The 53,651-nt window shown below is 41.7% G+C and overlaps 1 protein-coding gene and 1 long non-coding RNA gene across 3 annotated transcripts; one reads left to right on the forward strand and one right to left on the reverse strand.

The window, feature by feature from the left end:
• Positions 1-207: 207 nt before the first annotated feature.
• Positions 208-24,309, reverse strand: LOC133274260 (choline kinase alpha-like). Of its 2 annotated transcripts, XM_061463217.1 has the most exons (12): positions 23,845-24,308; positions 19,721-19,832; positions 12,582-12,635; positions 8,483-8,596; positions 7,738-7,871; positions 7,360-7,464; positions 6,929-6,987; positions 5,210-5,297; positions 4,242-4,350; positions 3,666-3,772; positions 3,261-3,342; positions 208-1,623 (listed from the first exon to the last, which is right to left on the reverse strand). In XM_061463217.1, exons 1-12 carry the CDS (start codon positions 24,177-24,179, stop codon positions 1,564-1,566), a joined length of 1,359 nt encoding a protein of 452 aa, XP_061319201.1. In that variant the 5' UTR covers positions 24,180-24,308; the 3' UTR covers positions 208-1,563. The 2 variants fall into 2 exon arrangements, with proteins under 2 accessions (XP_061319201.1, XP_061319202.1); XM_061463218.1 differs by lacking the exon at positions 12,582-12,635 and having other exon boundaries at positions 23,845-24,309.
• Positions 24,310-24,952: 643 nt separating this feature from the next.
• Positions 24,953-25,571, forward strand: LOC133274761 (uncharacterized). The gene is made up of 2 exons (XR_009745240.1): positions 24,953-25,034; positions 25,229-25,571. It is a non-coding gene; the product is annotated as an uncharacterized LOC133274761 (long non-coding RNA).
• Positions 25,572-53,651: the final 28,080 nt, after the last annotated feature.

Here is a 53,651-nt window from a genome sequence, read left to right on the forward strand (position 1 = left end):
TTTTAATCATCTTTCTTCCCCACACTGTTAGCATTACATTATTTACAATAAATGCTACAGGCAGTTAAAATATATATCCTGCATCACTGAGCCCAAAGCTTAGTCTGCCTTTGAAGATAAGCAAGAAAGCACTTCCAGTATAGATTAAGACCAAAACCAGCATCTATTTTATACTGCAGATGTAACGAAGACTTAAAAATGTCGTAGTTGATATTCTGAAGTGCTTTATATTTATTATAAAGTATTAATAATTGCATGTATGGAAAATTATTCTCTATACTAGAGAATAAATTAACAGCTTTTACAAGTTATGCTATACAGTACATGAAATGCTGCACATTTTTTCAGCTGCTTGAAACAGTATCTGCTTTACAAGTGAGAAAAGGTAGACTTAGAAGTTTATTATTTATAATACAGTGTGTTAAAAAGCACAAACAAGTAACATTCAAAATAAACAAGCTCCCAAAAATCTAAAGAAATCTTTCGATGACATGTACACAGATTATACTCGAGTTTCAACATAAACATTGTTCCCCCAAGATGCTCCACTTTACTGGATTGCTGGTACACGATGACAATTGAAGGTGCAAGAAAAGCACCTCCCAAGCCACAAAAGCACTGGATAGGCAGATTAGCAATTTCCTGAAGTGTTCTCCACAGTCTTTGGCTCTACTATTTCTTACAGCCATATACTGTGGCAACACAAGAAGAGAGATGGGCTCCAATTACAAGCATCGTCAATTGCAATCCAATTATCTGGGGAGCTGCTAGAGCAATTCAAGGCACTCTTCCCAGTGCTGCCAGCCTATAGAACCCCCTGTGCAGGACATAGCATTTTAAAAGACAATCAGGCTGGGCTAAAGCATGTTCTTGAAGGACACGGAATGAACAATTCAAGACAAACTCCTCCAGAATGTCCAGTTCAAAGTTCATTCATACTTCACAGGCACACCAGCTTAAGAGAAACATTCATGTATATGCAGGTAACACTTTAAAGCATTCTGCTTCAAAGTGTTTAGTTGCTTTATGGTTAAAGTGGTGTAACATATCAGCAGCTTTGAAGATAGTGTTCATGGGGCATGTTGAACCTAATCTCACAGTTCAGATTTTCAGCCTACTTCACAGTTTAACAGTTGTCTCCTTTGCTTTTCCTTCTCATTGAGAGGCAGTGTCCACAATGAATGATCTTTTATAACTGTTCCAACTTACAACATAAACCAGAAGGCCAACACCCCCCACAGAAAATGTACTCACAGTAACACTGTTTGCTCTGATGCATATGGTATTGACACTAAATTCTAAGCTTCTCCCACAATATAAAATACCTTCTAGATCAAAAAGATTTAAAGATATTGCACTGTTGTATTTTACTTTTGCCTCCCAACCTCATTCCAAGTATTTACAAAACTGTAAACAAGTCATTTTATACAGTACTGTACACCTGCCTTCCAAGAAACTGGAATTCAGTGACACCTTCGTTAGAGATACAGTAGCCTAAGCACAGTGTAAGTTCTGTCCAGCTGCCCTCTTCAAACAGTAACCAACAGGCCACTCCTCCCACATTCACACCTTCAGCTTCCTCTTCTGCTCAAAGTACGCATCAAATCTGGACAACGCATATTCCTGGAGAAATAAGAAATATTCAGTACTCAATACATTAAACAGATGGCTGCTCTTATTTGGGAGGGGGAAGCATAATGAAGGTATTAACTGTGCTACCTTCCCAATCCATCATCTCAACACATTAATTAATTCTCTTTGGGAAGGATAATCTCTCTCAGAGGTGTTCTGGCTTCTTAAGATTTCCCCCAATCTTATTTCAACTCTACCACTAAAAGCTGCTGCCAGCATGTCAGAAGAAAAATCCAAAACTAAAAAAGACAGCTTCTGCAATATCTCCTGCAGGATACTCAGAATACCTGAAAGTTCTATTACTTCACCATACACTAAGCATGTATCAAGAGTTAGACTGATCTGTTTCTCAAGTGTAACAAGCTACCTGGCATTGATATTGTTAGATATCGAACTTCAACATGTTTTTACATGTGCACTTTGACTACTCAGTTTCCAAATTCACACTTACTGCATGCTAGCATATACTGGAGGGAAGGAATGCCATCCAGAGGGACCTTGACATGCTTGTGAGGTGGACTGATGCCAACCTCATGAAATTTTAACCATGCCAAGTGCAAGGTCCTACACCTGGGTCAGAGCAATTGCAGGCACAGCTACAGGTTGGGCAGAGAAGAGATTCAGAGCAGCCCTGCAGAGAAGGACTTAGGGTGCTGGTCGATGAGAAAATGAACATGAGCAGGCAGTGTGCGCCTGCAGCCCAGAAAGCCAACTGTATCCTGGGCTGCATCAAAAGGAGCGTGACCAGCAGGTTGAAGGAGGTGATCCTGCCCCTTTACTCTGCTCTTGTGAGACCTCACCTGGAGTATTGTGTGCAGTTCTGGTGTCCTCAACATAAAAAGGACATGGAACTGTTGGAACAAGTCCAGAGGAGGGCCACGGGGATGATCAGGGGACTGGAGCACCTCCTGTATGAAGACAGGCTGAGCAAGTTGGGGCTGTTCAGCCTGGAGAAGAGAAGGCTGCGTGGAGACCTCACAGCATCCTTCCAGTATCTGAAGGGGGCCTATAAGGATGCTGGGGAGGGACTCTTCATTAGGGACTGTAGTGATAGGACAATGGGTAACAGGTTAAAACTGTTAACTGTTAAACAGGGGAAGTTTAGATTGAATATAAGGAGGAAGTTCTTTACTGTAAAGGTGGTGAGGCACTGAAATGGGCTGCCCAGGGAGGTTGTGAATGCTCCATCCCTGGTGGTGTTCAGGGCCAGGCTGGACAGAACCTTGGGTGACATGGTTTAGTGTGAGGTGTTGTTCCAACCCCCCATGGCAGGGGGTTGGAACTAGATGATCTTCAGGTCCTTTCCAACCCTAACTATTCTATGATTCTATGATGTCTTATTGCAGAAGAATACTTCACTGTAATGCATCATACCACTGCAAGGCCTGACACAAGACTAATCTCTCTACATAACAGGAAGGCTTTCTGAACCTTTTATGATCTGAAATATTCTTTACACTAAGAAAACTACACAAACTAGTAAGAAATTTGTTGCTAAATTTTTTACTCCACACTTAGAAGGTACTAGTTGCAGTGAGAGGTCATTTCATTTACTTTCTGATAATATACCACAGGTTAGTTAATAGAGGATACATATTTACTTACATGAAACTGATCAAATAGCTTACCAGATAACCAAACTCAATGGATGAGATCTTTGCTTGTATAATAGACCAGAGACCCCAAAAGAAGTGTGACGCAAGGGCAAACCTGAAATTGCAAGGCTGCGTTTATTGAAATGCTCAACTGAGTCACACCACCTTATTTCAATATCCTTCTAGGATAGTATTCCCTAGTTTGGAGATGTCCACATCTTTTCTTCAGGTATGACATTATAAAAATAACTCCATTAGCTTCACCATGGTATTTTGCTTACTCCACTCAGTGTATATATCACATATCTAAAGGTTACAAAGGACTTTACCACATATAAAGCACTTATAACCTCTCTTGGCTGAGGTTTCTTGACCCAGAGATATAAAAGAACAAGTCACAATGAAAGTTTCAAGATACAGATGTGAAAGACAAGTTACCTGTTAACTTCTATCAGCACTTCTTCTTCTAGTTTGGACTTCTCTTCATTGCTCAGATTTTCAAAGCCATCATGGAATGCAGACAGGTAACTGGAGATAAAACAAAGCTGGAAGGCAAGTAAACAACTTATTAACAACTGAGTAACAACTCAGTCTCAAGACATACTTGCTTTTTTCAGAAAGAGGCAGGCTTTTTAATAAGTTGTCTTTTTTTTTCAAACATCAGCAGTTCTGGAGTTATATTTAAGATTAATGATGGCTCTACCAATTACTTGAAAGTCTGGTTTAAGTCATAATATTAGGACAACAGATGACATTTTGCTACTGCCAATTAATTTTACAGCTGCAGTCTGGACTTTTTGTGGTACATAACTACATGGCACATAGTAAACATTATATGCTGAATAGCTATTATGAAGTTTCTACAACTTTCAAAACAAAGAGTCAGGATTACAGAGCGTTGTATTTAAGGAAGTCATGGATGACAGGTCTTGGGACAGAGTTAAGTCCAAAACAGAATTAGAAAAGAGTTGAAGAATGCAGACACTGGCATTTTATTATGTCTTATGTACCTACCTGTTGATTCTTTGAAGGATATTTAAGAAAACTAGCTTTGAAGAATGGGTACTTCTCATATGTGTAATCATACATCCATTCACAGAAGTGATTTCCTATGTCAAATCCTCTGAAAAAGAGGTAAAGACCGAGTACCTCAGTATTTGCATACTAGCAATCTGTTTTAATCAAGCCTAAAAGCACAAGGCTACTTAGAACTTACTGCAGTTTTGCTAAACAAGGTAGAGCATTTATGACAAGAATACAATTTTTGCAGAGTATTAAAATCAATTAATAAAGATGGGCCATTAAGAATGAAAGCTACAAACTACATGAAAATAACAGACTATATTACCAATTTTTATAACAATGGAAACAGTTTTGCAGGCAAAAAGGTCATACTCAAAGTATTTAACATATGCCACTTTCACATTACTGGAATTCAGGATTCCATTATGTTCCAGCTACACTAATGTTTAGTGATCCAAATGACTCCACATTTAGATCACCTTTAAACACAGGTTCTAGATGACTGAGGCAGGAACAGAAAGCACTGTGTGTAACCACGTAGTGAAAAACCTAGGACTACTCTTGCGCACAGATGAGAAAGCCACCTGAAAGGGACAAAAAAGCAAAAGCAAACCTGCTCTACATACATATGTACATACACAATCTACCATTTTTCTTATACCCCCACTAGAAAGGAATTGGCATGCAAGCAAGAAGCCATTTATGCATACACAAACAAGCCCTCTAGCCTGGACAAATAAGGAGCTCCAACAGCTTTGACTGTGCTGTATGCCTATACTCAACACCATCAGGACCAGAGCTGTTTTACCTAGTTATAGTTTGCTGTCCACCACTACTAATAGAGCAGAGCACAATTCACTAGAACAGAGAGTTAATAGACAGAATAAGCAGCACTTGCTCTCACAGTAGCACATAAAAAGCAATACACTTCCTGCTGAATAGAAAATGAAGTGATTTACCGATAATTATAGCTGCTGTATTCAAAGTCGATGAGCATCAGCTTTTGGTTTTCTGAATTCTCTCTGCCTTCCAGCAGCAAAATATTACCTGAAAATTTTAAGGTAATACAGCATATTCAATGAAGTCCCAGGAAAATAGGAGAAAAATCAATACTGTATCTTAAGAAATATTGTTCAGATAATCCCAGCTATCACTTATATCTGCACAGAAATATGACAGAAAAAGCCAAGTTGCACTAACTGTATACCAGCTCATTGAAAGTTGAGATCTATACCATAAACCTTGTAAAGCTGACAGCAAGGAAAGTTTTCTTCTGTGCAGGCAGAGGTAGATTTGTTCTCCCAAGAGTCCTGCTTTTTCAGCATTTAGTTGACAGCTAACTTGGATGACACTGTCAGCCTTAGTAGCCCTTGCCGAACTGTTTCTTTCCACAGCTCGAGATATAAACTATGCAGATCTCTCATACCTGCGTAGCACTATCACTGGTCACACTACACTTGGAAAAGGAACTGCTTCTCAGCAGCCTGAAAGCCACAGACTCCTTTCTAGAATAGCAGCCACTTTGCTATTCTAGTATGTGGCACAACCAGTACTTACAGAAAAGCTTGTCTTTTCCTTTGTAACAGGGAGACTGCTTTCCCCGTCTTTCAATTCACTTTGTCACTTGCTCATAATTCATATGAAAGACATCAAGTTTGTCTCTGTCAACTAGTAAATAAATCATAGGAATATCAATTTCTGCAATAATTTGTCCCCTCTCCACAGGTACATCTGTTCTTTATGCCATACCTTCAGAGCAACAGAATGAGTACAATATTTTCCCCACACACACCCTTGCCTTGGAAACTTAGGTTACAAAGCTTGCACCAGCACTGCCATGCTCTAACTCCTCTGGTACCACACCTTGCCACATCAGCACTGAGACCACAAACCCCACTACCAAGCTAGCTCTTCAGACCTCAGATCAGTGGCATTTTCCCCTTGTGCTGTCTATCCTCCAGGGCAATCCTTTTTCAGGCCCATTCTTCAGCCTTAGCTAGCAAGGCTGTGACTCCTGAGAAAAAAAAACAGCCCTCCATATGGTCCTCATATAGCATTCTTCCAGCTCAGCCCAGCTTACCCACTGTACAGGTGGCAGGGAGCACAAACACAGCATATCCAATACCTTAGCCCTGCCTCCTTTTCATCTCTAGATAAAAGCCTGAAAAATTGTTATTCCCTCCATGACTTGAAGAGGCAGAGTACACTAAAAAGAGGTGGATAAAGTTTTCCTAACACTTCCTACCAGTACAAGCTGAGAACTACTGAGTCAAATTAGTCTCATTTTCACCATTCATTGTATTTTTTTCAGTATCTTTTTTAAGGCCTAAAGTATATCCTACCCTGACCAGGTAATATTACAGACAGCTATGAAAAGTACAGTTTTAACAGACAACACACAAGGCTCCCATCATCAACTCACAGGCATAAACACAGCATGTATACACACTTGGCTAATCCATTTATGATACTAGACATTCTCTTAATTAGCATGAAGGGTTGCTGAAAGCCAATAGACTTTGCAACTGTTGCACACTAGGAGCGCACACACAGGCTGCTGCTTCAGGTCATCTTACAGGGCAGTACCTCAACAATATGACTACCTCTCAGAAAGCAAACAAGTGACCAGAAAGGCTTAACACTGCATCACTTAAGGTCATGAAATACTAGCAGCTTACCTTCTTGACAGTCATTATGGCAAAATACAACTGGTGATGAAGTAGCTTCAAGCATTGTCCTGGAAAACAGCAATATAGGATGATCTTGTAACAAATTACTAAGTTCAGGTTCACTTTTAAGTAAAGAATGGAATTTGCTGTAAGAATCTGAAGTGCTGTACATTTCTAGCAAGACCCTATTATCTCAATTAGGAGGCCAAGATCAGGACAATGAAGTTGGACTTCACTGATTAGCAAGTCAGATCAGCAACTTGATCGTACCAGTTTATGGTCATATGAGACTCAGCTTGGTTACAGAACCAAAACCAAGCCCCGACTTGTACAGTAAAATTAATATAGGGTATTGTATTTTATAATGTGCTTGAAAAAGTATACAAATTCAGGGTAAAATTTGTTTACCACTACCTTCCAATTTGCACAAATAAGCTTACCTTAGATTTTTCATTTCCTGGGGGAGATTGTAACTGAGGAGCTTGTTCAGTTTTCTAGTTCTGGATTCTCTGGTAAATTTAATCCTCAGCACTTGATTTAGGTATCTGTTAAAAACAGACACAACAGTACAGCATTTGTGACCATAAGTATACTGCTTATTAATCTTCTCATACTAAAATAAAATCCAAAAAGTTCAAAAAAAGATACTAAAGAAAATGTTACTCTTCTTCAAGATAGTTTAAGTTTCTCAAGTAACTATGATGCAATTTCTGGGTACAGTGAGAGCTTGTGGTCTCAGGCACTCAGGAAAAATAATCTGCTTATCAAAATTAAAACAGTTTGCTTTTTTCTATACTTTAAAATATTGCATAACTTACTTTTCCATTGTTCCAAAAAGCCACTTGGGTTCTTTATTAAATGGCATATTCATGCCGTGAAATCTAGCCATCTTCTCAGCTATTTCAGCAGATATGTCAGGTAAGCTTAGTTCTTCAGTACTTAGTTTCCTGCTCTGTAATAAAATACAGTATTCTTTAAATGTAGTTAATTACAAAAGTGTCATTAATTACAAACACTAGCATTAATCTCTATAAAGTATAGTATGAAATACTAGGAAAGTACTCTAGCAAGACTTTTTTCATCCCAAATGAGCTTATAAAATTGCTATCTTTGAGAAACCTGAGCCAGCCACCCTAGCTTACTTATGACTTGGTCAATTCTCTTCTAGATTAAGGCCTGAGCAATATCACATCTCACACTAAAGATATCTTCAAAGCAGATTGGGTATAAATATGTAAGTATCAAAAGCATCTGCTCTTGCTGTTACTGGAAAGTGCTATTCTATAGCTTCCAATGCTATGTTTGGTATCTGACAGGTTTTTTACCTTCATTTATTAGTCCCCGCTACAGCTGAAGAATTTTTAGATCTCTCCCTGGCAAGAGCTATAATTGGGCTCTCCAACACCCACTATAACTGTATCAAATTACCATTAGCAATTACTACAGGCTGCCAAGTATTCTATTCCCACATCCCTGCTTTTCTGGGTAGTTCAGAGGCCTTCTTGTCATGATCAATTAAAACAGCTAACAGAAACCCACTAACTAATCATGAACAGGACTTACAGGAATGAATTCCTCCAGTCGCCCTTGCGGAAAGATTCCATACAGCTTTGGACCAAGGGCTCTCTCTGCAAGAATGGCAAACATAACACTTTCCAGAACCATGGCTTCTGCCCCCTGCAAATAAAACAGTAAGTTTTTTTAAAAGTTAAAGCTTTTGATGCTTACACAGAAGTGTTCTTAGGTGTGCACAATAGCTAAACTGCTACAAAGCAAGAAATTTTAGTGTTAGCTCTAAAAAGCAGACTCAATCTTTTGCTAACCAAAGTTTCTTGACTAATAACAGCTCTTAGTTAAGATGGAAGCAATACAAATACTTGGCTTTCAATTTTAAAGCTGGGGAGGAAGATCTATTACTTAACAGGTACTGTTGGTGGGCCAAGTCAAAGGAAAGCTATGCAAAACACAGAACGCCCTCTCCCTAACCTGTGGGAACTCTGCAAATTCATTTCCTGAAGGAGCTTATCCTACTGAAGCACAGCAGAGGAGCTATAAATATTACCCCTGGCTATTTTAACACACTTGGGAACGCTGCCTCACAAAAGGACATTTTAACTATGCAAGTGAATGAAATGAACAACTACTCAATTTTTCATTTAGAAGAATGACTTGGGATTTGTTTCTGGTTCAGCACATTTACTGTTGGTGGGTTTTTTTTTAAGACAACATAATTTAAACTCCTGCTAAGGAGCAACTGTGTGTGAATAAACATTCTTCCTTTGCAATCTCCAAACATACCTCAAGTTCCAATAACTTTTCTGCAAGATTTTCCTTACACCAATAAACTCAGTCCATAACAGACACAAGCAGGTAGCTTTAATATGAAAGTTTAAAAATAGAAATATTAAATGTCTCAAATATACAGTTAAAATCATTGAAGTACAGCCTTCTTGATGGGTAAGGTCTGCTATAAACAAAGACAGAAGCCACAGTATAAATCACTACTTCTAGCAATTATGTTAACTGGAATCCAGCTGTGCTCAAATCCTAGATGTCTGCTAAGCTTCTGCCTACTTTTGAGCAACTCATCTTGAAGTCTGACCCACGACACTTAAGCTTAAGAATTAACAGCACAAAGTTAAAGTCCTCAGGTATTTCAGACTACAAAGCCTTCTGCATTACAGTAGTCATTAGTCTCAGTGACTAATTCCTTCCATACAAGTTCCACCCTTGAGTATACTCCATGCAGCTCTGTTGATATATTATTTTTATTACTGGCCCACACATTGTGGCATCTTCAAGAACTTGTAGAATTTCATATGAAAGTGTAGAAAAGACTCATGTAATTATATTCTGAGGCATTAACTCCAATAAAGAGTTATCAAGAATATCAATTGGGAATTTAAGGCAATCTACATATGAAGGTATTGCATCCATGTCCTCCAGTGTTTTCCCATCTCAACTCCAAAGCAGAACTAATGAGCCAAATATACATACTTTTAATCATTTCATATGCCCTCACCACCACAGATCTGAACTTTTCACTTCAGTTCTGAAGTCCACTGCCAGGAACCAAAAAGCAAATTAGATACAGGTTATTGAGTGTCTACTCCTTTATTAGTCAGTATTGACTTTGTCTGTGCCTGGTACAACACCAGGTGTTATAAAAGTCTGATTAGAGTTCTGTGGGCTGATCCCATTAAGATATCAGTTCCTTGGTTTTGCTTCTTACAGAAGAATCAACTCATGATACTTGGGTAACAGCAATTGCTAAAGAAATGTTCTTCATTAAGTCCCTTAATGCATCAGAAATGACAACCAATTAATTTCCAATTACTCTGCAGTGCACTCATGGGTTATTTCTGACATGATTAAAAATTTAGAACCTTCAGATAATCCACAACCACATGATTGCAAGTTTGTAAACTTCTGTCAGTGTTAATAAGGGTGGCTGCTTCTCTACATGAAAGATCTGCTTCAAGGTTTAAAAGTACAGGCAAGTATTACCTAAAAGCAGCAGTGTAAGAATATTCAATTTTGAATTCTCTGATGCTGGGCAATTAAAAGACAAAAGTTTAGAACATCAAAAGAACTTTCTCTAGCAGAATGGTCACTTCAGAAGAGGTCCAGTGAGAGCTCTGGAAAAATACCATCTATGTATCTCAGGCACAAAGACTTCTCCTTCATAACACTTGCTTCTACAGACTACTTCATATGGACATTGAACAAATTTAGGTATCTAACTCTTCAGTTACATGTTACTTTTTTAAAGGATCAAACATTGTAACTAAGTAAATCACTTATCTCAATGCCTTCAAATACCTTGCGATATGCTTATACTGCCAAGACAACAATCTACTGTGTTAAGCTCTGAAGCTTTCAATTTTCATCAGTTTCAAACAGATGTAACCAAGAACACTGGTATTTAAAATAAGCCTCTGGAGAAGAATTGACCACTCACACTTCTAAAGGAATTCTTGGAGTCGAATGTTGCATTTCAAACCTAAGAACTATAAATAAAACACTCTTTACAAGACTATTCCAATATGCAACTCCCATTCAGGCAAGGAGAAATAAAAAAAAAATCTTTCTACACTTCCGCTGGAATTGAAGCTTCTTTATTCTTGCTTTGACAAAAAGCTCACTGCAAAATACACTATTTTAAGGAAAATTACCCCTATCTATAGCAAAATCAAGGTAAAACAAAGATAGCATCCGTTAAAAGACCTTATGAGCTGACAGAAGACTACCCTATCTCTAGTCACAGTTGTCAAACACCAGGCAGAACAGCTAGCTACAATGCTTCTGCTGGTGAAGCAGAACATTTTTGGGATTACCCAGAGGTTTTTCTTGTCTCCAAGGAATGACACTGACTCTTCTGATCAAACCTACCTACAATTTTTACCTAGACTCGAGAAACTTAACAAATCTACCCTACCAGAAATTTTTGAGTACCCTGATCCAACAGTGAAGTTCCAGTACTATGAGATTAATAGTAGAAAACAATAACCTGCCAGCAAAGAATCAGTATTTTCAGGCAACACATACAGAGTTCTGAAGTTCAATGCTTTGCTTCCTGCACTGCAAAGTACCTAGGAGCTGCTGGCATCAGGGAAGGACTTGTTTAGATTTTTGTTTTCTAACTTCAGGAACTGTGTTTGTTTTTTTTTTTACTGAATTGGGGCAAGAGAGAAAAATCAAGCCATCTCCATTTTTAACCTCTGAAGAAAACTGAGAAATCAGATCAGTACATTTTTCAGTTCAGTCTTTGTTCAACTGATTGAAGCTGTTCCAGTAAACTAAACTGAAAGTTCAACAAAGCTTCTAAAGTTGGCATTCAACAACAAAAATTTTAAAACCAGTTTCAACTCCCTAGAGGAAAAAAATAAAAAATGCTTGAACTGTTTCAGATGGCATTCCCAGAAGGCACAAAAATACACGGGGAGAAAACCAGCACTTAACTAAAATGTACTTCTGCCTAATCACTGCCAAAACCATTACAGAGCTGAAAAATGACAGTACATAAGCAAAGAATTTGGCTAACGTGCTGCAATGTTATCCCTTACTGGAAAAAACACTTCTATGGTAAAAACCTAAGTTATCAAATTCTGTTCAGATGGTTTTATGAAAAACTACACTCAGCTAAACTTTATGCTGCATGAGCAGAAATAGGTCCAAATACAAGTACTTTAAAGTTTGCAGAACACAGATGACCCATGTACAATTCTAATCAGAAACACTTCATGTTCTAGAGAAGTTTTCCCTCTCCCAGCTATACATACTTTCCCCAGAAGAGTTCATCAATGTATTCTAAAATATGGATTAGGGAAAGCAGAGTACTGATCTTCCTCTACTAAAGAGAGAGCCTAGCATGATATGTAACAGTATTAACACCAGTGTTCAAAATGCTGAGAAACCATTTAGGGTAGAATTGAGGGGGTGTTTCTTGTTAATGTGTTATGCTTAAATCTTTCCAAGCTATGTACAGACACTCACATTATAATGTTACTTCTATGAGCTAATCAATTTCATCATTACTGCTTACGGTTTCTAGGTACAGCCCAGATACCAGGTGGAAAAGCTACTGGTTTAAAACGAGTAGGATCGCCACGTTCCTGTCATCTATGAAACTCCCATCAAATAAGTAAAATTAATTACTCACTTGAAAGTCATTTTCCTTCTGAGATTCTACAGACTCTCCTTTATTACAGGACCTCTATGAATGAGAAAAAGCAAACACAATGAGAAGATGAAATTTAACATGATTAAACTGCAACCACCAGAACAAAGGGAGGTGAAGTGCCAGCTACAATTAACTAGATGTCTCAACACTGTCTTGATCTGTGTCAGCTACAGCACTAGTATTCATCTGACCTCTGACCACACTATTCCAACATTCCAAAATCTTTCAAAAGGATGTGCCACTGAGATCAAGCCACTCCTGTAAACAGCCTGACAGCTGATTTTCAGGCATTTTTTTTTTACTGTTTCCCAGTATTTCCAAACAAGATTTCAATGTATCATAAGCTTAGAGGAACTTTTAATTAAGAAAATTAAGTCCCTCTGCATGACACCTGCGATGATACCCTTCTTGCATCTAAAGCACTTAAGAGACGCATCACAGAGACTACATAGAAGCCTTAGGACTATTAGCCAGAGCACGTTATGAAGGCTGCAAACCACTTTATTACCCAATTTTCCAAATTCCTTTGACCAGGATTTCTTTATTTACAGTATGCTATCCAGAGTGTCTGTACAATGTACTACTGGCCATACAAATCCAAGATTTTTCTTCGAATGCCCATGTAAGCTAAAGATGTTTCAGTAAAAACTGCAGTATATGAAGTTCAATGAATTCTGTGCATAACGTATTGTGCTAGGATTGTTAACAATCATTACAAAGCAGTTTCAGAGTATCAAACCACACCCTCAGCAATTGAGCCCTCAATGGCACATGCTTTTAATAGAGCTGCACAATTAAAATTCAAGATGTAATAAGCCCCTTGTCCTTTAAAGGGACTGAAGGCAAGGAGAAGAGAAAGCAAATATTTGCTTAGAATTCGTGACAGTTTGTGGCTGCTATTTATGTTGCAATTCCACTGTTGACTGTTTAAACCAGACTAGCTTTAAAGCCCCATAAAGGTAGCCTGCATCTCCACCTTCTGAACATTTTATTTATAGAACCATGTGCATACCTTTCTGTTCCAAAGCTCTAAGAGGTCCAAAAAGGGGTGGAAATATGAACTTAATGGAATACAGTTAAGCAACACCAGCTGCCTTAAGTACAATACAACAAGCTAATGATTTACACAAGCTATATAGTTACAGTATTTCAGAAGCATAGAAGAAGCATAGTTATGAATCGATGATCTTTCAGCAAGTACTTCCCATTCCACTAGGATAATAAGTTTAAAACAAGACAATACGAAAACTACTATCAGCTTGTATTCCTTTCAAGGAAATTAATAAAGTCAAAACACTCACTAAAGCTAAATGCATAACTACTCAACAGTATTAAAGTGATTTACAGAAGGCTTCTCTGAACAAGCATGTCTTACACATCAATACCACTCTTGCATCTTACAGATTTTTCTTGAACAGTCAGAAAGTTACTCACCATCCAGGAGTCTTTCCTGATTAATGGTGCTCTCAGAACGGTTCAGTTCATCAGAAGGTAAGCAGATAAGGCTTTCCCCTAGAACCTCAACTGGCATCCACTTTGCAGAAGTCATACTGTATAAAGAGCTCACCAGTTCTACAAGTCCACCTCAAATTACTGTTGGAGATCACCTAATGGCATCTACCATGCCATTAGAAAGACAGTTAAGGATGTGTACTGCAGAGTCTTCAGAAAAAGAGACTTCTGCGGCATCCCTTCCTCTTTTCTGTTCCCTCAGCATGGAGCATTAGTGTCCAGAGGAGAATGAAAACAAAGTAGTTTGTAAATAACTTGCAAATATGAATGGGAGCTTGGAGAGGATCAGTATTCAGAAGTGGCCATGTACTTAGCCTAGAATTAGGAAAGCCTTTGGTACATGCAGTGAAGCAGAAGTAAGCAGGATGCAATTTTATTTAACTGAAGTTTAAGAGTTTAACTGAAATGGTAGGAAGGACTGTTTTCTGGATGCATGATTACCTACGAAAACACTAGTTCAAAGCAAAACATACCATGAGGTATCTGATCTACATATTTAGCTCATCTTCTTGGCTACACCAACAAAAACTTGAGTTTTTACACAAGAACTAATAGCTCACTCCAACCTTACTCAAATTCTGGGAGCTATTTACTTCAATAGCAATGAGGAGATTTAAATTACTCAAATATGAGAATGATTTAATAACTGCTGAAGGTTTTAAATCACTCTATGAACTATTAACTTAAAATGGACATGTTCTACATCTTTAAGATTTCTTCAATGTTTGTTCAGTACTTTCACTGTGGGAAGGTCTATTCTCAAAGCCGACCAAGAAAGCTCACTACAATTTTAGTAAGGAAGGACAGCTATTTGTGCAGACAACAGAAGTTGTTATATGGTCTACTTTGTGATCATGTAAATTGATTTTAAGGGAGGAAGCTTCAGGTAAAAGATGAAAGTCCTAGAATTTGAGACACTGCATCTTTCCTGATGTGTGATCAGATGACCAGACTTTTTATACATCTGGAAGTTTGACACACAAAATCAAGTTCCTAATTTTCTCCCCAATGCCCAAAATGTATTGCTTATAGCTGAAAAATGAGCTCCTAATCAAAAATCTCAAGTGATGCTTGGCAGGAGAATTCTGTATGGAGGAAGAACTTCCTTTTTTTTTTCCCCAAATAACACTCAGCTCTGCCCACAAATTTGAAGCCTACATTATAGCTCTATTTTTCTGAGTTTACTCAGCTTTGGAAGTTTTCAATACTTCAAAATACTGAAATACTCTCATATAGATAAATCCCTAGGAATTCATATCACAAGGAATTATAACACATTACGAAGAGCTGCCTGAGAGTTTAAAGTCAACCTATGGAGGAGAAACTTTTCCTAATTCCTAATTCTAGAAGCTGTTGGAAGACATCGATTTGAACTTCTGAGAATGTGAACACAGTTTTAGATTCAGCAATAACAATTTCTGCTTCTAAGAATCTGACATTGATCACTGATCCCTGCCAGACCTGAAGGAACCGATACCAATTTGCTGTAGTCCTAGTATGTGAAGAATAATCCACAGTTCAAGTCCTAAAAAAGCCACAAAGACACCTCTAATCCTCTTCATTGCAAGTTACCATTCTCTTATGAGGGAGCAGAGGAAAGGAAGGGGTAGTACTTTGATATTTTGTTACTGCTGTAAACATTCAGATGGACAGACAGTAGCTGGTGCTACTTAAGCCTTCTTTTTAAACAATGAAATCCAGTACTAAAGAAAATGAAAGCTGTAGAGAATGCTCCAACTTCAGAGATCTCATACTATACCGTGAATCGTGTCTGTCACCTGGAAACCAGAGTGCTCTAGGCACGATCGCATGGGCAAGCCTGCAGCAGAGAACACATGCATATACAACTAAAGTGGTACATTACCCCCAGAATACCCTTAACGCCACCCAACACAAATATATCCCCGTAAGAGGTGCTTGGTTTCTGTCAAGCCGTCTGCCAGTGCCAGGGATTTGTAGTTACTCCATGCTACAAACAGACATGGACACCAACAATCACAGAAGACGTTGATAATTACAGAATTACAGTTACACAGCAGTCTGCATTTATTTAGTTACAAAAAAAAAAGGCAGCAAGGCAGGTATGGAAAGAGATTAACCACAGAACTGTGGCAACCATTTATACTTATTTTGCATCTGCTCACATAGAAATTGAGGGACCAGAGAGGAACATTAGGTATACTGGTTTGGTTTTCCTCATTTACACACAAGATTGTTTTGTCTGTTGCAAAGTAACAGAGCCCCAATGAATCAGAGTTAAAGGTTCTTTTGACATGTGTAAAACAATGGGAATCAATCCCCAAGTTACCTTTTGATAGGTGAACCTCAAAGAAATTCACCTTAATTTGAGGGGGTTTTGGTTAGTTTGGGTTTTTTTTTCTTTTGCTGATGCTATCTTATGTTGAAACCCTACCAGCATTTCTAAGATGTTGGAAGTTTTTGTTGTTCTGAATTTAAGTAGAAACACTACAATGATCTGCATATGAAATCCAATCTTAGAAGTCTGGACATTAGAGGGCATATTGTTGGAAAACCTTTTGTTTTCAGTTTAACACTCATAATGCCAACAGTTAAAGACACTTTGTCTTGAGGAAGTTTTACTTAGATTTACTTTCAATGTTCCCCTTTAAATTTAACAACTAAGCTGGAACAAGAATAAGTGAAGCAGAGTAAGACATTTCCCTTTTTACAATGTAGAACATATCTGCATTGTGCCTCAAACATTTGAGTTTTAATGTGGTTAGTACTTTAACCTGTCACAAGCACAAATACTTGTCTTAAAAAAAAAAGAAAAGAAGTATGTTCTGCTCAAGGATATACTCAAGAGAAGTCCTTGATTTTAAAACACCCATGCCAGTGTGACCATTCATAATAATGGCCAAGCCAACTCAGTTCACCTCCCTCCAACACCCCCCCAAAACAGTCATGCACACAAAAAATTGGCTTAAACGTATTAGATATGACAGAGGAAGGCAAAGCCTTCCCTGCGTGGCAGCTTTAGCTAACTGGCATGATTTATATTGGATGAGTTTCATGTACTGACATTTGTGTCTTCCAAGATTCATAATAAGCAAACTGGGGCTATTTTCAAACTGCAGAAAAGGTTCCTTTAAAAGGTGGCTCAAAGAATTATGGTACCAGTATCATTCATTCTTAGGTTAGTATCAGGTATCTGTTTTTCACTTGTATTCAAAATTTTAACTTCATCTTGCCTTCTGTATGTACAATTTGGTGCAGATCACTACAGATCTCTTGCATTTGCAGTAAAGAAATAAGAGCTGGTATTATCACTGGTTTTGTGCTCCAATTTCAACAGAAAGTAAAATAGACAAGAGTTAAACATGCTACAAAGGCTCAAACTAACAAGTTTTAACTACTAATACCCAGTGGCAGTTACAATTAAGTAACTGAAAATTACATTGTGATTTTAATATAAGGTCTGAAAACTCAACTTATTTAGGCAGTATCTCTAAATTTCTATAGGGTTTTAAACTTCAGCAACATTACTAAAAAAAAATAGCAAGCTACTCCCTCTGAACAGGCTTGACCTAAGATTCTGCTTATGCCACCCAGAAATTCATAAGACTCTTAAATGAGGTTTTCAAAATACCCCAATAAAACAGTTTGCTTATATTTTAACTTGCTTTTAAGGTAGAGGGACTGGAAGAGACAAATGTTTGTTGACAAAAATTGTGAACCTCAATGCAATCTGAAAGTTTTACCTTAGGACTTTCTCTGCTTACTTAACCTTTAGAGAACTGCACCAACAAGAGCAGTCATTTCACTGCCACTACGGAAATAAAGGAAGTTAGACATCTCGAAAGATCCTTCAACACCAAGAGTAGAAAGGTTAGAAAGTTATGAACACACTTTCAATTTTCAAACCAAATTAGTTCTGATTTTAGAGCCCCAAATTTTATTTTGATTTCCTCAGTGGACAGGGGCACAGAAAAGGCGAGTAAAAAAAAAACCAACAAACAACTCTCAGAAAAAGAGGTCAACAAATCCTCATGTCTTTTCCTTTGAAATACAAGGGAAAGGCCACATTTCTTCACAGCTCTTGGGCAGCAGCAGTTCTACCATTGGGGGAGTTTTACAGCCCATGCTCCTACTCAATCCTTCTACATATAAGTTCACATTACATTAAAGCCACTAACATTTCTGAAAAAAAATATCTTCACATCAACGTTAATTGTTACTTAGAATATTGTTATTTAGAGTCATTCAGAAAACAGTTTCTCAGCAGTATTTTTTTTCACTTTGCTTTTGGTTTCTCTAAACTAATGAGAAAACTATTTAAGCGTGAATTAAAACTTCTACACACTTTTCTTATTTAACAGATTAACTTTCCCAACACGCATATGGTGGTGTAGCCAAGCATTTCATGCTATTTCAAACCACTGAATTTTAATTTTTTTTTTTTTACATATTTCTGGTAAAGTCTGCTGCCATGGGAAAGTTAATACCTCACATTCTATAATAAACACTATAAAGCCAATTAAGTGACAGTATCCAATGAGATCTGTTAATATGGCCAATGCAGCAGAAGTGGGAAGGATGGGCTGAAATTTCAGGAACAGTCAATCTCCTGCAGGTATCAGATCAGTTTTTCAAAGCAAGTGATCAAATACTGAAAAATATCAAATTAACGGTAATAAAACCAGACTGTCCCAAGTCAAATAGAAACAACTGCCAACATCCAAATGTAATTTTATGAAATTGCGATTTTTGTTAAGGTTAAACACTTTTGATTATTTATTTACTATATAATCAAGTGTCTAGCAGAGATGGGTAACAATATCTGCTGTACAGTTGTATGGTAACAGCCTGTAAGCTTTAGAAGAGATAACCTTACAAAATGTTCTTGATTTAAAACCTTAGAATTTGAAACATGTTTGCCAACCACTTCTCCAGGTTTGACAAATTTCTACGCTACCTACATTTTATTAACCAAATGAAAGAAAGGTAACATTAGAAGAGTTCAATAAACATCTGGTTAAGCTTCTATGCTAGCTATGAGGCATGCCACACATTTAGGAAAGCGTATTTTGGAATGAGATGGCTGTACGGTATTGATGTGTGTGCTTCGTTTTTATTCTAGCACTATAGGTCAGATTTTCCAGCAACACAATTACCCATGAGATCTAATAAAATGCTTGAGCACTGTACAAGTTTGACAAAGCCTTCAACTTTAATCTCCAAAATCCATTAAGTGCTACCAAGATTAAAATGAAGCAGTTTAGTCTCTTGCAATCTTGCTAGTTATGCCAAAGTCCTACACAATGTACAGAAGCAATCTTTAATGACTTCTCTGAAACACCACAGTCCAAACTTAACACCATAAACAAAACATTACTGATCAAACCAACAGCAAATGAGCCTTCAGCTGATACACACCAGTCAGGATCTGTATGGAAAGGAGTGTAAGTTCTAGACAATAACAAACTATAAAGAAAACTGCTTTAAACTAGCAATCTACCCCACTACAACACATTCCCAAAAGGATAAAGCCACACACACCTGGTGTGTCACAAGCAAAGATCTCCAAAAATATCACAATTAAGCTACAGAAACCCTCCCACTCCCAAAGCACTCCACATACTCACCATCTGCAGGATTGCACCATATAAGCGCAGGAGAACTTTCCGTGGTTCATCTGCAACTGTCTCAATAGTATCAGGTAGTGAGCACTGAAACAGCATGTTGCTGAGGCCACCTCTATAAAGAGAAAGGCAAGTTATCAGCTAGCTTGGCTGAGCATACATGTTTGATTTTCTAAAAACTGGAGGCACACTAATAATCCTTTCAATACAATTACCTGACCTACTCTGAGAAACAATTATCCAACAGTAAAAATAACTCATGACAATACAAGGCCTCAATAAAAAAAAAAAACAAAAATCAGAAGCTTCTTGTTTCTTAATGTATAGTTCACCATCAAGACCTATTGATCCAAATTACAGCCCAAGCCATGAAAAAAATATATAGGCAACTAAGGTAATATGTAGGCTTCTACTGATTATTTTCAGGACTTCTAGGAAGTGATGCTGGGAGTCTTATCAGGTATAGCTGGTTGCACAACCAACCAAGGCAACAGCAGAATAAACTTTAAACCCATGCAGTGAGTATAAGCCACTAAATTTAAATTAAGAGCTAGGTATCCAGGTATCACCTGGATGGCAGCTACAAAGATTAGCTATGAAGATTTAACCTGAACACCTGTGCTACAGCATCACTGATAAAAGTCTTATTTACACTGTTATCCTTAATGACTCGTTTTCAATTTTTAAATTCCAATTAAAGCAGTTCTTTAAAGAAATTGCTTATGTATTTGACAAACCTGAAGTCAGCCTCAGAACCTTATCAGGCAAGATGCAAGCTTCAGTCATTCAGGGGTTATACAACCATGATGATTTTTCATACAACCACTGTTTTACAACAGTGTTCTTAGAGCAAAAAGTAACAGCACTTTTTTTCTACAGGTTTATAAAGCTAGATAGATACCAGGTTAGATAAGCTATGTTTCTTGATTTCTAGTAGCCTGCTAAGAACCAGTCTATTCAGTCCACATTTTCTTTACTACATGGTCTTTCTGCACCTTCTTAGCAAGTTGTTCATTAACAAGTTTTCAGATTTCCTTTCTGCAATACATTTTTCCCCTATTACTTGTTCCTCTCTTAAGAGGACAAAGTACCGACAGGTCTCATGTACTTGCAGGACAGGAACGCAAATCAGCTCTACGGAAGAAAAACCACCAAAAACCCAAAGAACTTGTCTGTCACATCACAAAAGGAAGAACTTTCTAAACCAGATACAATCCAAATGCAGTAGCTAGCAGTAAAAGGGATGAGCAGCACAGATTTTAAAAGCAAGTAATTTTACTTGTGGCATGCTAAGTAACTCAATGCAGTAACTCTACAATAATATCAAAAATACCTGTCATGTTGTGATTTCCTTCACAAAGTAATGAAGTTTTTCACAATACCGCAAACATAAGTATTTAATATTGCCTTGCAGTAAGCTTTGATTCATGAATCCATGGCAAATCCAAAATGCAGCATCTAAAATGTTCTTAGTCCTAACCTGACACTCCTCTCGACGCTTATTCAAATATTTTTTCTGGGTTCTCTTAACAATGCAGTGGAGAAGCAGTAAAGATTCTCTGGAGGAAAAGGCTACCAAGAAGTAGACAACCTGTATTTACTGGGAGGCAACACAGAAAAGGAGTACTGGCCTACATATCCAAAGTCAACAACTGAGAAGGGAAGAAAAAAAAGATCTCAGGAAGATAGGGTAAACCAGCCATGGCACACATGCTCAATAAAGACTGAAGAGAACCAGGTGGCTTGGCAGGTATCCAAAAAAAGATGTTTAGAGACAAGAGATATGAACCATGAAAGGGAACAGGTAGAAAAACCAGACAGATGGAAAGGATATCAAGTGAAAAGCAAAGCCAGACTATTCAGATGCAATCAGAACAACGGTTAGTTATACCAGCTATATTTCTGGCTTCATTTAAACTGTGCTAGACACCTTTTTTAAAACCGTTCCCTATCTTTTCTAAGCCTCCGATGTATGCTTTAGTTCTTCTATTTAAGTATTGATATGTTCAAACACATTGAAATTCACTTTACAAAAACAACACTGGAAGAGAGCAAAATCCAGTAAAATTGTTATTTAAACACATGCTCAGCCTACGTACAGTGCATGAAAGCCCAGAAACTTTTTATACCTCTCCAGCCAAACAGGAGTAGCTTACTGAGGCTGAACTCCATTAAACAAGAAGTTTCACTACAGTTTTATGCACTGAAGACTTAGAAAGGTACTAATTAAGTAAATCCATATGGGTGTCTAATAAAATGTATTATTCTCCTGAAAGGTCAGTAGATTCAGCAGTCTGCTTAAGGGTCAAAAGGGCAAATGTCACTCATACAGATAAAGCTAGTAGTTAGTCTACTGCTACAAATTACTTATAAGAGAAGCCCTTACAAAAGGGTCACCTACTTTCAAAGCCTCTGTAGCTTTCCCCAAAGCACAGACACAGTAGTTAGGTGTACCTCATTATACTTGCATTCTGAATAGATGCAAATCCATTTCTTTGCTCTCAAAGAATAAGGACTAGACCCCTTCATCCTATGATGGCAAGTACCTAACAGCTGCTCAAGAACATGATGTGCAATAATGCAGAAAAAAAAAAAATCGCAATATGGACAGACATTGGAGAATGCTTGCCTTCTGTGAAGCTAGATCAGCAAACCAGTATGATGCAGTCTACATACATAGAAGTGGCAAGAAGACTTTTGCCAAAGTAAAGGCAACTGCCAGCTAGCACGGTTTTTACACATTCTCAAGTTTCAGACCATCCTCTATTCTCCCAATCCAGAAACCATCAAGCCATTCTGAAGTAGTACCTCAGAGGAAAAGTTTCAAAAAAATTCAAGAATATCTGTGCTAAACTCTAAAGCTTTAGAAAACCAGTACCAAAGTCAGAAGTACACACTAATAAGGATGAAAACACTTTAGATAGTCAGATTACAGACATACTCTCAGACTAGCCTACTACCTAGGAACATATCCGTCTCCTAAAAATTCTTCCCCATCATAAACTTATTATGATCATGTCAAGTGAGAAGAAATGATCTAAAAATACAATCTGTACTGACTTTTGATCAGTTGCTCATTTTTTTTTTTGTTACAGCTTTTAAATTGCATTTAGAAATGAGCATGATGGATTTTCATTTTACTTTTATGTATGAGCACTTTACCAACAGTTTATGCTTTCTTAGCTAACTGGGAGCAGACTTCCTTGTATTTCATGTATCAACAAAAGTAGAAACACTAGGAAAGCAAACTAGAAACTCAAGGGAAGACGTTTACAGCCATATTCTTTGAAAATGTATGTGAATTCTACACTTAACCAGGTAGAATGATCAAGCACTCAGATGCTGGACAAGCAGTCTGTAAAAACACAAGTCTGAGCCAACACTGGTTTAACCAGCATACAGGACTAACATACAGGACTATTTAATTCCACAAAGAAGGCAAGGCTGTCAAACACACTACACAGGGCTTCCAGAACACCTCCAATTTACGTATGTCTGCTGTGAACGTGCTGAGTCACAAGTACTTGTTACTATATATATATAAAGATGACTCACATCACCGATACACCGCATGTACCTGCTAACTTCTGATTTTCAGCACCGTCGGGACCATGCCAAAAGCCACCCCAAAAGGCACTGTTATTCCCAGGAGACAGCTCTGCACACGGTGCAGCAGTTTTTACCGGCTCCATCACTATTACCACCAAGGTCCCTCCCTCGGCTCAGGGCGGAGGCGCTGCCGTCGCGCTGCAGCACCAGGCACCTTGCACCAACAGCCCCCGAAGGGCGGGTGGATGGGGTGTGCTGGGGAGGTGTGTTTTGACGTAACGAACCCAGAGCCTGAGCGAGACTCCCCGCACCGAGGCGGTGGACCCAGGTGGCCTCGCCCTGCCGCATCAAGAACGAACGCGGGAGGCGGATGCGCAGCCACCTCCCATGCGAGAGCCAGCCTGCTCCGTTCCGCACAGAGAAGTGAATTTAGAAGGATCTCAATTTAAAAAAAAAAAAAAAAAAGAAAACGGAGACCCGCATCTCCCGCACCTCCTACCTCAGGAAGCGGCTCGGACTCCGGCCCCGCCCCCTCCCCACAGAGACCAGCCCCGCCCCCCTCCGTCCACAGCGCTGACCTGATGGGGTTGATGCGCAGCTGCTCTTCCCGCAGCCCCCGCCAGGCCCCCGGCAGGAACTCCTTACACCACAGATACGCCTTGCGCCGCGTCCGGGGGTCGAGCGGCGGCTCCTCTCCAGGCGGCGGCGGCAGCGGCAGCGCTGAAGGCGGGGGCGTGGCACCCCCACCCCTGCCCGCCGCTACGGGGTCTTTCCGCTCGGGGTCGGCGTGAGCCAGCGGCGAGGGGGGCTGCCCGGCGGCGGGCAGGACGACGGCCCCCCCGCCGGAGCTGCAGCCCAGGAGGAGCCCAAGCGGGGAAGGGTCGGTCTCGCCGTTACAGAACTTAGTTTTCATAGCGTGAGGCGGGCTGGCGAGGAGGCGGCGGCAACGGGGAGCGGGCGCCGCGGCCGTTGGGGCGAAGAGCGGATGGGCGAGAGAGCGCGACAGCTCACGCGCTCTACCGCTCCCACACCTCGCGTGCTTCCTTCTGCCGGGACCGCCAGCAGCGAGTGAGCAGCGCGCTCGCGCCCGGCCCCCCCGTTTTATAGGCAGTCCGGCACGCGGGCCCGCTCGCCTCACGCCCTGATTGGACACCGGCGTTAGGCTGCAGCCTGGAGCGGAGGTGGATTGGTTCTTCGGGGAGGGGGCGGAGGAAGAGGGAGAAGCTGCGAGCGGGCGCGAGGGGTGTGCGCGCGCGCCTGTCGGGTCCCCGGGCGCCTGGTGATTGGCGGGCGAGGGAGCACGAGGCGCCAGCCCGCTCGCGTCCTCGCGGTCCCCCCCGTGGCGGGAGGGGCGGGCAACCGAGCACGGCGATTGGCGGATCCCCGGTTGCCCCGGCGACCGGCGCGCGCAGCTCGGGGTCGGAGCGGGCGGGGCAGGGAGCGCGGCGCAAGGTGACCCTTCCCCTCTGTCTCCCGCGGCGGTGGCGGCGCGGCGCCTTAGATCCCTTGGGGTCCCGCTTCCCCTTCCCGCCGGGCTAAGCACTGCGCCCGCTGCTGAGGGCTCGGGCCCGCACCTGCCGCTCGGCCCGGCGCTTCAAGCCTGCTGAGGATGTAACTGGGGAGGCCCGAGCCAGAGCGGTGCCGCCACCGGTGTGTGGGGCCGAGGCAGAGGGGAGCGCTGAGGGCAGCGGCAGGAGCCGCCTTCGCTGCGTCTTTGGTGATGCGGTGTTAAACTGAGCCGGTACACCCTAAGGGCTGGCTGTGCTTTGTAGCGTGCTGCTGCCGTTCACCCCCGTGGCTTGCCACAAAAACGTGGGAAATGTCTGCTGCACAGAGCGGATTACAGTAACCAGCAGCATGTTTATTTAAGGCTGCTTCTTACGGAAAGTTATTGGGTTTCCTAGTTCTCATGTGTGAGGGCTGATTCATGCCTACGTAGTAAACTGGTCTCTGTTGGCTCAGGAGGAAATCACATCTGAACAGAAAGGTAAGCTACACGAAGCTCAGAAGAAAATAGTATCTGTACAGAAAAGTAAGCTACAAGGAGAAAAATAACTTCCACATGCAGTGTGAGTTTCTTTGTTGGTTTTGGCAGTGGAAAGATCTCCTGTTACGGGAAACGTCAGCGCCTGCCTTTAGGTCCTTGGAAGCACATGAGTGTCAGAGCCGTGATGTCACAGCCAGCTGGAAGGAGCCCCAGCTTTCCTTGCCCTCCTGCAGCCAGCGGAGATGGAGACGGTCCCTGGTATGTTATATTGCCTCGTCAGAAATGAGCAATAAAGAAAAATCACCCTTAAGCTTTGAACTACCTTTACTTTGTGATTTTTTTTTTATTCCTTTGGCTGTTCTCCCTTGATAGTCTTCTACTGTATATATGAGAAGCTTGTGGGCTTTTTTAATAATAGCTGCCATTATTGTGGTGATCATTGAAATTGGGGACTGCGGGGCTGTGAGGGACTTCCTAATATGCCCCTTCCCTCATCCCAAACTATTTCACTGCAAGGGCAGCACCCACATTTTGTCTGCACACTGCACTTTGGCACTTCAGTGCACTTTCAGTGCTGGAAAAAAAACCAAATTGCCCAAGTATTTACAGAGAAGGGACAAGAAAGCTCCGGAACTGGCTTCAGAACTGCTTTGTGTTGGCAAAGCCGCTTCAGCACAACCAAAACTGACATGGCTGAGTTATACCAGACCGTACTTTAGAGGAAGTTGCATGAGTTAGGGAGGCCAAACTGGAACAGAAGAGACACTGTTTCTGTGTCTCCCATTTGTGCCTCAGCTCTTCATTTATGAAATAAAATCCCTTAATCTGAGCACAGATTAGGATACTGGAGAGGGTGACTGCTGCTGGAGATGGCAACACAGGGTGATGAAGAAGCCTTTTCTTTTGCAGGTCCCTGCTGAAGTACCTGACAATATCACTGGTCTTGAATAACAAAAAAAAACCAACAGTTCTGCAGATGGAAAGCCCATTCTGCAAGAAGTGCTGATGAAGTCTGTTCATGTGGGAAGAAGTGGTGAAAATACCAGAAAAATTCAGCTTTCTAACTGGCCCTTCTGTTTCTGAGTGCTCAAGCTTCACACTGCTTTGTCATAGCATGAGTAACAGGACCTTTTTCTTTTTTTTCCTAATTTGACTTATTTGACTGATTTTCTTCTAAATTGCTAATAGTGTGGGAAGGCAGAAAATTCAGAGAAATAAAAGATTTGTTTTTCCTGGGTAGAGAGAATTCTAGAGTAAACTCCCAACTTGTTCGTACTGATACGTTTTGCTGACGTAGGTTCATACCAAGTCATAAACTCTGCTTCAAAACCTCAAATAGTCTCTTTCAAAGCCTCAGAGAATAGGAGGAGATAGGGAAATTATGGCTCTATCTGTTTTATATCCTTTTGATTACAACACACCCTTTCTTAGTGTCAGTCTAGTTTGGGCTTTAGTCCCGTAATGACTTCCATTTTGATAAGTATCCTGTGTCTATATGAAGCCCATACCCACATTTCCTTTGACATTTGTTCTGCTCATTATGTCATTTATTTTTTTACACTTTATTAGTAATTAGTAACTCATTATGATTTATTGTTGAATTTACAGAAAGGGTGTAACTCACTTGAAAATTGTTCAGAGTGCTTTACAACAAACATGGCCTATCTTCTAGGGAGCCACAAGCACATACAGTGCAGTGAAGGTGAGAATAAAGCACTCATGATAGAACTCACACAGAAATAAAGTTAAGTAATCATAATGGCTTGCGAGTTTAGTTGATATGAAGGCATATCAGTATGTTACTTACCAAAATTCTTACATTATTCCCAGAAAGTAAATGTGGGTTAGGGAATTTGTTATTGGTTAAGATGATTTTTGTCTTTAAATTGTGCATTTCAAATGTAGTTGATTTGAATTAACAGGAAGCCATGTGGCAGCAAGGGCATGAACTTAGTTTTATTGAAAGCCTAGGCAGCAGTGCCGAAGATGAATGGTCTGAAGGCGTGATGCAAAACCCGGTAGAGTATGTGGAAAGACAGGTACTGGTTTCACTAAACATGAAAATATGTAATTTTCTTCTCTTACCTAAGAACCTGCATGGTTGGGCTCAAAGCATGCAGGAGGAGCAATTTAGCAGAAATTATACTACTTCATACAGTATATTTTAAATGGACAAAGAGCAATTCTCATCGTAGAGCTACTAAGATGGTACTTTACGTAAGTTTTAATTCCACATACAAATAAAACAATTGGAAAAAAAAACCCAAACCTCTTCTGCTTGTAATTTTTTTTTTTTTCTGCTGCTAAGGAGAAATCTATTACACTTAGATAATACATTTAGTCAAATTCAACAAAACTTCAACTTCTGCTAATATCAGAATATATTGAAACCTAAAAGGCATCAGAAAAAACTCAAAGAATGAAATTAATTACTGAATATTGGCTCAAACACTCCAAGACTGAACAATTTAAATAGTGGACTTGGACTTAAGATACTTGATTATGTTCTCAGCAGCAACTGGCTCCTGTTTCCATTTCTTGTGCACTACAAACACCTTGTTGTTGGGTAACAATGCAGTATCCTACCCATTGGATTAGTCAATCAACCAGCTGTCTGCTTAAGTAATGGAAAAAGGCAAACATGTCTTCATGTTCTGATGCCAGATTTTACACTATAGCTACCAAGATGCACTAGCACGCTTTTTTTGTAGATGGCACACATGAGTTCTGTATCTATGTTCAATTTCAGGTTCTATTCAATAGGTTACTCTACTGTAGCATCTATTAAATGAGACCCATTAAGAGAATAAATCAGCTGCCTGAATCCCCTGGATAACCTGTCTTTAAAGCCTGTGAAGGAAGCAACTGAGATAAGTAGTGTTAGGGCACAGTCAAAACACATAATGACTAATTATGCTGTAAGCAAGGGACAACCTGGACTAAGATCCCTTCTTCTGGGGTCAGCAGAGGCTTGAGAGTGTGTATGACCTCTTCTGTCAGTGCGGAGTGAGAAAAAACTACTCTTCACAGAAATCTCCTTCCTCTCAGACAACAAAAAACAATGTTTTTTTCTCTGCAATTTACTTCCCTCTCAGCCCCATACCATGACCGTGTAATCTCTTACTTCAGGGGCTGAATACAGCGGTCAGCAACTCCACCACTTCCTCTGCAGTAACAGAAACACTTCTTCACCAAGTCTTGATGGAAATTTCTACTTTTCACTGGTTCTGAATGCAGTCAGAACCAGTAAGACAGAATATTCAATCAGGAGAGGGACTATGTCTCTTTCCTATGACAATATAAATGAACCATTTGTTACTTTACTGAATTGTGTGATTTACTAAAGCTTATTAAAATATATTTCCAGGTTTTCTGTAATATTTGTATATCTGCAGCAAACGGAATTGCAGTTGGATTGATGAGTGATTTTATTCATTCCAATTGCATTAGTGCAGTAGAAATTGCTCACAAAAGAGCTAAGTCTAGAATTCTGACTTGTAAAGCACTTAACTTTCTTTCGCAAGCCTTTCTTGCTATTATACCAAGCAGACCCAGATTTTACTGGCAAGATCAAATGCAAGCTAAGGTTGGATCTGCCACATGGCACAGAGAGAATGATACTTTTGTAGAAGGTTGCAGATACTTATTTCCACTGAAAAAGCTTACAGACTTCTGAATAGCAGTTGTTGATAAATATTCCTTATGGACAGTAGCAGGTTGCTGTGGAGTTTGTGAAATTCCTGGAAGCAGGCTGAGACCAGAGACTTTGACATGGGAACTGCGTAGTCATTGCAAGTTTGGTGAGAGTTCAGCGCTGTCCTTGAGTCCCTCAGCCTCTTGGCTCACCTCTTCAGCGTACTGCTCACAAGTGAGCATTTTATGATAGCAAAATATTCTCAGCCTAGTTCTGTGTTCAAGATGCACTTGGAGCAGCGAGCATGCTTTCATTTTTTTGATTCCTTGGTTCTACATCTGGTAAGACCCTTAATGAATTTTGGACAGACATTAAGGCTGACGTTTCTTATTCCCTGCAGCAACAGGCAAAAAAATTCTACTCTGAAAGCCAACGATTATGAAGGTTTGAAGTTGTGTTAGCCACCTAGGCAAGATGCAACTGCAAGAGAAACTGTACAGCTGTCCCCCATTCCTCTTCCTCAGTGACAGGATGGGTAGTGTGATTGTGGCAGACAACGTTCTCCTTGATCTGTGTCTCCAGCAACAATAGTGTGTGGAAAAATCAACAATAAGTAGCCTAGGGAGAATAGGGGGACTTTGTATTTCCTCCAAAGCCCCCTTTGCTCAACCCCCTTACCGAGGGAATTTGCAACACCTTCTGTGCTTTGACCCATAGAGAGAGAATTTCAGGACTAAATCTGAGATGATCATAGGTTGTCTTATTTTCTTTCTGTATTTGTTTAATTTCCAGCACCAAATGCCAACAAAAAAACAAGGTGCAATTTTGTCCCCTGAAATATACCTCCCAGAGCACACAGAGTTAACAAGAGCTAAAGGTGAGGGATTTACCATAGGCACTGACTTGGTATTTATTTATATGTCTTCTGTGAATGCAAGTGAAGCGTTGCATCAGAAAGCAGCCCTACTGAAATGATAATATGCTCATTCATTTGCTTTGTTGGTCTAAGGTAACCACAAAGACCTAGAGTTTGTACAGTGCCAGGTACTCCAAGCCGCATGCCAAGATAACATTACCTGGCTCAAGTCCCAGAGAATGACTTCTTTTGGAGTCAGACTGACCAAGCCTTTATTGTATTACAAGTTACTTAATTTCTTACTCTGTACCAATTTAATCTCATTGAAGAAATCCAGCTGGGAACTGTATTTAAATCTCAGATTTAAAAATACAGTAGGAATTAGCTAAACATTCTTTTATTTCTTTTTAAAATTCCATCTTTGAAACTCCTGGTTGTGTGGAGTACTATGGTACAGTACCAGCTTCGGACCTACTTGCAACCTATGGAACAATACACTATGGGATGAGTATCACTTTTAATCCAGTCCCAGTTTAGTACTCTCTCCCATGAGTGCAGGCACTTAAACATCTGGTTTGCTTTTGGATGAGCATCAAACTCTTCTACAAATCTATCCCTACTCCCCCAGATCCCCAGCAGAGTTCAAAAGTGCAGCCATGCTGCCTTTGTCAAATGAGATTCTTGAAGCAACCTCTCCTCCCAGCCTGGTGACTGCACAGAAATCCCCTTGCAAGGGAATCCTCCCAACCTATGCTCAAAGAAGAAAACAGTTGCCATAGTAACTAGTTCTCTGCCTGCACTGAACTGGCTCTCTCTTCCCTCTTAATCTTCTTTGGTTTTATTAGTTACAGGCAAGCAGCAGCTCGTCAGGTCAGGGCTGCGCTTGGTTCTGTGGGCTGGAGGAGTGTGTGGAAGGCATGGGGGGAATTCCTCACCCGTCAGGGGGCCCTTGCTTGCTCACTTTACCTGCTGGAGGATGTCCTGAGTGAGGGTTACCACTGTTGTCATATTGTGACAGATCCAACCAAGCCACAGAGGAACAGGGTTTTTGCTTCCCTGTCTTGATCTTGGCTTGTAGCAGAGCCCTACTGCTATCTTGTCTGAGAGCAGGCTTGCCACTGGTCTGTAGGCTCACTTGCATGTCCTTGCAGCCTCACTGGGATAGATTTCAGCCTGCTAGTGGAAAAAGAAACTTGACACAGTCTCTTTTCTGTGATAGCACGTTTTTGCAACTCTACTTAGGGTTGAAAGTGACCACAATTATCACTGAAAACAGTACGTTCTGAACTGTGCTAAATTGCTTCATTTCCAAGTCTATTGTGGACTTGGACTAAGAGCTTTCTGCACTATGAATTCCCCTGTGGAAGTATATAGCTGGAAGCCAAAGAAACCTGCTCTAGGAACATGCCACAGATACCTCTAGCTGTTTCAAGTGTGCAACAGAGGCAGATTGTCTGCACAAGCTGGGACATGTTCCCCTGACAGCAAGTGGACTAGCAGGAGGTGCATATGATGTGGTGACTAGGGAGGGGAAAAAAAAGCCATAGAATTAATTACCATAGATATAATAATGCTCACTAATGAAAGGCTGCAGAGAATCTTGTAGGACAAAGTTGGTAATGCATCATAGCAAAGCATCAGGCACTGTCACTGCTTGTGTTAAATGATCAGAGGCTGTATGCTGTAAAGACCCCAGGAGCATTCACTGGACACTTGCATGGACAGAGCAGGAGCAAGAAGAATTAGAAAACTTCCTTCTTATGTTCACGTAGCTGTCATTGTTTACATGATAGTAAATGCTCTGTATTTAAACAGAACACAGTAAAAAGATCCAAGAGCACACCCAAATTAATATGTTGCTTTAACAACAGCCAGTAGTAAAATAAAAATGTGTGTATATTCCTAAAACATTTCAAAACCAATTATTGACCAAAATAATGAGGTAGATCAAAGACTAAGCTTAAAAATTACTTGGACTTGTAAAATACATCTTTTTTTCCTCCTCTTTGGCTCATTATGCAATAATCTGCTATGCTAAGCATGCATAGCAATGGACTAATACCAAGCTGAAATAACTGATTTGTGATGGAACTTGCAACTCCAGTATTGCTGGTTATTCAAGCATGCTGCAGTTTTTCATGTTAGGATGTAAAAGGGTGGGTTACAGATACGGGTTCCAGACACTGTAGATTTGACTTGGGCCCTGACTGTGGTTAAGTAATTGACATAGTTTTTATGGCATCCTGACAGTTTATTATTTAAGCCAAAGAATGGTTTCTAGCTGGTTATTTCCTCATGGGCTGTTAAACCTCTATCATGGGCACAATCAGAGTAAGGAGGTGGCGGACAGAAACTTCCGTATCTCTGGGGAGCCAAGCTTGCAGCAATGGCAGTGATGGGACTCTGCTGGCAGAGCCTGAGGCAAGATACGTGTTCTAAGCAATAGCTTCAGCTGTTCACCTCCCTCAGACATATTTGTTCCTTCCCAATGATAACAGCTAGCAGCCTGAGGTTAAAGAAAGGTCATTAAGTTTGAAAATGTTTCCAAATATGCAGCACTATGATTATTCACCAGGAACTGCCTGCCAAAGAAATGCTCACTGGACTTAGAGCATGCATGTGCTGAATGAAGGGCAGACAGGGTAAATAACAGGAGGATCAGCAGAGTAAAGAAGTTAGAGCATCTCAGAAGCTGTGTGCTTCTTAGACACACACATTGATTTTCAAGTGTTCTAGTCTTAGACCTAAAAAAAACTATAGGTCTTGTCTGTTTCATGTAGACACTGAGGATTTCCTAGCCCATCTAAGCCCAAGAGTTTTAAGCCATCATTTCCATTTATATGAGAAAACACATCACTGAATTTCCTATGCTGATTTATTTTATATAGAAAGAAAACAAAAAAATCTTCCAAAAGATCAAATAGCATTTGCAAAGTCAGTCCTTTGCCCTAGTATCTTTGACTAGCAATATCTGGTTGTTGTACAGGTAGACTTTCAGTATTCTTTATTTAGACTTTCAATAATCTTTTTATTGCCATGTTGGCATGAAATAAGTGGAGTGGAACTCCACTTATAAGTTTTTCTGTGAAACACTGCACATCATCCAGACAAACAGTCTTCATTCAGAAACAATCACTGATAACACCCAAGAGGTGAGGGTAACTCTATATACAGCCAAAGTGCCTTTGTCATATACCTAAACTTCAAAGCTGTGGACTGTTTTTTGACCCCAAAATTAGACTCACTGTTAATTGTTATGGCAATAGTGTTGCACACTACAGAGTTTTTTTTACTGTGGCATTTTCTGAATAACTAATCTAATCCTACTTTGTTTTCATTTTGACACAGGAATAACAAAATTACTCATGACAACTAGAAAATGGTCACTAAGCAATTAATCCAGATTAGAAACCCTCTGAAAACAGAATGAAACTCATTGCCTCTTTAACCAAAGCACATTGTTCTCCATTGCAGGTATTTAATAGGTTTATGTATTAAATACGATATGCTACCATGAACTTCTTTCCATTCTGATGATAACTTGGGCCAGCTGAATTTATGAATCTGGTTTGTTATGTATTAACCAGTCATCTGGGAATCCAGTTGAGTAACACAGTGGTTGTTGCAACATCAAGACTCCCATATAAATCATGACTGAGTCCCCAGTAAATATTGGTTCAAATATTGATTTGCATGAGAGATATGACTGCAGTTTAAGAGGTTGCAGGTGCTGGCTGAACTACTCTGGAGAGTACCACTCCCTCTGTGTTCTTTTGAGATTCACATCAAAGTAAAACTTTGAATTCCTGGGAAAAGATTATTTCCCTTCACTTTTGACACTGACACCATTTTTGATGCTCTAAAATCAAAGGAACCACATTGTGTATAAGTATTAAGTTATTTTGTTATTTACACTCCAGACAGATGTAACAATTGGGAAGAGGGGACTAAGACACAAGAATTTTTTTTTATGGTGCACTGGAATTAGGAAGAGAAGGGTAATGCAGGTTTTTTCCTGACATATAGATGCTGCAACAACTGCTACGCAAAAATCCAGAGGAAGGAATTTGAGGTGAAGGAAACATCTGATGACAAAATGAAAAGCTATCTATCTTCCATGCTTCAAAAAATAGGAGTATCTGAGCAGTTGAAGGAATCTCAGGGGAAAAGGACAGCTCGTTTGTTCTCACACTAACAAAAGGTATTGTGAGCCACATCTACACTAGAAATCCATTCTTCTATTGCAATAGATATCTCCTTAGCTTAGCTTTGAATCCCACTTGTTCTTGAGTAGGACAAATACAGATCCTTCTGGATACATTACACAGTTACAGATCTAAAGAAGAATGAGTTTCCCCAAAATCTCCTGGGCACTTCAGTCATAGCAAGTCCTAAACCAGCAGCTGTAGAGAAGAGCATGTATGCTTCATTCCAACAAGTCTGAATAAGTGGACTGTGAATAAAACAAGCCAGCTGCTCTTGTAGATATTCACTTTTAAGAGTGGCTCTGTAATTGCTATATTCACTAAGCAATTTGTTAACAAAAAAGTTTACATCGTAGAAATGAAGTTCCTGTTTTGAGCAATTTAAGATAAGTACATTTACATCAAAAAGGCTCAAACTTTTACATGTACGAAACCTGGCATACTTTTATCTCTTAGATTAGCTCATTGCTTTTCTTTTTTTTAAAGGCAAAGAAAATCTATGCAATATCTTTGCTTTCAGAGTAACACTGTTTTCTTAATTTCCTTAATTTCTTCTTGTAAGAGGAGTACTTGGAATCAAAGCTTAGAGCATCACAGTACACGAGACATGACATAAATCATAACAGTTTGGAAGTAAATAGCCAATACCTAACTAGTCACTGAATTCAGAGTAATTAAAAACATAGAATATCCTGAGCTGGAAGGGACCCATGACTTCTGACTGCACACAGGTCAACCTGAAAGTTAAATCATATATCTAAGAGCATTGTCCAAATGATTTTTGAACACTGTAAGGCATGGTGTCATGACCACTTCCCCGATGTCCTGGGTTCAGCAGTAGCAGTCATTTTTCTCCTTCTTGGTAGCTAGTGTAGTGCAGTGTTTTGACTTTCAGCTCGGGAACAGAGCTGATAACAAGGATGTTTTGGTTTGGCCAAGGACTTTGTGAGCCTCATGCTCTGCCAGGGAGGAGGGGAAGCCAGGAAGAAGCAGAGACAGGACACCTGACCCAAACTGACCAAAGAGGTATTCCATACCACAGCACGTCATGCCCAGGATGTAACTGGGAGTGAGCCGGAAGGGGCTGGGGGACTGCAGGGTTGGAGGAGGTATCGGTCGGTGCTTGGTCAAGCTGAGGGGGCAAGTTATCGGTTGGCTGGTGGTGAGATGTTGTATTCTCTATCCCTTGTTATTTCCTTTATCATTGTTATTATTGGTAGTAGCAGTAGTGATTTGTGTTACACCTTAGTTACTAAAGTGTTCTTATCTCAACCCGTGGGAGTTGCATTCTTTTCGATTCTCCTCTCCATCCCTCCGAGAGCAGGGGGAGGGCAAGAAAGGGGGGGGGAAGTGAGCGAACGAATTACCTGACTGGGTTTAAACCACGACACCCGAGAAGCTTGTTCCAGTGCTTGATCACCCCCTCAGTGAAGAATTTTTTCCGAAAATCCAATTAGACCAACAAAACATTCTCCAAGAGACATCTTTACTACGATATATGTTTGCCACAACACCATAGCACATGCAGAAAGTCACTGTTCTTTGAGCTGCTCTCTGCACAGACTCTCCTTGCCGTGGACACATCCCATGCATGCACAACTGAAATACTTCCGGCCTACAGTATCTTCTGTGGTTGAGCCTTCCTATGCTCTGTGGAATGAAGGACACAGTGAATTCAGTTATCTCTCTGTTCCTTCTAATAGCAAATAGCTGTGAGACAAAATCCCCACTTGTATCATTCCACAGCACATTGTGCAATTTTAAACCCTTTCCTTACATATGTAGTTAGCTAGCCTATTGCTCTGAATTGTGCAAGAAATTCTTTTGTCCACTGGTTGACAAACTAGTTAGTATTAAGGACCTTTATGCCATTGCAGTCTAGCTGCTGTGGCTGAAACAAACTTCTGTGGGTTCCCAACTGGTCTCTAGTCATATTTTTTTTTCCCTATCTGGCACAGGGATTCAGTTTGCCAGTCGTCTTCAAAACAAGCCTCCTTTTTGGGATGGGATTTGGGCAGATAGAGATCTGCCTCAACTTCTCTGCAGGCTCTGACATGGGCCTGGCAAATCTACCCACCCTGAAAGAGTATAGGAGCTTCAGCAAGATATGGGACCTCTGATGTGACTTCCAGTGGGATGTCAGTGATCCCAGCTATGCACCTGTGGAAGCATGGCATGCCTTACAGCCAGTCATCAGATAATGCACACAGTGATGCACTGCTGCATCTGGACAGGAGGATGAGAGCAGCCACAGCACTCATTCCTCTATGTATTACTGTGGGATCTGCACCCCAGCTGCCTGGGAAAGCTTGTGCCAGCAGCAAATTCATCAGCAGCAACAAATACCAGCTTAGGGAACCAGGGTTGTGTTGTACCCAGCAGAACAACAGCTACTTCAGATACATACTGAACTCACTAATTTAGGAACTAACTTCAAGAAGTGCTGCTCTAGACCCAATGAGCACATTTCCTGCTCAGAAAAAAGATCTCAGCCCCTTTGCAGTTCTCTGTGCAGCACTGGAGCACAGAAAGTATCTTAAGCAAGGTGAAATCAATTATGGTGTAATTCCCTCTCAGCTCTTCTCTGCTGCTGGGTTCAGGGAAAGGGGGCAATTCTGTAAGAGTGTCACAGCCATTACTGTATTTAAAGTGTTTTTTTTCGAGCTTCTAAATCATAAGAGTGAAGATGTGTGCTGTCTGGGATGCTTGAGATGGAAATGTATGAAAATATTTCTCTATCTCAGCAACTGGCTCTGCTATGAGAAATAAATCTAGTTCAGCAATCATGTAAAAAAACATTATTGTGATTACAGACCTGTACATTAACAGAAAAAAAAAACAACTTAATTCTGACTCCAAGCACAGTATCTGTAAGGTTAGTCATGCTTAGGTCTTGAGGAGATTGTCTTACAGAGCATTCAAACAAGAACAAGCTGTTCCAAGCACAAGTAGTTAATTTGTTTTCTTACTCCTGTATCATAGATTTTGCCAGACATTGTTTTGCCAGGCTTTCTGAAACCAAGCAAGAAGCTAGTGAGCAAGAAATCTTTTCCTTGGGGAATGGATAAAAAGGCCTTTGTAAGAGGTTTCCTTCTTCCACTTGTGCCTGCCAAGGCTATGGCTGCCAAAGCTATTGCTAGAAAAGGTTTTGATTCAAGGATGGATAATTTGCTTAGCACACTGACAAAGTGTGCAGAATCTTGGTAAAATTCTCTCCATACAGACGTTTTGAAGTGTGCAGCTATCCTTTTGTCTTGTGACTGACCACCGTCCTCCTAGAGGTCCTCTACGGAGGGCCTGACTGACAAACACACAGCCATACAGCATGTTAACAGAAGAGCAGAGCCAGGCCATCTCTTCCCTGTTACTAGCCTGTTTGGCTCGGGACTCTGTATTTGCCCATAGAGGACACCAGTGTCTTTGTACCTGCCTCGCAGCTGGTGTTCCCTGGCACAGCCCCAGTGGTCTTGTTATCTCAAGGAGGTGGGATGCAGAGGCTCAGCTATGATGACCCCTGCCTGGGTCAGACCATTCTAGCACTTATGCATGACCAGTCCGTCAGCAAGGCAGAGCAGCCCAAGGGATGCTGCCAACGGTGCCTCTTACTGCCCTTCAGAATCCTTCCTCATGGCTGAATGGCCAGCTGTCACAGAAAGCTGCCGCTCAGTTAAAGTTCAAACCAAATTTGTAGCCAAAAAAATCAGCTCCTGCTCCCTTCCAGCCCTTTTGAATGACTTCAAAACAAACAGAGTGACCTCAAAAAACCAAAAATAGAAGTGCTATTCAATCACCACCTGCTTTCCTAGAATAATCTCGTTTCCATTATTTGCACCTACTGGCAAGCCCTAGAGGCTTTCTATCAATGTCCAGAAAGATGTGAAGTGCCCACATGAAAATCAGTCCATGCATTTCCCCAGATCGGGCACTTACGGGTGCTTTCTGGTGTTTTTGTTTCTGTTCCTTGGTTTCAAACTTCACAACTTGTTTGTGGTAGGGCCACCTTGAAAAGACAGGAGACTCATGCACATGCAGAAGAAGAAGAAGTAGGAACTGTTAGAGGCAGATACAAGCAGCTGTAAAAAGCCTGCCATGTCTTAACAGCAAAAGCGAGATAGAAGGGACATGTTGCTCATTTGTTCTAGGAAGGCATGAGAGCATGAAGAGGGCAGGAGGCATGTCCTTAGACTGTGGCCAAAATCAGGTTGACCAGATTGTTTGGGGTAGTATAAAGGTCTCCGTGTCCCCTTGTCTCCTCAGGAAAGATCTAGGAGAGTATCAGAGCATCAGCAAAGCGTACTGCAAAGGCAGACAGGATGGTATTTTCTGGCTTAGCCTAGCTGTTGGTTTTGGCTGATAACCAGTAAAAATAAAGTTTTACTGTTATTACCAAACTGTTACATGATTCCCAAACTGTTCTAAGTGTGAAATACCTCTGTCCATCGGATTAATTCTTGTCACTTCTGGGCAGATAAAAGGACTGGCAAGAAATTACTACATTTGAGAGACGGGTGTGAAGGACAGCCCTGCCACTAGGCAGAGAGTAACATGGTAGAGAATCTAATAGGTGCCTCCTATCCTTTTCTTTTAGTCTGTGCTAAAATGATAACACTTGCCTTATCTGCAGACTAACAATACCTCTGCAGCAGCATAGGAAAGTTAAACAAACCTTAAGTCAAGGGGATGTAGCCATTACCCCTACACACTAAGGCTAAAGACCACATATTTTTCTAGGGGTAAAAAACCCTGCAAAGGAACAGGTTTTGAGGTGTTACTGACCTAAAACTACAGTACTTTAGTCCATCCTGTTCCCCCCAGGTCCTGATCACAGGCTAGCAAAGTCATAAATTTGGAGGTTTTTGCCTTTAAATCAGAATGTAGCCCCCATCAAGAGCAGATAATACTCCAACAGTGGATTTCACCTGTATCACAATGAAAATAATCAAGAAAACCCTGGCATCAAGCTAGTCATCAACAGACAGGCACCACCTGGTAACTGAACCAATGTGCCCCCAAGAACTGTACTGCTGCAGAAGGGTTTGGTCCATATGGCAGAGAAGGAAAGAGGCAAACTGGGAAATTTCTGCTCTTTTTTCTACTTTCACAGTCAAGCAGTTTGCAAATGATTGGTAAATTCTCTTAAGGCACTTCTAAAGAAAGACAAAAACGTACTTCCCCGTACTGGGTCTGCATTAACTCTGAATAACTCTGCTGCACTGCATCACGCTAAGCAGAATAAGATTCCTTTGCTTATAGAAAGTTTTTTGCTACTAGCTACTGAAATCCCAGACAAAATACGTTGCATGGAGTGTGTGGTACTTGTATGATTCGCCTTCCATGCTACCTTAATTTAATTAGAATATTACACACTTCTGGCAGGGCTCTGTTTGTTCAGAGATGTATTTTGCTAATGTTCTTTCTTAGCTTTTCTTTCAGTAAGGTGTGTTCTTCCACACCCACCCTTTGGCCTTGAGAAGGCCAGTCCCTTAACAAACCCCTCCATGCTCTGTTTGTTTTAGTAATTCTTAGCCAAGGTCTTTATCTTAGAATCCTGTTTGTGCAGCTTTGGACAAGATTCAGTACTTGGTGGGGAGGGTGAGTGAGGTGGTAAGGATTTCTTAGTGCCTTTATATTTAATGTTATCTTACCTGTGACTATTAAGTAGATGATTTACAAGCTTGTTGACACTGAGATGGTGTGAATCTCTGCCTCTTACAGTAGGTGTAAACACAACTACAGGAGGGGTAAAGGCTATAGAGAGCTACAGTTTCTGTACCATGCACAAGGCACCTCGGTAACCTCAGGAAAGAACATGGTAATGGACAGCCCAATGCAAGTCCTTCCACCTGCTTCCGGCAGGTCTGTTCACAACAGCAACACGCTAAAATCACATCCACCTTCTCTTGCAGTTGCGGCTGCGAGTTCACAGCTTGCAGTGCTACTCCACACAGCAAACTCGCTCATTAGAGCCGTGTACCTGGGAGCCCATGACTGAGCGAGAGCCACTTGCTAAGGCCAGGCTGCTGCAGCCTGCGCAGTGTTAGCTGCTGCTGCTGTGTGAGCCTGGCAGCACAGTGCAGGAATGCCTGGAATGTTTCAGCCAGCAGGTACTTCAGAGATCCCGCTGTAGGAGATGTCTGCACCTCTCATACAAACAGTCTCCCTGCCCACTGCCCCTCTGAGGCAGTAACAGTGGCCTCCCTCTTCTCCCCTCCAAGCCCCACACAAATCAGTATCATCTCTCCAGCTTCAGTCTTAACCCCAGTTCCCCTTTCTGAGGCAGAATCATCGTAGGAAATTGAAATTCCACAAATCAGCAATATCCGGGTGCCTTTCCAAATGTACTGTGGGTCTGGGTATGGCTTTGGAAGGCAGGCTGCTTTTAAAGGTCTCCTCCACGGCAGTGAGCCTAAATGTCTGCAGCCCATCCATTCAACATTTTCCAAGAGCTGGAAAAAGAAGTTGCTGATGTGCCTGTTTGGGATGAGTGGAGCTACTACAGCTTTAAAGATGACCATCTGTGCTTTTGTAATAATCTTCCCTATGCTGTTTCACCTTCCTCCACCCCCCAACACTGAAAACCACCTGGGAGACATTCTGAGTAAAATTTTCTGGCAAGCACTTTTCTGATTTTCCATGTATTTTAAGCTTCCCAAAGCAATGCTTGGTAAAAGAAGGTTGTCCCTACCACACTAATAACCAGCGCTGCACTCACCACCAGTACCACCAGGAATAGCAAGGACTTGCACTCCAGTGTCTAGGGGTATTCTGGAAAAGAAGGAGATACAGTATAGAGCCCTTTTTAATATCATATCCGAAAGACATAAATTTTCTTCGGAAAACACTTCCTTGCAAGATTCCCAAACTGTTATAAGTGTGAAATACCTCTGTCCATAGGATGAACTCTTGTCACTTCTGGGCAGATAAAAGGACTGGCAAGAAACATCTTTTGCTCATTTATAATCAATTAAGAAACTTAATTTTTTTGGAAGGGAATACTGCAACTTACTGCAGCTGACACTAAAATGGACATGAGGTGTAGATGCATCAGTCTGGGGGGAAATACAAGTAGGGCCAGTGGCCAACTCAGCCGCTAGAAACACATCAGTCAGTAACATCTCCTTTCTTGTCTCCAAATTCAGTTAAGATGCCATCAACCAAACCAAACACTTGCAAGTTCTGAAAGAGTTTTTGTACGCACTATCTGCCCCATTCGTGAGGTTTGTGTTAGTGACACACTGCCAGGGACAAATGAACCAGCTATTTCAAAATACTTTATAGTCACTGCGTGCAAATAGAGGTCTCATAAGTAAGCTGTAGGTAGATATCTTGCATACAGGCAGGAAAAGCAGAACTTTCTGAAGAAGAATTAAACTCCAATGTTTCTCACACAGTGGCAGGCACAGCTAATTGACTTGCTGAATAGAAAATATTAATTCAACACATAAATATGAGAGGAAAGAAGAAATAACAGAAACCTTCTCTGTGTTGGGAATCTACTAAAAGCTACTCATCTCAGTGTGCAAAGGAGAAGATTCCTGCAATGTTCGACCCATTCATCTTAGTCTACAGCACTGGCAGAGGGCAGCTCAATCCATCCTAAGTGTGTACAGCACAGAAAGGCTATTTGTAGAGGATGCCTTCACTTTAGTATGATAAAATCCATCCTAAGATAAGCTGTTATTGCTTGGGGCTCAGAAGGAAAGGGGGTCTGATAAAGTAATTGTATCAAGGATCTTCAAGAGTGCAGATCTTGGATTGAGCTTGTGCCTTTTGTCCTACAGACCAGAGAAAGCTGAGAGCTGCTGCCATTACCCACGTGAGACATATCCTGCAGGAAAGCACTGCCTGTCAGTAGCAGTTAGAATGAACCCCAGCTTTTTTCTGGCTGCATCAACTTACCCCCAGACCCTTTCAGGGTAGGGACTGACTGGAAATTCCGAAGAAGATGGTATTGGATATGGAGGGTGGGCAGCGTCCAGTCTGGGACCTTCATGTTCCTGTTGTGCTCCTGAAGCAAAGCTGAGTAATGAGAACCTTCACAGACTGCCAAAGAGAAAGTAGGGCCAGTCCCCCATGTGCACAGGAATGAACTCAAGGAAAAAGGTAAGAAACAGCCACCTGAGGCTTTTGCATGCCACTTCTAAGGCCCAAGACATAGTGAAATCAGCAAAATCAGGGCAGTTTCAAGCCTTTACTGAGTCAACAGTACAGTGACATCCACCTTCCAGTCTTCTGTGCATCTGCTGAGTGAGTGGTAGGGCTGGCAGGACAGATTTCATTCAGTCCGTCAGTGGGCCTGATCCACCACTGACTGGAAATTCAGAGCAGGTAAGAAATGTCACCTGCTCAGACTAGTTGCCTTGCTTGCATGGATGGTGACACAGACTTCAGGGGAGGGGTGACTTTAATATGCCTTGACTTGTACAGAGAGAGGAATTTCCTTTAAATCGTTACTGCTCTACCAGCTGTAAAAACTCAGGTATTTACTTTGCACAACACTTTCCAAATGAAAGTATTATACCGACAAATGTAATTAAAATCCACACTCTGGAGACCTGTGGAACTGACCATGCCTCCTGAAGAAACAGGCTTCTAGAAGAAAAGTCAGCAACTCTAGAGAAAGAGGAAGCTGTCTCACGCAGCTGAGGGAGGAAATGGAAGAATCCCTTACTCTTGGATTTCTGCTTTCTACCACGTGGTGCACGTATATATCTCCCTCACTGCCTGAGAAAATGGTTGCACAGCTGCCTGGAAATCTCAGTGCAAGGTCCCTCCTCCTCAGTACAGTTTTGTCTCATTAATCTTTCCAAGGTCTTCACTTTCCACTGCCTACTACACTTCCATCTTCTGGACCATCACTGCCTGTTATTCTCTCCTGTCAAGGTCACTCTTGCCTCTGTTATTTTGCAATCTTTCTACCTCCCCCCTTCTCCTGTTGCCATCTTCTATGCAAGTGCCATTCAGCCTCTCTGTTGTCTCTTGACATTGTCTTGATTCATTTTCAGAGCATCTGGAAAAGAGGAAATTAGTAGAAACTGGTAAAACTCAGCCTTCAAAGCTAGCTACGGGACCAATGTTTTTGCTGTGCTTTATAAGTGGAAGTCGTTGCAAAGAGACCTGTGCCCTCCTGCTCTGGGTTCTTACACAGTGTTTGAGTTCGTAACAGAAAGGCTTGTGCATGCTGAATACAATAGCAGATGAGAAAGAGCAGAAAGGGTTGGGAGGCTGTGTTCAGCTTGAACTGCTGCACATTGTATTTCTGATCAAGAACAAGGGTAGTGGCATTGAGTCAGCTACTGTATTTCTGTCTCTGATTAGCAGGCCAAGAAACACTCATTGTCCACAGCCCTGTGCTCTGCAGCCAGAGTGAGAGCATGCACTTCTGCAGACACCAGAACAGACAAGTGACGCTCACTGCCAGTGGCCTGGACATTGATGTTTCTCAATTATTCAGCTCCATCCCTGCACACCAAGTTTAGAAGCTTAAAGCACTATCACCACCCTTCCTGCATGGTTTGCTCTCAGAGCAGGAGTGGCACAGGGTGTCCTCTCACTGCCTCTGAAGCAGGACAGCAGCACAGGACTTACAGAGCCTGAGGGAATTATTTTCTGGAGCATATAACATTGGCCTAGTGCTGCTGCTGTGGAGGTCAGGGACAAATCTGCCACTGGCTCAATGCAGCAGCTAGTACTATTGAAAAATGCCACCCTTGGGCCCCGTGGACTTGGGCTGCGTTCTCTATCCCACAGTAGAATTGAAAACTTCTTTTACCCACAGTCCTGTGGAGAGCACAGGCAGTAGTGAAGAGCAATGCTGTTTTCTTCCTAACAGCACTTCGAGACCTACTCTTTAGCCAGACTCCTCCACAAAGGGACAGAATCACAGCCTTTCAAATAGAAACTTTTCCTCTACATAGATATGCATCTCAGACCTACTCTGCATGACTATCACGATTTAAGCATTGTTGTTGTGCTTTCAGGTACAGTCATATCCAGGCAGTGCAGTGCCAGTGGGTAGAAAGACTGAAAAGAATTTTAAAACTTAAGACACACAACTGAAGTAATGAAACATCCAAGCAAAGAGCTAGGAAGGCACTAAAATGAAACCTGAAGAGACTTGCCAATGTCAACAGACAAAACCTGCTGCACGCCCAGCCTTAACAGGAAGCAGGAATTCCTTGACTTAAAGATGTCTTCTGAACAGGAAGCTCTGGACACGATGAGCTCAGGAAGAACATTAGCGCTTGATGGTACCATCCAACAGATCTGTGGTGAGATAGCAGAACAGATTCCTCTGAAGTAACACATGCTGTTATATCAAGAGCACATTACAAAGCCAAGGTAGACATGGCATTTATGTTGAAGTTCAAGTCATGCTTGTTTCTGTGGACATGTAATTCTACAGCTCGTTAGTGGTTCTTCAATGTGGAGGTCCAGAGTCTAAGGTCAGGCCCTCATAAATGGGAATTTACTCATGCTCACCTGATTGTGATGTTGCCCTTTGAATGGACACATCAACAGTGTCAGTTAAACTGCCCCACCCACTTCCACTAACCCCCTCCTTTGATACTATTTTGTCAATGCAAACTGGAAGCAGAGATGACAACTCAGACCTGCCAGAGTGAACTTTGGCTGCAGTGTGAACTGTTTACTCTGACCACTGGGTAGCATCACCCACTAGGCTCCAAAACCAACATGACCTGCATGATCTGATGGACTTAGATAACATTCACTAAAAACAAACAGAGCAGCTCTAGAGAAGTAAGCTGTTATACTCCAACTACTGCCTTGTGAACTGCAACACCATTCAGGTGTAATATACCCCTCTACCCAAAGAAAGGACACAGCTTTATAGCTTAAATCCCGCTTCACTCATGTGCAGAAAAGGGGACTTAAGTATGGGCCTACATACTGCTGAGTTGGGGTACTGGGGGCTGCTTCTAACACTGTTTGCAAGCACTTGATCATGCCTGCTTGAATTAACTTAAAAGAAACTGCACACTTGAAAGTTTACCCCTTTCAGACTACGTCTCTAGCACAGTAGATTGCTGTTAGCACTGGTACCTTGCACTGTTCTCAACCTGTCCTTCAGAACTCTGGCTGATGCTCCCTGGCAAATTTCCTAGAGTGGTTCAGCTGACAGTAGCATTAAAAATCACAGCATGTGTCTGTAGCCTTCTTTGTATTGAACATTCAGAGAGAGCACACAGCAGAGATGTAATTTGCACAGCTAGACTCTTAAAAGACCGCTTCTGTCTTGCGTATGTCTTCACCAGGAATAACCATCTCCAACCAGACAGCTGCAGATCTCACTCCAGTGAAAAACAGTTTATTCCCGTAACAGCTGTATAACTTCCAGTCTTTGCTGCAAAATCCACTGCTCAAGTTTCATTCTGAATTTTAGGGTAACCCATGCACAAAATCTCTTAAATCTTTCCACTGGCACACCAAGATAAAGAGTATCACTATTATTAATGCCAGTCACTGCTACGACAGCCTCCCTGCGATTCTGGTTTCCCAGGACTGCTGTTGCACAGATACCTTGCACCAGCTCTCCTCGTCTTGTCCTTGAGAATTTTGCTCATTATTCCTTGGAAATTTTCCCAGAGCAGTTCAGCTTACAGCAGCACTGAGAATCACAGCACATGTCAGTAGATGTTTTTTGTATCAGATGTACTGAAACACAACGCAGCAGAGGCTTGATTATCACAAGGTTACCTCTGTTCTATCCCCTCTTGGTTATTAAAAAGACAGAAAGACAAAGACAGACAGAAATACTTAAAGACAGAAAGACAGAAAAAAAAAGGCAGGAATACAGAAAGAAGTCATCAGGAAGAAACCACAAGCCCTTCTTTAAGCGGTAACCAAGCTACTGCTTTTTGGAACTTTTCCTGCTATAACAAAAGACGCCATGAAGACAGGAACTTTGGCAGCAGTGGTTTTGAACTCTACAACACCTCATTTTCCTCTGGTTTTGTATGCATGTGTCACTGGAAATATAATCGAGTGCTAGGGAAACAGTCACCCTCCAGACAGCTATCTAAGCAGGAGCGCGGCTCTGCAAGTTACCACTGCTAGAATCAATCAAAAGGAGATTTCCATCAAAGTGGCTCCAGATTCCCGAGTTAACCAACGTCCTGTTTGCCTGACCACTGTCACCACCGTGACTGCAGGGGCCGAGCCAGTGCTCTGCAGCTCAGGTCGGAGAACAGGACACAGCATGGAAGGAAATGACTTGAACTCAGGGACCAGTGATGAAGATGGGGGCTCTGGGCGGTGGGAGCAGCCTCGGGGCACACTGTGGTGGGAAAGGCAGTTTATAAAGGGAAGAGGTGCAAGTGTTTTCACTGAACGCCTCAAAGGGTTAGCACAAAAGAAAAGTTCTGCAGTGCTATGAGAGGAGTCAGAAGGTGGAGGAAGAGGAGTTGAAGATGAGGAGGGTGAAGGAAGAGGGCGGTCAGAGCAATGCAGCAAATGCAGTGTATCTGGAGCTGGAACAAGCTGATTCATTCCCCTAGACATCATTCGCGTGGACTGCTCCCTCTCCTGGGGAGAACTTGCGAAAAATAAAAATTGAGAGAACCCAAACCAACGACAAGCTAATCCATTTCTGCCAGCAAACAAAGCGTCCACAGAGCTCACTGGCAGACAGCCCCCATGGCTGCAGGTTCAGGTTGGAGAGGGCAGGGTGCCCTGCCCAGTGTATTGCTAGAGGAACTCAGGGTGGTCAGGCAAGCTGGAACCTCCAGACTCAAGAGCAGAGCTAAGCACTGCACAGACAACAGCAACACTGTCTTCTCCCTGCTATGGTACTGCTGCCAAGCACCAGCCAGACCATCCTCCACTCTCAAACTAGGGGAGTTACCCAGTGGCACAGCGGGCCAGGATCCAGGAAACCATGCTTACAAGCACCTTTCAGAGCGAATGCTTGGGTGGGAATGCTGCTTTTCTGGGAACTGGACAGACATCATCAGTTCCAGTCATGAGTGCTGGTGAGGGCTGACAATTTTAGCCATAGAAATGAATTTCACAGTGTGTGAGTGAGGAAAAGGAAGGACAATCTTGAAACATGCTCTCGTGGTGAGAACCATTCACCACCTACCTATCATTTTTTAACTTAGGATTCCAAAGTCCAGTGAAAATCTTTGCGATGAAACTAGCTCAGATCTTGCAATAAGATTAGAAACAGCTGGTGAGAAATGGCACGTTACAGCAGCCAGTAAATATCCACATGAAACGGCCCTGGAGAGATGAAAGGCTCTGCTGAGCTTAACAGCTCATAAGCATACAGCATAGTGGCTGATACTGGTGTATGAATAATGCCCTTTTAGCCTCCACCTTCTAAATCCTCGCCCAGTTGATGATCTCTGCTGTAGAAAAGTTATTATTTAAATAAGCACAATTAAAACCGGGAGAAGAATTATTTCCGTTTTAGAGAGGCAAAAAGGGGGCAGGTTTGCCTGTAAGCAGGAAGCATGGCAGGGCTGTGGAGAAAACCTAACACTTCCCAAATCCCTGGAGTCTGACCAAAGTCATCCACCTTGTCTAGCTGCACGTGCTATGCCAGCTTTGTGGAAGCTCCCATCCTCGTGATGCAAGGACAAAAAAAAGCTTTGCTTGATTCTTAATAGTCCTTGAGAGTCACCACATGATACCGCATTGGGCAATCAGCAAAGGTCACAAGATACACACCCATTCCTCTTGGCTTTACAGCTGCTCCCCAGAGCCAACATTTCTCCTTCTTACACCATTTTGGAGTGAAATGCAGCAGCGCTCATGCCTGCCAAGCACTGGGGAGTTCCACCATAACAGTCAGGACCTGCAAGAGGAACACTGGCTTTTTGTCTATGGGCACCAATAAAAAAAAAACATAATGGATTTGCAAAATCTAATTAGGCTGAACAGGTTCTTACTGACTGCAACTGCTTGGGAACATAAAAGGGGTGCAAGCCTCACTTCTACAGATATGATAGGTCAGGAGGGGATGCTTTTCCAAAAGACAGAAAGGAATGGAGGATAGTTACTGTTGCCCTGTGTCTTCTACAAACTAAAAGAAGAAAGAGATCTAATTATTTTACTGTTCTAACTATGGGAGTTATGGCTACCTAATTCAAGACTTACAATACATACACAGAAGTTTGCATAACTAGGAAAAGTCCTTGTCCTGAGAAGCTTATTGCTTTATTAGACTTACAGGCTTTATGAGGTGACAGGTAGTACCTTCCCTGTTTTACAGACAGAATACAGATCAGGAGTCAGACTGCAAATCCTTTGGTGATATACGTAACACAAGTCTCATAAAGTAAGTGTGGAGCACACACAGGAACAGAAATAACAATGTAGAAAACGTCAAGACTATAAAAACAAATATCCACTGCAGCCTTCCCTGACTCGAACAATCAAGCAGTCTGATTCCCAAGCACTCAAGCAAGCTTCTTTCCCCCAGAGGCTGCCCTCTCTGCTGCTGGGGTTGTGGTGTGGGATGGCAGCCAGTGCCTTCCACTGAGCAGCGCACAGCCCTGCGCTTCGCCACAACCCACCTCTACCAGAGATCACATATGCAAACTGGGTGGCTGAGGTAAGGCTCAGGTTCCTTTCTGCCTCCCTTGGCCTGCTGCTTGTGGCAGAGGCATTTCTTTCAGTAAGCTCTGGAAAAGCTGAGCTCTCAGGGCCCTTACTGCAGTGGTATCTGTCACTATTTCTTCACAGATTAAAAGCATCTACGCAGGCTTTATATTTGGTAGAGCCTCCTATGTCCTCACCTTCCTTTCTGTGAGCCAATTTGACAGTCTGAAACACTTAACCTAAGCAAGACTTTCAGAGCAGAACCGCATCTGGGCACTGTTCGGCTCTTTTTTTTCCCCTCAAGAAGTAAAACTCTGATTCTGGGGCCCAGTTCAAGGGCACACAAACAGCTTTTAGCAGCCAACTGAGACTTCCGGCATCTCGGACCATTGCCATCTCACTGGGCTAGCCAGTCAGTGTCACAGAGTGATTAAAGCTGCACATAAGGTGACACATCAAGTCTGTTCTCTGCACTTTAAGCAGTGTTTAGGAGATCAGTGCTATTTCAGAGTCTGCCACTTCTCTGCCTGGTTCCCTTATGGAAGCCAGTTCACATTTCTGCACCCCAGCGCCTGAATCCCTGCCACTGTAACTGATCTGTTTGGCAGATCATCGCAATACGTGGTAGATTATTGGTGCATTGTTCTTGGTAATTCTTGATCCAAAAAAGGCATGGGCAAAGCTAATAATCCTGAGTCTTAACCCTGTGGTTTCTGTGAGAGCAGCAAACTGGGGCTGCCAAACCAAGAAGAGCCACATAGTCTGGATTGAAGGAGTGCCAAGTACTGTTCAGCTACATCTTTTGCTATAATTTTCATTAAAATTTCATAGGAATTAACCTACTAGGTCAGTTTAGACGATAAATACCTTGCAGTATGGGGGAGAACATCAGGTAAGCCAAACACGAGAGCTCAGTATTCCAAAAGTGAAGATACTGACTAGATAGGCAGGATCTTCCTACTGCTGATAGCACATAGCACAGAGGTGCAATCCCTGAGCAAATACTAGTTTAAAAGGACTGCATAGCAACAGAACAGGCAGCAGCCAACTTGTTCTCACTCGATTTTGGAAGCTGTGAGACCAGCCAGCAATCCCTCCCCCCCAAGAACACATACAGCATTCTTGAGGCAAGTGTTAATGCTGGAGCTCGACCAAGAGAGGATTCCTATAGGCTCAGCGGATGAGAAGAGGGTGTTACACTGCTTGCCCCTTTCCACTCTTTTCCCCAGCAGCTCCATTCATCTCGTACTTGCACTTCCCCTTGTCTGAAGATCAGGCAACCAGGATGTGAGGCACAGCAGCACACACTGCCTGCCTGCCCTTGGCAGGAGTTACTCTGACTAATGGAAACAGCAGAAACTAAAGAGACAGGCATGGATAAGGCTGGAAAGTGCTGACGGGAACCTCCTCCTGGCGGAACGCTGAAGGATTAAAACTAGCAAGAGCGCAGCTGCTTTCAGCATCAAGTTATTCCTCGATTCCCCTTGTTGAGCATCGCTTTGAAACTTGGATCATTCCCTCCCTCCAGATCCCTGCTGACTGCTGGTTTTCTTCCCCCAAGTATCATTCAGATGCGTATCACGCAGTAAAAAGCAGTAAATGGCCGAACAGCTTGTAACTAATACATACTGGTTTCCAGAAGCGAGCTGGGCTGCAGAGACGAGAAATCCCTCTCTTGGAATGTGAGCGCCACCTTGTGCTGGGAACAGTTACAGCCAATGGATAAAAAACAACGTCCAGAAAAGCAAACGAAGGAGGACAAGAAGCTGCATTAGGCCTTTTGGTATTCGGAGATCCTTCCTCCTGCTACCAACCAGCAGTACTCTCAATACCCTGCTGTAGGGTAGACCCCGCGTTTTGAAGAGACAGGGAGGCTACAATGAGCAGCAACTCGCAGATATGCTCTGACCCCAAACAGCAGCACAAGGTATTATCCAATGTGTACCTCCGCACTGATTTTCAGGGGAGCTTACCACAGTCTCAGGGAAATGTTTTGTTGGTTTGTTCAAAGCTGGGAGGTAGTTACCGTGTGAAAACACATTTCAAAGTAAGCCTAAAGGATTTTGCACTGCTGTTGTTCAACTTAGGTTTAACCTCCTTATAGTCTGGAATATTTTCACACGCTGGCTGTAGACTTGGGGACAGCATTGCTTTGAGTTTTATTTGCTTCAGGGGTTCTTCACCAACTTCAGAAGAAAAAAGAAAACAACAGCTTCTGGAAAATATTTCTGTGCCAAGGTTTCCTTTGCAAACACCTTGGAAAGGAACAGGGTACGAGTACTGTGTTCATGAAAATGGCTCACAATCAAGAACCCAGTAACCTGAATTCTGAGGTTAAGACTACAGCTAGGTACTGTAAGGGTTAAAATGCCACAAGGACAATACTGTTTTCTCTCAGAGCAAGTGATAAACCTAGGAAATTCAAAATTCAAGTTGTGTTCAAAAGAAACCTGACCGTGCCATAGAAATGCAATTATAGCACAGAGTTCTTATCCGAAAGGGTCTTACATGAAGTGTAATTCCAAAGCTAAGCAGTCCCTCTGTCTCCAGCAAGACCAGAGATGCACATAAAGGTCACCCTCTCTGCACAAGGCTGAATCAACCTAGAGAGCTGGGTGGATGGTTTTTCCCATTAGCGATTAACCACCGCAACTGTGTGTGGGCAGGGAAAGTACATCTTGACTCTGACAGAACACAGCACCACCACATCCTGAAGGGGAGGAGGGAGCACCATCAGCTGAAACTTGGGAGTACTGAGACATCTCCACCAGAGCTGAGTTCCGTCTTTCACTTCCCTCTCACTGACTCCTGCTGCCTCTGGTGTAATGGGACAGAAGAACGTCATTAGTGATATCACCCAGTTCAGCACCTAAGGTGGCAAGGAAGTGCCAATGTTGGTTCCCAGCAGCAGGGTCAATGCTGACCGCTTTGGTGCTGCCGGTACCACCTCACCAGAGAGGTGATGCTGCACTGCAACTGCACAGGGGCAAAGGTCTCCCTTTGATCAAGGCAGCAGTCCTTAAGGTGATGCTTAGCACCAACCATCCACAGCAATGTGAGGACAAACACCAGCACCTACTGGGAGGATGGTTCAGTGTTCTTGCTGACTGCTAGCTCTGCAGCCATAGCACAAGCTGTTGGGTATCCTTCCCCTATCTTCTGACACCTCTCTCACAGATACACCACTTTTAGGGCGGCAGCTGCACAGGGTGGAAGTGTCATAATAAGAGAACTGAATATTGAGTAAAATACTAAACTCCCAGATGGAAGAAGTAATCAGGGAGCAGGACTGTATGACCCAAATATTTGCCACCAGGGAAGTATTCCATTTAATGGGATGCTTGATGCCATTGACGTGGTGTTCAAGCGCTCTGCCTGACAGAGCTGCGAGAAGCGAGATATGAACTAATTACTGATTAGTCTAATAACACTATCGGTATTATTTGATTACAACACTTCTACTGACAGAGTAACTGGTGCCCAGCCTAACAGAGAAGCATCACACACAAGCAGGTGTGAGACAGCAGTCAGCTCACTCCTTACCTAACCTCTGTGATTTCACTTGCTGACAGCACTCACTCTCCCTTCCTCCCTGCCAAGCACTCCTCATAGCTCTACCCTCTTGGGTTTCCCCCTCTTCAAGCCTCTGAAAGTTTTGAACGCCCGGTCCCTCCTGACACACCTTGTAAGAGCAAAGTCATGGCTCAGACCAAAAAAGGTCCATTTATCCCATCATGCAGTCTCCAACAGGGACCGATGTCCTAAGATTGGCACATCCTTTTAAACAGTAATAGTGTCACTGTTCCCCACAACTGACTGAAGTTCAGTGCTGTAAACTTACTCCCTGTTAAGTACTACGCTTACACAAATACTATCATCAGTATGTCACTGGTATAATTACAATTTTACAATTTGTGTATTACAGACCTAGGAGGTACTAATGTTTTGGTTTTTTCTACAAAGAGTAAGACTTTAGGTTTTGGGGTTTGTTACTTTTTTTTTAACAGAAAGTAGAGTGCTACATTTCGGGCTTTCTTGAAGCTTTAGAAAAAAATATTCAGGGCATCTTTAATGTCTTGATTCTTTAACCTTTCCTTAATCTTTCTCCCATTTATTGCCTGCTCTTTTTCTTCTATCTTGAGTTCACACTTGATGCTATTTTTATCTACCAAAATAACTGAAACACATGTGAGTTCATCAGGAATTACATTTGTCATCCTGTGCTGTAAATTAAAAGTAGATATGCCAACAGCTTTGGGCTTTTCGCTCAAAATCTAATAAACCTGAAAATACGCTTATTTTATTACACAGTATATTCCAAGCTGAAATCCTTCCCCATTAGTCACTTACTTCAGACAGCTGAATCATCTCTGCTACTCAATGCCAGCCTCAGAATTCAGTTACTCTCTGCAGAAGAGGACTTACTCCAGGCTTAAACCTTATGCAACACAGCATGGATTTTTGGTAGGGGTGAAACTATTTTTCCACTTGATTTCACAACACTCAATTTCAATATACAATTTAACAAGGCAACTGAGAGAGGACAGGAAAAGATAAATCTTTTGCCTCAACACACATTTCCCCCCCCCCCAACTTCCGAGGAAAGCATAGAAAACTATTTCTTGCGAATCAAAATGGTGTTAAATGAAAGCCAGCAAGCAGAAAATGCATGAAACATCTACAGATCTTTTAACAACCCAAGATTTGAAAAACCTCATGTGTTATTCAGCTATCAACAGATACAAAACTATGTAAAATAAAGAGAAAACACTGAATTTTCAGGAGTGATTGACATGATCTCAGAACCTATATTCAGTCCCATATTTAAATGGGATAAGTTGTTTGGCTTCTGGATTTCACTGCAGGTGTAAAACAGCTGGACTCTACACGACTTCTCTGTCATGTAGACAGAAAAGCCAATAAAGCTTTCAAAGCATTTAAGTCACTTAAGAGACTGAACCAGGTTCTTAAGAGTTAACCATAAACCCTGTCTTACTGTTAATACTGAACGCATCACCATAGGGCTTTTCCTTTCTCAGAACATGTACTTCCTGAGGTCACACCTGAAGCTGGATCTCAAATCTTACTGTTACTTCTGAAGCTGGAGAGCATTATTTGCTGAAGCATCAGCAGTTTGG

The sequence above is a fragment of the Pezoporus flaviventris genome, unplaced genomic scaffold (genome assembly GCF_033815535.1).
Source record: "Pezoporus flaviventris isolate CSIRO_AGI_PZ_B2104156 unplaced genomic scaffold, CSIRO_AGI_Pfla_v1 ptg000036l, whole genome shotgun sequence".
Classification (NCBI taxonomy): Eukaryota; Metazoa; Chordata; class Aves; order Psittaciformes; family Psittacidae; genus Pezoporus; species Pezoporus flaviventris.

Excerpts from the sequence above, each read along its gene's own strand:
- LOC133274260 (XM_061463217.1), bottom strand. The coding sequence starts at position 24,179 with ATGAAAACTAAGTTCTGTAACGGCGAGACCGACCCTTCCCCGCTTGGG. Across the intron at positions 19,833-23,844 it reads CTGCGCATCAACCCCATCAG|AGGTGGCCTCAGCAACATGC; the intron begins GTCAGCGCTGTG and ends TTCTCTTTATAG. Across the intron at positions 4,351-5,209 it reads TACAGCAGCTATAATTATCG|AGGATTTGACATAGGAAATC; the intron begins GTAAATCACTTC and ends CCTCTTTTTCAG.